The sequence below is a fragment of the Cyprinus carpio genome, unplaced genomic scaffold (assembly GCF_018340385.1).
Source record: "Cyprinus carpio isolate SPL01 unplaced genomic scaffold, ASM1834038v1 S000006473, whole genome shotgun sequence".
In the NCBI taxonomy this organism is placed as follows: domain Eukaryota; kingdom Metazoa; phylum Chordata; class Actinopteri; order Cypriniformes; family Cyprinidae; genus Cyprinus; species Cyprinus carpio.
The window spans coordinates 51,334-123,422 of NW_024879149.1; the positions used below are offsets into that span (position 1 = coordinate 51,334).

Below are 72,089 nucleotides of genomic sequence, written 5' to 3' on the forward strand. Positions count from 1 at the left end.
TAATTCACTTTACTTTGGTCTATCTCAGTCTTCTCTCTCTCGCCTACAGCTAGTGCAAAACGCAGCAGCTAGACTCCTCACTGGGACACGCAAGTATGAGTCGATCACCCCTATTTTATTCAAACTCCATTGGCTACCTGTTAAATTTAGAATTGATTTTAAAATTTTACTTTTTGTGTATAAAGCTCTTAACAATTTGGCCCCTCAGTACCTGACTGATCTGCTCTGTCCGTACACTCCTTCTCATACTTTGAGATCCAGCGATCACTGCCTTCTCATCGTGCCGAGATCCAGGCTTAAAAAACGAGGTGACCGTGCTTTTGCGGCTGCAGGTCCAAAACTTTGGAACAGTCTGCCTCTCTATATCAGACTGGCTCCCTCAGTTTCCATCTTCAAATCTTCTTTAAAGACTTTTTTGTTTTCTCTTGCTTTTCATGCTTATTGACTCTGATACGATTACTGCTTATTTTTTCTTTTGTTTTACTTTTTTTAGTTGTTTCTTTTGTCCTGTACTGCTCTGCATTTTATTCTCTGCTATGTACAGCACTTTGGTCAGCCTTGGTTGTTTTTAAATGTGCTTTATAAATAAATATTGTATTGTATTGTATTGTATTGAGATGAGCAGTCGGTGGTGAAGAGTGGATGGGGTTCCAGGGTCAGACGAACAGCAATGATGAAACACAGAGAAACAGGAACGAGAAACCAGGCAAACAAACGGGAGACTTCATACAACGCTCTGACAAACACAAGACGAAAGACAGGGCATAAGTAGGGATCGGGTAATGAGTAACAGCTGGTGCAGATGAACAATCAACGGAGACGCCCACATGAAATAATCAGTGCTGACGAGTGACACACACAAACTCGACCCACATAGTGCAAACCCGAGACCACAGTTTACCAACCGTGACAGTACCCTACCCTCTAGGAACGCCTCCTGGCGTTCCCAGCCGACCCTACCTGTCGATTGTAATCATCAATCAGGGAGTGATCCAGTATGTCCCTAGCAGGTACCCAACTCCTCTCCTCCGGACCGTAACCTTCCCAGTCCAACAAGTACTAGAATCCTCGTCCCCTCCGTCTCGAGTCCAGAATATGATTATCCGAATATGTGGGTTCCCCATCTACGAGACGCGGCGCAGGGGGGGGGGGGGGGGACTAGGGTGGATGGGTTAATTCGTGAATAAAACACAGGTTTAATTTTGGACACATGGAAGGCGGGATGAATCCTCCTGTACGACAGAGGTAGCTTGAGGCGGACTGTCACCGGACTAATGATCTTGGTGACAGGGAACGGGCCAATAAATTTGGGAGCTAATTTATTAGAAACGGAACGGAGAGGAATATTATTAGTAGAAAGCCACACTTTTTGACCCACGACGTATAAGGCTTTGGCCTTGGTACGCACCCTCACTTGGAGCAGAGTCATTTAGAAACGTGGCTTTTCATATCACTGCTACGTTGATGACACTTAACTCTACCTCTCATTCTAGCCAGATGATCCGATAGTAGCTGCTCACATCTCAGCCTGCCTGACAGGCATTTCTTCCTGGACGAAGAACCACTACCTTCAACTCAACCTTGTCAAGACAGAACTGCTTGTGATAGAGAGCTGGGTTGGCTGAGATCACAACTTCTCCACCCAGGTGAGTTCATCAACCATAACTCCACCCAGGACAGCCAGGAACCATGACCCATTAATACTAACACCTAATATTCTATGTCTGTTAGACATAGAAGAAAAAACGTTTGCTATGTTTATCTTTCTGGATTCTTCTTTCCTCTCCCGTAATTTGGCTCCAAAACTCAAAAATTGTCATTTTGACTCCTATCTATAAAATAGTGGAATACTGAGTGAATATTAATTTGTGACATTTAATATTCTGGTTTTCATTGCTGGTCTTTCATCAGAAAAAAATATGTACAAGATCAAATTTTTTTTTAACTGTTTCTAAAAATTGGTATATCTGACAGTACAGAAAACTTTAGTATCAGTGGGAATGTAGTAAACTAGCAGATAAATGAATGTTGTAAGTGTTACGCCTGCCTGTTTTCCCCCTGCTGGCTCTGCTAAACAGTGCAGATGTTATTGGGGCCACAGGTGGACTCCATTAGTGAAGTGAAGTGACGTGACATACAGACAAGTATGGTGACACAAGGATGCATCTTGTCGTCTGAGGCAGTGCGTTGGGAAAGAACTGCACCTACTCCCACCTCTGATGCGTCGACCTCCACCACGAACTGACTTGTGGGATCAGGGGCGACTAAGATGGGAGCCGAAACGAAGCAGCTCTTGAGGTTGGAGAATACAGTTTCGGCTGTATTCGACCAACGTAGTTCTGGGGGAGCTCTGGAGAGAGTCACGGAGAGAGTCCCTTGCTTGAGCTCCGCCAGCTCACGGGCCGCCTCCCTGCTGGCGACGGCCTGGTCGAAAACTCTCCTCATCTCCTCGGAGAGGGAGTGGAACGAGGCGCAGCATGGATCTCGGTTCTCCCACACCGCCGTTCCCCACAGGGCAGCCTTCCCGGAAAGCACAAGTCAGCACGAATGCCACCTTGGACTCCTCGGTCTCAAAGGTACGAGGCTGCAGGGAGAAACACATGGAACACTTTGTTAAAAATGTTCTGCAGTAGTTGGGCTCACCAGAGTAGCTCTCGGGAACTGGTAGGCGTGGTTCGGGTCGGTAGCTGGGTTCGGAGATAGCCCGGGGAACTGATGGTGCGGGTGGCGCGGCAGGAGTCGTCAGCTGTTGGATCTGCTGGGTGACCTCGGACACCTGTGTCACCAGTGCTTGGACAGCGCGTCCGGTGTTGACGATGCTCTCCTGCTGCGGATCCATGCGGTTGATGCTGTGGTAGATGGAAGCAGCAAGTTCCACGTCACTCTCCGAATTCATGTTGGTCAGAGCGTTCTGTAACGGAAGTGCAAGAGTTCTGAAGCAAGTGCAAGAGTGAAACAAGAATGTTTTATTAAAGTCAGGTATACAAATAAATCCAGGTGGAACAACGGCTGGTCGCAGTGATGACTGACAGTGATACAGGAAGTGGCAGAGAGGTGAGGCAGCAGGAGAGCGTGACACAGGCCTGAGATGAGCAGTTCGTGGTGGTGAGTCGTGACATCCGGTGGTGAAGAGTGGACGGGGTTCCAGGGTCAGACGAACAGTGATGACGAAACACAGAGAAACAGGAACAAGAAACCAGGCAAACGAACGGGAGACTTCATAAAACGCTCTGACAAACACAAGACGAAAGACAGGGCAATAAGTAGGGATCGGGTAATGAGTAACAGCTGGTGCAGATGAACAATCAATGGAGACGCCCACATGAAATAATCAGTGCTGACGAGCGACATACACAAACTCGACCCACATAGTGCAAACCCGAGACCACAGTTTACCAACCGTGACAATATGTTTAGCCTATTTTTGAAGAAAATAAGTATTTACTCTTTACAAATATTTGGATCGTCCCTTATTTTCTTAATGTACAATAATATAGGCCTATGTCTGTCCATTGGATTTTAAAGCATAACAACTGAAGGTCTATGAAGCATTTCTGATGCATTTTGTTTTAAACAATGGCACTTAAAGTTTTTAACTAAAATATTATTTCAACCATATAGCCTGTGAGTAAATAAAATGCATACTTTTCAATTAAAGAACATTTTCAGTAACGGAAAAATCCTCTTGAATTAGAGCTTTAGGCAGAGTTCATTGAGGAAGCTCGGGCACAGACGGTGGCTAGCCTCTGGTCACACAGGAGCAGATACAGACGAAGCACAGCGGGGTACTGCAGTAGCTCAATCAAGCGCAGCACTGATACAGAGCAGACATGGGTTAGAGCAAAAACAAAACAATACTAGCAGTTAGACGAAACCATGACAAAACAGAACAGGACTAAATGGAGAGGAAGTGCAACAAGACATCTCCATCAGTAGTTAACAAACAATCTGACAAAGAGACAGGAGAGAGAGAGAGGAGAAGTAGCAAACGTAATCAGAGGGAAAAAGGGGACAGGTGTGAAGTACTTAGAGTAAAGCAGGAGCAGATAGGGGACAGCCGGGAAAAGGAGAGTGAGTAATTGAGTGTGCTAAAATCAGGTGAGTGTAATAAGGCCAGTGGCCAGAAGAGGGCGGAAAGGATAGAAAAAACCAGGCTCATGACAATTAGCTCTATGAAATACGTCTTTCTTCAGGTAGACTTAATGTTTTCCCGCCTTGCTAAATGTTGGGCTCATGATCAATGAGTTGTATTCGCCTCAAACTGATTTTATAAAATCCAAACGTGGACCGTGAAGCTGGGTCAGTGAGAGCTCGCGCTCGCTGTGAAGCGGGAGCAGCTGACGGAGGACTCTGCTTGGTCTTAAAGCCTTCCTTAACATCTACGTTCACAAACGTCTACGATTTTCTCAAAAATAATGATTAATTATCAATTGATAATTTGTTATTATTTTGGTCTAGTGGTAATAATAATATGGGCTGCGGGAAAATAATGAATAAAAAGAGTAAGGCTGCTGTGAGTGCAGGCATGTTTTAACCCAGTAACATGACAACACACCATTCCTCACAGCCAACAAACAGACTGAGTTCAGTTCAGCTGGAGGGGGCTGGGGGTAGTTCTGTATAGCTTGTGGGGGTCGAGATAAAGGTGTGAATCTCTTGGTCTTTCATATGGACAGTGTCTTATGAAGGTATCAAACTTGCAGAGCAGGTTTTTAGGACATATTGGTTTTAAACAACTTTAAAGAAAGGTTTGATCCACTTCAAACGTTGACTACTGTATAGCGCAATAAAGTTTATTAGTTATTATAACTAAATTTCAGAGGACGTTGCCTTAACTAAAAAAATAAAAAAAATAAAAAAATAAAACTGTTGCATTAGGGCTGGGCGATGGCCTAAAAAAATCCCCGATTTTTTTCACCAAAAAATTGAGTTATGATTTAAATCGATTTTTTTGCCTCCCTACTTAAAATCAATATTCAAATGACAAATAAATTGTTCAAAACAAGTTTTAATATAGGCTAATTCTTTATCATTTACCAGTCAAATTTATAACTGAAACAAGATGATTAAAAAAGCAGTAGCTGATGTTATTACCTTAATGCTGGAAAGACCTTTATTTTATTTATTAATTTATTTTTTGATACTAGCCCATCATGCATCTAACCATCCACTCGGCGTTAAGAGCTGTTCAGATTAAAACTGGCGACTCTGCAGTGAGTCAGTGTCATGGACAGGAAAGAGCAAGTGTAAATATATTTTCTAGTCTATATTTTCATCTCGTTATGCCGCTGGTTTAGGTTATGTATTTATTTTTATTTCTTATATCAATTATTTGTAAATATAGCAGACACTGTCTAACCGTGTCTTGTTAATTTCGTAGGGGAAACATCTCTCTCACTCGGCAGCAGAGTCTGTGAGAGTGGAGCAGCAACAATTTCCCTCCGCGCTCAAGCATTTCATAATCACTCCGCTCTGTGCTCACTGATACCAGAAACACTGCTCCGCACTCGCTCCATGGATAAAGTTTAAATGTTATGTTCATAACGTAGCCTATAAAAATAAAATAATAAATACATAAAATAATAGGAGAGTTTCAAGGGGGATTAGGCTATTGTGTGCAAACTTTTTTTCCTACCAAACGCCAAACTAATAACATTGTCAGCATTAAAAGGTATAATTGCTGCTTTCTGCTGTGCAAATTTTGTTTGTGATGAAAATAACAGTACATTTTTGTCAGTTATTTTATGATCGATGCATTTCTTACAGATTTCAAAATCAGTTACAGATGAAGCAGCACTGTAAGATTACATTTGTTTGAATGCATTATTGCGAAAGCGATTGCGTGTGAATGTGCTGTATCTGTTTAAATCACGCTTTAACCCAAAAATGATCAGTAAAAGGAAGACAAACTCCTTGAGAACTAGCCTGTAACATCCCGCTCGACTATTGCTGTCATTATAATCTTCTGATCGGAGAGATTATGTGTAGGCCTATCAAGCTATAGCTAAATATGTTTATCATGTGAATTCTTGCTAAATATGCAGTTATATTACGGGCTGTTGGCATGAATTGTATTCGTGATGGAGCGGTGCTGGAGCGAGTGAAAACCACGACGCTCCGACTTTTAAAAAATATATATATATTTTTTTTTACATGCAATTATCCTAAATAAAACCAAACAAGATTTGTAATTAAGATAAAATATGTAGACAAATAAGAATAAATGCTGCACGTGCACTAAGCATCATGCGCGCCGAGCAAATCTTGCACTGATATTTTACGGAATATTAAACAAACCTGCATTTAAATGCGGCTACAATTTATTTATTTATTATTATTATTATTATTTTTTTTTTAACTTAAATTACATGAAAGCAAGTAAAGAAGACTGAAGTTGTCAATTAATGAAGCTCTTTTTTACATCGTGTGCACTTTGGTGATTATAATGAGAGAACTTGAGTTTAATCATGAGGACGTTTTGTTAATCAGTCCATTCTTTAGAGTTTCAATGATTTAGTTAAATCGTGCAGGTTTAATTTATTCGTTTCTTGTTTTAATTAGGCCTAAATAATGGGAGCTATATTATTCAGTGCCTCCCGTTTTACTAAAATAAAGAAAATAATTTATAAAACACGCAAGCCTAGCTCACAATAGGCTACCACTCTTAATGCTCCGATGCAAAGTAAACAACAATTTCTTTTGAATAATATAACACATAATTCATATTATATAAATAATACTGCACACTATTTAAATGTTTCAAATCTAAAATATGGTGTAGAGAAAATATAAGCACAGGCTCATAGGCTTGACATTTATCCTGCTTGAATTCGTTCTAAGAAACGCACATATCTTCATAAGGACGAAACTTTCATCTGTGAATATTAAATATTTTTTCTTTCATTTTCCCCGACTGCAGTCAAATATAACACATCGGTGAGGCAAAGTTGATGCCTATTTGCGAAAATGTGCTTTGATGCGCTTGTTTGAAAATCTGTGATTAAAGCGCCACTCAGCGGTCAAAAGCTGCAAATGCACTTTACAGACGCCACGGCGGTGGTACGAGCGGCGGTAGAAACGACGTTTTGGATGGCCACCTACTGTATATATGCACAAAAATGATCTTAGACGGACTTATTAACAAATATCAGTCCATTGCATAACTTCATCATGAGGAGATAAGCCATCTCGTCTCGTCACACTTTTCTTTTTTTTTCTTTTATTTAAAGGGTCTTGAAACCCCAGACTACTTTTCTGAGATTTTAGCAGAGGTGTTTGTGTTGCACATCATACAAGACAATGTTAGCATTCTAACCGTTGGAGAAAACTGGTTAATTTTAAGCTTTTTTGCGCTATTTTCATCTTCCGGGTTTAAAATCTACATTGTGTTGACGTCACAATTTGTGACGTGGCAATGGACTATAGTTCATCGATGATGCGTCGGTATCTACACTGTAAAAAATGTCAGTGAAATTAACTGAAAAATTGTGTGAATTCATGACATCAAAATTTTGTAAACCAAAAAACAATGACATTTTGTTACATTAACACTCATATTTTGCAATTTCAAAAAATACTGTTGTAAAACAGTGAACCATCAATTTTACAGTAAGGATATGTTAAAACAACCATATTTATTTGCACATTTAAATATAAGTGCAATTTAAACAGAGAAAAAGTGTAATATAAAAAGGAGTCTAATGCAGCAAAAAAGGGAAACATGTTACATTTTATTAATTCTATAATTTACAGATAATGTTCAATAACAGCAAAAATATTGTTAATATGAAGGATTAAAAAATAGTTTTGTATTATGAATTAAGTAGACCGGAGCTGCCTTCATGCCTCCGAAGTCAGCTGCCTAAGCTTTGGAACACAGCCTAGCTGGTTATGGAATTGCATTCATCCTACTGTAGTTATGTATTCCATTTCCACATAAACAGTTTAAGGGTTATTAAGTATAATAATTATTGATAAGTATTTTTAACAATTTTATTTCATTCTTAATCAATTGTAAATCAAATAAAAAAATGTTTTATTCATTTACAGAATAATTTCATTAATGATGCCTGTGTAAAATTTCCATGTAAATAAACATCCGTTTTTAAATGTCAAAATATGAGCTTTGTGTGTATCCCTGGAGCTTTGCCTCATCCACTAAGCATTCGGATTATCGCGCTTATTTTAACCATAGACTGTACAAAATATGGACGTAGTGTCCGTGACGTCACCCATTGGTTTGTGAAGAGCATTTTTGAAGCTTAAAGTATGCGGTGCCATAAACAGTAAAAGAAATGGAGACAGCGACCCCATTGGATTCAACGGAGACAAGTGAAGTAAGAAGCACGGTCGAGCGTACTGCGCAGACTCAAATCGAGCTTGATGACGTAGATGTGACGTGAGCAACCTGTCTGACAATTGTAAGTCTTCTAATAGCTGTGCCAAGAGAAATCTAAATCACCCACCGAATCTTGCAGAGACGGCGAGCGTGAACAGGAGCACATTTTGGTAAGTATTTTGATGCATTATTTTTTCATTTTGCATAGCATTTATTTTAAAATTTAATGCCAGTACGACATATTCTACGTACGCTTCTCCTCCTGTCCATACGGTAAATTCTCTACTGTGCGACAGAGAGTCGCAGGTTATGACGCAATCCGTATCACTCGCGGATAACCGAAATGAGTAAAGAGGCGGGAGGTTAGTGAAGTTGAGGTGACTGGTTGCTAAAAGCTAGAGCTGTAATCGGGCCTTAAAAGTTAGGCCCGAAATGTCCGGAGCCCGACAGAATGCAGCCCGAACCCGAACGTACATTTAGATTGACAGCTTTTTAAAAGCCCGAACCCGTTTACAGCCCGACATTATTTAAATGTGCGCACACACACAGCTTTTGTCAAGAATGAGAAATTTACACAGGTTTTAACATTATTTATTCATGACTAATAATCTACACGCCACTTGGAAGTTGAAACAAAGAAATAAGTAATCTGTAACATTGTAACATCTCATTCTAAATAGGCTTATGCAATACACTATAAATATGCCAATAAAATTATTATTTCTTAACGAATTAAATTAAGATAATACATTCTGAATTAAGATGGGTATTTGGCAATAACGAAATTAAGAGAAAGGCTCCGCGGGATTTGCGTCGGCACTTCTCTCCATTACTGCCAACATTAGTCTATCCTCTGTCTAAATTATGTATTTAAGACTCCATTCATATTTAGTTATACATTGAAAAACCTACTCACCAAGATTAGGCTACATGTTTTTGATGAGGAAAATCATAAAATCCACTGTAAATGAATTCAGCGCGATCCTGCGCTATACTGATAGTGCATCCAGCAGCATTGAACTTGACCGCTCATTTACCTCACAAAGCCGGAGCGCAAGCCCGAGCCCGCCCCGAGCCCGTGTAAAATGTTAGAAATGAAGCCCGAACCCGCCCGAGCCGTTCGGGCAAAGATCTTCAGCTCTACTAAAAGCTCGATTCTGTCAGTGGCAGTTCACTTGTCCCTTAATTGGCCGCGCCCTTAATTATACAGAGCTCTATCTAAAACTTAATATAAATGAAACGGATGAGTTACAAAACAATTCACCCTCACAGTTGTCATGACGGGAAAAAATAGCACCAGGCTGTATCAGGCTGTAAACATATTTTCTACTGTAAAGATGGGCATTTTAACATGGAGGTATATGGGAATTGACTTCCTTTTTGAGCCAGCCTCAAGCGGCTAGTCGATGAATTACAGTTAAGTCACTTCTGTAATGGCTTTATTAAAGAAGAAACTAATTTTATTTATTTAAAATATAAAGATTTACAAACAAACATGGCTGCATAAAATGTGTTTCTTCAAAATAGGATACAGAAAAGATATAGCCTGAGGGAGCACTTAATACAGACAGGAACATGTAGACTTAGTAACAAAAATAAAATAATAAATAAATAAATAAATAAATAAATATAAAGATTATAACATGACATAAGGGGAGCATTCAGTCATTGTTCACAGTTGTGAAGTGCTTTAGGGTATCATATATTTTTTGTGCTTTAGGACCTTTCAATTTTTTTTAAGAAGTCATATACATTTTTCAGTTCGTTTAAAAAATAACAAATTTAGGAGATGATTTCACAATTCTACATTTCTATTCTAAGCTTGTTTGAGATGCACCTTGCCTCGCCTGAAATTTAGACTAGAGCAGACGGCTGCACTGGGGAGGAGTGAAAAAGGGCTTTTAAGTCGGACACTTCACCAATAGGCTTGTTTGAGATTAGCAAAAAATTTATATTTTTTGTTCTTGACTTTTTACATTTATATTTTTAATGAATTCCTTTAAACTTTTGTATTGGTGTTGAATTATTTGTACTGTGAGCTGTTTCCACACATTTCACCTTGTTGAATCTCCTTATAAACATCTTAATGTAAATGTAAATGCATTGTTGGTATTTCAGTTGCATCGATTTAATCCGCGATAAAATACGCGAACGTGATCTCTTCTATTACTGACGTCTGTAGTCAACACAGCGATAATGCGAGATTCAGGGAGTGTCTAGTTTGCCTGCATCTTTTCCACTCCTTCCCTCATTGCGGCTGCCTACTCTCGCCTGCAGTAGTAAATGTGACGTCTCCTTGCAAAAGATCAAACTTCCTGCGGCGACAGGATGACATCAGAGTACCGCGAGAGCGATTCGATAACCTTACGGAGAAGTCTAATTTCGACTCGCTCTCGCAGTACTTTGACGTCATCCGGCTGTCAGTTCTTGCGGCGCCGCATGAAGTCGAACACACCTAGAGAGATCGGAAGATTGCTCCTTGGATTTTAACGAAGGTCAAGGGTCATAGCAAGCGCGATCGCCCCAGTGCATTCCATGTTGGTGAATGCTGACACGTGTACACGTGAACTTTGTTGCAGTCAGTGGTAAATTAACAGCTTGTTTTCGTAAAATTTAAAAGACAGTATTACACAATGATTGCAATCAAGGCTATTTTGCAGTCATAATAAGGATGCGTCAGGGGGGTCTATTGCCTAAAAATGATTACTTGTCGTTTTTGCAGCAAGATGCTAGAGACGTTGAGGGGTTATGTGCTGCACTGTAGAGTTCATAGAAACGAACCCCGCTGTTTTTTCAAATGTCTTGGCGCTAACTGCAAACGGACATTTTGTAGTTATGCAGCTTTTAAAGCTCATTTCTATCGGTATCACAATGAGTCTGCACCCGTTGTTACAGCTGCTGTTACAGATTTAAAATGTTCCATTTCATTGTGTGATCGACAATTTCACACAGTTAAGGAACTCGTATGCCACTTAAAAGGGCATATAGTTGAGGGGCAAGCTTTGGCATGTCCAGTAAAGGGTTGTAAAAAAACGTTCACTGTGAAATCAACGTTTACTGCTCATATGTCCAGACAGCATAGATCATGTTTGGTGGATAGCATAAGTGACACTTACAGAAATATTGTTTCTCAGTCTTCTGCTGTCATTGCATGTAATGATGTTTCCCAGACCTCAAATGATGAAACGAGTGACAATGTTGAACTGCCACAGAATTTTAAAGAGTCATTTCTTAGGAATGTTTGTTTACTTTACCTAAAATTGCAAGGGCAGCTCCTCCTTCCAGCTTCAACAATACAAACAATTGTTGAAGAGATGCAAAATGTGCATGATCTAGGACAGGATTACACTTTAAGTGAAATACGGTCACTTTTACAAAATGATATGTGTCTAACAGAGGATATTGTCACTAAAGTTTGTGATTGTGTAAAAAATTCAGATTTGTTCTCTTTCTGTCATCAGGGACCACTGAGAACAGCATTTTCAAGAGCGCAGACATTCAAGCAAATGTTCAAGCAGCCTAAAAAGGTAAGCTTAGGAAATGATGAAAATATGACACAAAGGTTTGCATACTACATACCGGTAAAGCAAACATTAAGTAGCTTACTGCAGTCAGAATTCTGGAAGAATTCAATGTCACAAACGCCTTGTGCAACAGAATCAGATGTTTTCAGTGACATAAGTGATGGCAAAAGCTTAAAGTCCAACCAGTTTTTCACTGAAAACCCAGAATGCCTGAAACTAATTCTTTACCAGGATGCTTTTGAAATTGTCAATCCCCTTGGCTCTGCTAAAAAAAAGCACAAAGTTTTAGCAGTTTATCTATCTGTGGCTAATTTACCTGCTTATCTGCGATCCAATACTGATCACATGTCCCTTGTCTTACTGTGTGTAGAGAATGACTTAAAACAGTTTGGATATGCTAAAGTTTTCTCTGAGTTACTACAGGATTTAAAAGATTTGGAAGAAAACGGAATAACTGTAGATGGTAAAATGATCAAAGGAGGCTTGTTTTGTATTGCCGGTGACAATTTGGGTTCGCACAGCATAGGGGGGTTTACAGAAAATTTCAGTCGTTCTCAGTACTTTTGCAGGTACTGCGAAATAACCCGAAATGAGTTTCAAAATGATGACCCCAATGTTTGTGGTCCACAGCGTACCCCTGACAGTTACGATTCTGCTGTTTGTGATCTACAAACTGAAGACATTCAGGACTATAAAGGCATAAAGGTAAACTCAGATTTTAATACTCTAAAATCTTTTCATGTTTGCCATCCTGCTCTCCCACCGTGTTTAGGCCATGATATATTTGAGGGTGTGTGTTATCCTATGATGTTGCATTGTACTTGAAGTATTTCATTAAACAAAAGCAATGGTTTACATATTCAACTTTGAACCGGCGCATCAAGCAGTTTAAGTACAAAGGAGCTGATGCTCTCACAAAGCCATGTGCTGTCAACTCTGGTCTGGCCAAGCTTTCAGGGCAAGCCATCCAGAACTGGAATTTTTTGAGATTGCTTCCAGTGTTAATAGGTGAAAAAGTGCAAAATCCAGAAGATGATGTGTGGCAGTTAACTCTCCAGCTTAAAGATGTTGTTGATTTGATTTGTGCACAGAAGATTTCATCAGCACAGGTAGCCTATCTTGACATTCTAATCCAAGAATATTTGGAATCAAGAAAGTCTTTATTTCCTGAGAGTCCACTAAAACCTAAACACCACTTCTTGCGCCACTATCCTGCACTATTTTTACAATTTGGCCCCCTGATTAGACTGTGGACGATGCGTTTTGAAAGTAAACACAGCTACTTTAAGAGATGTGCTAGGCATTTAAAAAAACTTCAAAAACATCTGCTTAACCCTATCTGAAAGACATCAAATGTTTCAGGCATATCTTTTTTTAGCTGGACCAGGATGCAGTCAGCTTCTGCAAGTCAAAGACAGTTGCACATTTTTACCCCAGCCTTTACAGTGATGCAATTAAACATGCAGTCAGAGAGTTTAGCTTTTCAGAAATTAATACTTGTGTATCCACAAACATAGTGTATAAAGGTACATCATATGAAAAGGGTAATTTCCTTGTGTCAGAAAATAATGAGACCATTGAATTTGGAGAACTTCTCATTATTTTAATTCAAAATGATGCCACTGTGTACTTTGTGATGGAAATACATAAAGCTGACTATCATTCTGAATACCATCTGTACTCTGTGACAAAACAGATCACCAGGTTGCATTGTCTTAACATTAATGACTTGGTAGATTTTTATCCATTACCAACTTACTTTGTTAATGGCCATCAAGTCATTCCACTGAAACACAGCGTGTTGTTGAAATAGAGGAGAATAAAAGTTTTTGTTAACATATTTTTTTTGGGTTTATTTTTTTTGGTGTTTTTTTTTTAGTAATTATATATAAGTACACACACACACACACACACACACAGTTGCATGTGTATATACATGTTTATATTTATATATAATTTATATTATATATAAATATTTATAATTTACATTTTTTTTCTTAAAATTATACATTTATGTGGGTGTGTATTTATATATACATAAGTATTATATACAGTACACCCACATATATTATGTAAACAAAAACTTTTATTCTGCAAACGATTATTCGCGATCGTTAGGCAGCAATACATACAACTTTAAAAGTATGAAAATATGAGTTTTGAGTAATGAGTTTTTATTTTACTATTAGATGTGCAGACAATACTTAAAATTGTCAAACACATTGTTTACTTAAAAAAAAAAATACAGCTCCACTTATGTGTACAGTGTTCACTGAAAGTCTAATTACTGCTTACTTGATTCCAGAAATGACTGACTCAGAAAGGACATTTCTACACACCACCATCACTGACATCTTGCCTGACCTTCCAGAGGTGACCAAACATATTTTAGAAGAGACCTTGCAGTCTCTTGGTGTGGAGACAAGGGATGACTTTAGGTTTATTGAAGAAGCTGATTTGCTGTCAGCATTGAGGCCAGTTCAAGCCCGCAAAGTCCTTGCTGCTTTGAAACTGAGGTGTAAGTCATGTTTCACAATACAGAATATAACCAGTGCCCATTGTAACCATAAATCATCTAAAAAGTTGGAAATATAAATTTTTTACATTATGATTATAATAATTTTTGTGTTTTGCAGGTCAGACTCCTGAAAGCAGCAGCTCATCTGGTGATGCCTTGCCAGGACCTTCAACAAGTTTTTGTTCATTTTCACCCCAAAGTTCACAATCAACCTCTCCCATCAGCTCCCAAAACCCTAATATAGACTGGATGGACACCTTTCTGGTTCCATGGGATAAGTTACCAGAGGAACTGATACAAATATTTGAAAGAGGAAACCGACCAAGTCCACGTATGAGAAGAGAGATGGTCTGGATTGTGGTTCGGGAGATGATACAAAAAAATCGTTGCCCAAGTACGAAGCTTTCTAATGAAGTTGCCAAGAAGATGGTAGCAAAATATCCTAAATCTCTGCAAGACGTAATTGAGGGAGAGGTGGTTGGGCTAGGGTACCACTCTTTGGCTAAGCAGTTGCAGTACAGGATAGAAAATGTAAAACGATGTACAACCCCAAAAATAAGGAAAAGAAAATGTTGCTCTGATGAGTGTGACACCGATGAAATCTCTCCAGAACAGAGGGCCGCAATGCAAGATACTTATGGCTGCATTAACTGGCATTTAAAATTCCTGCCCCTTGGAGAGACCGAAGAGAGCCAGCGAGAAAAGAAAGAACAACTGAAGAGGATGTTTCTGCAAACTGAAACAAATGCAGAGGAGGTCAAGCATCTAATGAAGTTGACTTTCTATACACAGCGTAAACAAGTCAACCAAGGGGAAAATATGAAACATCTCCTCAAAGAGTGGCCATTTTGGTTCAGCGAGCTTGGCATGACAGTCCACTTTAAGGAACTTACTGGAATTGGGCTTATAGAAACTTTCACACGGAATGTGGTTCTGAAGGGGAAACGACTCTTGAACTACTTCAATACTGTTGGTGTAAACAAGAACAAAAAGTTCCTACAGGCTGTAACGAACTTGAAAGTGATCAGGGGAGAGCTGAGTGATGGCTCTGAAGATGTCAAAGAGATGTTGCTGCTTTTGTTGTCTTACTTTAATGATAAGGAAGACACAATGTTCTGTTATGTGGAGGACACCTGCCTGCCAGAGGAAGTACCGATGGGTCAAGTTCATCTGACTCCCAGCCTTGTTGTATGTGGTAAGTACATTTTTTCCCGTTCTTTTAATTTGTCTTGTATCTCAAATTTTTTCATCCACTCCTTGAGGTATTTGTACACCCCAGGTGAAAAAGTAGTACACTTCCATACTTAAAGTGCTCTATTTTCGCACACTCTAATTTTGTACTTAATATACTAAAAATTCATCTTTAGTACTTTTTAAGATGTTCTTAAGATTATCTAAGTGTTCTTCACTGTGCTATTTTGAGACACCATGAATATGAACGAAAATGCACTTTTAACATACTATCTCTGTATTAAAAAATTTATTTATTTAACACTTGTATTAAACTTGAACCCAACTTTCATACAAAGATGGGTTCAAGTTTCCTACAAGTGGTACATAAATACATTTTTTAAATACATTTTTAGCACATTTTAGTTCATATTTATGGTGTCTCCAAAAACACAGTTAAGTACACTTAGATGTTTTTAAGATTATCTTAAGAAGTACTAAAGAAGAACTTTTAGTATATTAGGTACAAAATTAGTACTTGAAAATAGAGCACTTTAAGTACACTATGGAAGTGTACTTCTTTTTCACCTGGGACATTGGAATATTGTTGTGCAATGTGTTTTGCTGTATGTTTAATGTAATTTTTTTCCTTTTAGGTCGATCGTGTTTTTCTGCGAAGCGGTTCATGCTATGTGTGGATCAAAACATTGTTCACAACAATATCCCCTCCTTCATTTCCGCAGTGTGCTTGATGTTTGGCAGCTATTACTGCTTTAATATACACTACCCATCACAGCTGGCATCAACTCTTGAGTTTATGCAGAGGTATGTGTTCTTCAATAGAGAGAACTGCTTTCTTGTTCTGAAAAAAATTACGGTAGCTGGCTGCTTGACTTAGGGCTACGGGGACTTTTTATGATTATATGTGGTTAATAGCCACTGTAGTAATATTTTCTTATTTAGGGTTAGGTTTAAAACTTTAAGGCCTGGTTTCAAAGACAAGGCTTAGCTTAATGGGATAGTTCGGACAAAAAATGTTAATAAACTTATGATTTACTCACCCTCAAGCCATCCAAGATGCATATGTCCCTCATTTTTCAGACAAACACATTTCCAGTTATTTTTAAAAATGTCCTACATCTTCCAATTTTAAGTGTACAAATGTCAGGTCCACCTCCTTCAAACCCAAAGAATGTGCCTCTATCATTTTACAAAAATAAATCAAAGGGATCCAGGGGGATAAATAAAGGCCTTCTGAGGTTAATCCATGATTTTCTCTTAGAAATATCCATATTCAAAACTTTACAAAGAAAAATGACGAGCATCTGGTAATGTCACCCTCTTAGTCTCCTCTGCATTCAGGAAAGTGTTTTAGCGTAGTGTACGCACTTTTTGTTGCAACATACCACAAATGCGGAGGCAAAACAACCCTCCACATTTGTCATAAGTCACTAAGAAATGTGCGTACACTACACTAAAACACTCTTCTGAATGCAGTGGAGACTGAGATGGCGGCATTATGGCAGGTTACATATTTTAGTTTGTATAGTTTTAAACATGGACATTTCTCTTTCAAAATCATATCAGTTACCCTCAGAAAGCCTTTATTCGTCCTCCGGAGCTGTGTGGATTACTTTTGTGAAGGATGGTTGCACATTCTTTGGGCTTAAAGAAGTTTGAGCCCATATTAATTTTTTATAAAGATTGGAATATATAGAAATTTTTAAAAATATCTGAATATGTGTTCGTATGGAAAAGTAAAGAGATACAGTTTGTCATAAAAGTGAGTACACCCCTCACATTTCAGCAAACATTCTAGTATATCTTCTTGTGACAATACTACAGAAATAAAATGTGTATATATTTAGCAATGTGCTTGTTGTGTAGCAGTAAAGATTTATTGGCTTTCAAAAACAGACGCATGAGTGCTGCAAACATTGCTTTACAGGTTGCAGAAGAAGGTCAGATCATACGCAGCAGACTGCAACAGTTTGGTTTGCATGACCAACACCACACATGCTGGACTCCATCTGACCCAAACAAGTTTATGTTTAAGTTTTGTCTCATAGACCACAGGACATGGTTCCAGTAATTCATCCTCTTGGACAAGTTGTCTTGGGCAAACTGTTTGTTTGCTTTCTTGTGAGCCAGTTTTTTAGAAGAGGCTTCCATCTGGGATGATGGCCATTTAAACCTAATTGTTGCAGTGTGCTCAGTTTTATGATGTTACTTATCTTCTTATAGCCTTGGCCATCTTTGTGGAAAGCAACAATTATATTTTGCAAAGTAACTTACTGTAGATTTTACATTCATGTTATTTACTGGCAACAGTTTGTTCAAAGTTAAATGAACATGAAACATTTTCAGTCTTTATCTTCTACAGTAAGTTACTGGCAACCAGCTGCATAATTACAGCAAATTTTTTACAGTGAAGATATCTAAAAATATTTGTTGATATGTGAGGGGTGTACTAATTTTTTGTGACATACTATATGTAGCTTGAGGGTGAGAGAAAATCATGGGCTAATTTTCATTTTTGGCCAAACTATGACTTTAAACCCAGTACTAGGCCTTGGTTAAATTTGTTAAATATGTCGGAGACAAACCATTACTGATGCGCATCTTTAGACAAAAGTACATTATGGCACTGACACAGTTTTAAATATGTCTGTGAAACCGTGGCCAAAACTAATTATTTATATCTTGAATAAAAGAAATTTTAAAGTTACTGTTACTAACCTATTTAAAATTTGCCTCTCTTTTCCTCTCCAAAGGTGTTTTTTTTCCATCAACCCAGAGAAGGGCACTAAGGTGGAGAAGACAAACACATCACGTCTCCATGTAAACCCAAGAGTTCTGACCTTGATTCAGGAACTTTCGGATCATGAGTGGCGTGATGTCTAAAACTTTGAATATGGACTGAAGTCAATAAGATTTCTGACATGTAATGATGCGCCATTCTTACCTTAACGGTTGGTTTGAGGTCCTGTGTTTTGTTCTTAGGATTGGCCAGATCATTTCAGACAAAATTGATACAGACAAGTTTGTGTACAAATAACTTTAATAGGTGTTAAATTTTCTGATTTGCCATCATCTACCTCAATTTAAAGAGCTTTTTGTAGATATTGGTATATTTGTTTTATTGCATGTAAAGAGGAAAATGCAGTGATCCTTAAAAGGTGTTAAAACTTCTGTGCATTGAACACCCTTAATTGTTTTTAATAGTTTAAAGAGAAAAGCTTATTTCTTTCATTGACTCTCTTTGTCTTTTTCTCTTTGAGTCAGTGATGATCAAGATAATTATTTTTTTTTTTGTAGATGATGTTTGTGTTGTTTGTAAAAAAAGTACAGTACACACAGTAGTGTTTTGTCCACTAATTTGATGTGAATAAATTGTTCCAAAGCCATTTTCATGATTATTTTGAGAAAGCAGCAGCCTTTTTCTGTAAAATAATAATATATTTTTGTATAAATTCACTTAAAATGTATGTATTTATTACAATGAAAACATGTAAATTAATCAGGTGTTTTACAAAAATAATATGGTGGCAAAGCAGCAGCCTTTTTTCTGTGAAATTTAACCTATATTTTTGATTTAATATACTTAAAATGTATGTTTTTCTTACAGTAAAACCATGTAAATTCACCAGGTATTTGACAAAATCATTTTGATGAAGCAGCAGCCTTTTTCTGTGAAATAAACCTATATTTTTGGATAAAAATAATTAAAATGTATGTTTTTCTTACAGTAAAACCATGTAAATTCACCAGGTATTTGACAAAATCATTTTGATGAAGCAGCAGCCTTTTTCTGTGAAATAAACCTATATTTTTGGATAAATATACTTAAAATGTATGTTTTTCTTACGGTGAAACCGTGTAAATTTACCAGGTATTTCACAAAATTTATTTTGACGAAGCAGCAGCCTTTTTCTGTGAAATAAACCTATATTTTTGAATAAATATACTTAAAATGTATGTTTTTCTTACGGTGAAACCGTGTAAATTTACCAGGTATTTCACAAAATTATTTTGACGAAGCAGCAGCCTTTTTCTGTGAAATAAACCTATATTTTTGAATAAATATACTTAAAATGTATGTTTTTCTTACGGTGAAACCGTGTAAATTTACCAGGTATTTCACAAAATTATTTTGAAGAAGCAGCAGCCTTTTTCTGTGAAATAAACCTATATTTTTGAATAAATATACTTAAAATGTATGTATTTCTTAAAGTGAAAACATGTAAATTTAACATTTTTTCCTCTTAAAGAGAATCTGTAATTTTTACCAAATTGTTCTGGCAACCACAGCTGCCAAAAAGTTTTTGTAAAAACAACAAGAAATTTTTTACAGTGTATTGAATTATTCATGAGACTGCGTTTCATTCACTTAATGAGTGTAACCGTTTTTACAGCTCCGTGACACAATCCTTCAAAAGGCTTATATTAACGCCGCAGAATAAGCCAAAAGTTCTCAGAGGTGCAACAGCGCATTCATGTATATGTTTTCAATGCAGAGTGCAAATGGCTGTGCATTTATTTGTGTTTTTAACTCGATGGGAGCAAAATAATACGGTCTGAAACTGAAGCTGTCTGTGTGGTCTGTCTCCCCTCTTCCCCATCCACTCCTCAGCACACCACGCCCACTTTTTTGAAGCATTTTTTAAAACTGTGGTGAGAACGAACCAGTGCTGAAACAGGGGGTTTCATTACCTTTAAGGTTCTTTTCTTTTACATTGAGAGTTTCGTGTTCTGAGTTAAGTTTTGCCACAAAGCCGTGACTCATTCGTCATTCTTCAGCCAATGCTCAACGATTGGCTCCCCAAGACATTACTTTGAAAGACTACTGAATCTCCAGCCAATCAACATCCTTGGGAAACCCCCTTTCAGCAGATGACGCCACACTGAAAGGAAACCCAGATTTAATCCACCGATTAAATCACCTAACACAGGAAACACAAGTAAAACCTCCAGATAAAGATAAATTTAAGATTTAAGATAAAGTTAAATAGCAATTAAATGACTGATGGTTGTTCAGGTCTAAGCAATTGCACATATTGTTATAACTTGGGATTTCACATTTTCAGTCTCCTAAATTCATTCTTTCCTCACTTTCTCTCTTTCTGCAACTTGTGTGAATGTGTGAGTGCGTGTGTTTTTGTGTAAGATTAGTTTAAATGTCTTCAATTTGTCCAATAAAGCCCTTTCTATATTGAAAAGAGAAGGATCTTGTGTTTTGTGCTTACAAGTTAATGTCTTAAACTGCCGATCTTGTTACTGTGCTAATTAATAGTGTTTTCACTATACTTTGGATATTAATATCCATTGCAGACAAGGCCCATTCAGTGAATCACTGGCCGATTCAGTTGATCAGCCGTAAAACTAGTGATTCTGTGCAAATTCCCTATAAAATCATAAATAATTCCCTTGGAGCTAAATTTACCTGTTTCCCTTACAGCACTTCTCAATATTAAATGCAATAAATACATTTTATTACACGGCTCTCTCTAAAAATGTTAGTATCTTCACATCTCCAGGAATGATCAGATTCAAGTAACATACAAGTAACTCACCTGCTGGAATATCAGGAATAACAGCTCATCTACAAATAAAGAAACACAAAGAATATAAAAATACTGTCATGTTTGTGCCTGATGTCTCGTGCTCTTTCAACCTCAAGTTTCTCACATGAGATTGTTGGTGTCATATGTCAGCTGGGTCCATCATGTACCCATTTTGGTCACCAGCCTCTCTAGGAATCGTACCTGGTTTCGGAACACTTCACATTTTCGAGGCGTTAGCTTTACACCATATTTCTGGTAACACTGCAACACCTTTCTAAGGTCCTGAAGATGATTATAAAATGTTTTTGAATGGACTAGGTTCCGAACCAGCAGGGTCCTTTATTTTGTTGTAACTTCTTTTGGTTTCATTCCTTTTGTTATTTTTATTTTATTTTTCCTGGGTAACAACCTAGGTGGCGTAGTCGAGTTTATTTAAAAAAAAATTTTTGCCAAAGGTTACATATAAATGTTCAACACATTTTTTATTTTTAATGAGCACTGTTAATGATACACACACAAAAAATGTAATTTTCATATACAGCATGTCAAACTTCATAAAGAAGCATTAAAAATAAAAATAAAAGCAAAACAAAACTTTTATAAAAATTTGTTTCACTGTCAATTTAAGGCATTAAATTATCTAGTAATATTTAGCGACTTTGAGCAGGTGGCGCTATATACCTTCCTGAGCAGTTACAGCTACAGAAATGTGAAGATAAATACAAAAACATTGGAAATCTGAGGTTTTCTGACTTTTCTTACTCAATCTTAGTAAGTGAATCTTTAAACAATTAGAGTAATACTGTCAGATATACCAATTTTTAGAAACAGTTAAAAAATTTTTTGATCTTGTACATATTTTTTTTCTGATGAAAGACCAGCAATGAAAACCAGAATATTAAATGTCACAAATTAATATTCACTCAGTATTCCACTATTTTATAGATAGGAGTCAAAATGACAATTTTCAACTGAGGTTTGGAGCCAAATTACGGGAGAGGAAAAAAGAATCCAGAAAGATAAACATAGCAAACGTTTTTTCTTCTATGTCTAACAGACATAGAATATTAGGTGTTAGTATTAATGGGTCATGGTTCCTGGCTGTCCTGGTTGGAGTTATGGTTGATGAACTCACCTGGGTGGAGAAGTTGTGATCTCAGCCAACCCAGCTCTCTATCACAAGCAGTTCTGTCTTGACAAGGTTGAGTTGAAGGTAGTGGTTCTTCGTCCAGGAAGAAATGCCTGTCAGGCAGGCTGAGATGTGAGCAGCTACTATCGGATCATCTGGCTAGAATGAGAGGTAGAGTTAAGTGTCATCAACATAGCAGTGATATGAAAAGCCACGTTTCTGAATGACTGATCAAAGTGATGGAGAAGAGAAGAGGTCCAAGCACTGAGCCCTGAGGCACCCCAGTAGCTAGATGTTGTGGCTTAGACACCTCACCCCTCCACTTTTTAAAAGTAATCTCTGAAGAACAATTACCTTGAAACTAGAAATGTATCTTGTTTTCAAAATATTGTGCTAAAATGAGTCTCAAAAATACTCAGTGGCATACGGGACAAAAGAGGCAGTATGTTTACAAACATCAACATTAAGTTATTACTGTTGACTACTATAGCAGTTTTTTTTTCATGTATGCAATGTGCTTATACTTAAAACAAGTGGGGGAGGGGGGTGGAGAAAAATAGTTATATTAAAAATATATTCTCTGAAAAAAGTCTTAATATCTTTTAATATTAATATCTTTTTCTTTTGAACTGAAAATTGGTTGACTTAAAACTCCACCAGCCTATAGTGATATAAGCCTTTATGCCACTGTTGGAGTTGACAATGCATAGAAATGGATGTAAACGCAGTATGGATGGATTATCACTAATGTCTCTGGCTCCTCTGATGTATAAATGAACTAATTAAGATGTTTTCTTTCATCAATGTGTTACATAGCATTTATTTATTCATTGATTCATTCATTCATGTATGCTACGACTTTTAAACCACACTAAAGTTAGAGAACATAAAAATAAAAGTTTACAAAGTCTTTAAAAACCATAAGAGATGGAGGAGCTCTGATGTCAAAAGGTAAACTGTTGAGCAATGGAAAAAGCATGATCACCTTAGAGCGTCGTCGATGGTAGAGTTTACATTTACTTATTTGTTTGTCTGTGTTTTTGTTTGTATGTGTGTTTGCACCTGATTTGGTAGGTCTGTGTAAACTGACAGGAGTTTCAGGTTCTTGCACAGTTTAAATGACAATAAAGATGTACACAACAACTATGCACAAAATTTACATTGTTCCAATAGACATTAGGACAAGGTTTACAAATACAGTGAGTTTGTCTGAAACATGAGAGACAGTCGAGTTTGACTGAAGGGAGGAGAGACCAGGTTGGTCATGTGATGCACATTTTCCATAAAACGAATATAACACACTCTTCGTCCTAAAGAAGGACAGACTCCTTTAATCAGCCATGAAGAAGCTCTACAAGTGCCTGTGGATCTTACTGGGTAATTTATGTTACGACTGGGTTCATATACCACAACATAAATGAGGTTAACAATTTTGTCAAACAATAAACCAATTAATTGTTACAGAACAAAAGGAATGGTTAAACAATCAAAAGAAAACTGATGTCTAGGGGGGAAAAACGCACATGTGGTAACTAAAGGTGCAAATACTCTAACACTAACAATCAATAAAGGAAAGAAATATTAGGGACAAAAAGATCTATAAGAGAGAGAAAAATTGAGAGAGGCCTTAAGCTAAGGCACAGAGATCTTTTATACTAACACCATCAGAGGTTTAATTACTAAATTAATTTGTGGGGAAGTCGTGGCCTAATGGTTAGAGAGTTTGACTCCTAACCCTAAGGTTGTGGGTTTGAGTCTTGGGCCGGCAATACCAAGACTGAGGTGCCCTTGAGCAAGGCACTGAACCCCCAACTGCTCCCCGTGCACCGCAGCATAAATGATGCCCACTGCTCCGTGTGTGTGCACTTTGGATGGGTTAAATGCCGACCACAAATTCTGAGTATGTGTCACCATACTTGTCTGTATGTCACGTCACTTCACTTCACTAATGGAGTCCACCTGTGGCCCCAATAACATCTGCACTGTTTAGCAGAGGGGAAAACAGGCAGGCGTAACACTTACAACATTCATTTATCTGCTAGTTTACTACATTCCCACTGATACTAAAGTTTTCTGTATTGTTTTCCTTTGTTCAGAAATATTAACACTCATCTCGTCCTCCAATGTGGATTTACAGCATATTATAAAGTGTTACAATTTCTGGCCAAACTAACCTAAATAATCTACATCAGTTGCTGTTTTATACAGTCATGCTTGTCTATAATTAAGCTGTTTTTTTTAAACAAAACATATGAATATATTTATCAAATTTTATTTATTTCTATGAATCAAAGCTGTATTTTCAGCATCATTACTCCAGTCTTGAGTGTCACATGATCCTTTAGAAATCATTCTAATATGCTGATTTGCTGCTCAAGAACCATTTCTGATTGTTATCAATGTTTAAAACAGTTGTGCTGCTTCATATTTCTGTGGAAAACATGATTGATTCTATTTTTCAGGATTCACGGATGAATAGAAAGTTCAAAAGACCAGCATTTATTTGAAATAGAAATCTTTTGTACATCTGTTTTAATAAATTTTATTTTTCTCCCATTCAAAAATGAATCCTGGATTTATGTGAGGGATGAGGGATTTATGTACTCTCGAAAACTTTGCTGCTTGTACAGGGTATATGGCTTCAAGCATGAAAAACATATTCTGAATGGATTATATTATTTAGCCTAGAAAGTGCGCAAAGACCACTTCCTTTATAATCACTAAAAAGGTGTCACTTAAGTAAATCGTGATCTCAAAAAGTTCTTTTATAATCAAGAAGGGTGGTGTAGATTGTAGACTAGGATTTTGTTTGTCACTTGATCTCTAGAATTGTTTTTCTCATTGTTTTTTTTTTTTTTTGGATCTACTTTACCAAACAAATCTTATGTTAAATATTTGTGTATGTAAATTGTTTGACGGTCTTTATGACTGTTTGTCCAGCAAGTCTGGTAGTGATTCACAGGAACGTGTCCTCGTCCCACTTTTGATTTCATTCTTCTGCTTGATGATCATGTTGGATGAAACCACTGACACATGAATAATTATCTGTATTATTATCTGTTTTCATCCAACATGATCATTACGTAGATCAATGTGTTATGTTTCCATTATCATTCAGACAATGCTTTTGATTATTAGCGGCAATATCAAGGTGAATTAAATTGAAAATGCAAATTTGAATGTGATTCAACAAAACCTGGTTGTTTCACCTTTTTTTTTTTTCAGGGTTTTTATTGATTGAGGAAATGGCACGTGGACAAGAAGGTAAGAATCCTTCAGTGTTTTAACACTTTTGTTCCGTTTTGTCTGTTATAAAAGGTCAGATATAAAGGTACTTAGAAATGTAGTGCTGTAATGAAGCTCTGATGCAGTTTGATAACCAGTTTTATAGTATTTTTATTGTTAGTTATAGTTCCCTGATACTGGATAGACTAAAGTCAGAAAATTTACTTCTTATTAACAGGCAATATTTCCCTCCAAAATTTTCCCACCAAAATTTTTTAATGTCAGATTATTCTGCTCTTTGTATAATATAACATACCAAACCCACCATGATATATAGACCAAGATTAGAAATATACTAAGTAACTAAGTCTTCTGTCTTCTGCAGTAGTAGTAGTAGACTTCTTATTGACGTTTATCCATGAAATTTTTCCAGAGAATGCAGCACTATGGGGCAAACCTAGTCAGTCATCAACTTACGCAGGCTCTGAACCTGAATTTGCTCTTGATGGATTGTTAAACAGCTGGACCCACACTAATGAAGAGACCAACCCGTGGTGGAGAGTGGATCTACTGAAAGTATACAGAGTAAACAGAGTCACCATCACTAATAGACCGAGTAATGCTGACAGGATAAATGGAGCGGTGATTCGTATCGGGAACTTTCTTGACATTTATAGCAACACCATGTGAGGATTTCTTTCTTGTGATTTGATTTCTGTGGCTGAAGTGAAGGATGAACAGAAATGGATAACAGATTATCTTTCTGTCTGTAGATGTGGTGTGATTTCTACTCTTGCAGCCAGTGCCACGGCCACTTTCTCATGCGGTGGGATGGTGGGACGTTATATGGTTGTTCATATTATTGGACAGCTGAAGATTCTTAGTCTCGTTGAAGCTGGAGTCTATGGGACTTTGGCAGGTAATTTGTTGTTGTAGAACACTTTATTGAATGCAGTAAACACTTTTTTAGAAACTTACTTTAAATGCATATTTCACCAAAAATCACGCTCATGTCCTTCCAAACCAGTATGAAAGTATTCATGCTTTATTGGCATCATGTACAGATGATTCTGATAAATGTGGGGCTTGAGCATATAATTCTAACCACAATGTGGGGGAAATGTTAATATGGGAATTAAAAAAATGCTGTTGATTTATCATGTTAAACAGTCCACATTTATCAGACAAATCATCAGTCAACTTTTTTTATTCCAAATGGTTATTGAAGATATTGGTTATATTTCCTCCAGGTTGTTGGTACTGATGATGTAATGAGTTACTAAGGATGTCTAATTATTTTGTATATAGTTGTGAAGAACATTATTGGACGAAAACTCATTGTGTCTGTACAGGGCCGGCCCAGGCTCTGTTGGTGCCCTAGATGAGATTTTAGATTTCCACTCCCTGACCCCCCACTAAAAAAAAACAGGAAATGCAGATTTTTCAAAACTTTACTATAATATAACATAACCTAAATACTGATTAGTATTAACCTAAATAAATAATGAATAAATTGTGATAATAAATAAATGGAGATGTTGAAGCACCTTGTAGGTATTTTATGAGTAAATATAGCCAAAAATAGCCAATTAAAATAGCCAATTAAAGAGTCCAGACATGAGCTACTCCCACGACTATGCCTACAGTGACAAGTACTTATTACAACAAAGAGAAATATGAGCAATATGAAATGCTTAAAATAGTCTAACATACAACGGCAACAAAATAAAGGTTACATTTTGTAATTTGTAATTTTGTAATTTATTTGTAGATGTTAGCCAGCTAGCTAGCTAGTTAGTAGGCTATAATTAGTATACCCATACCTTTCATTTCAATTTTGTGCATACAGTGGAAAATAACATACTTAAACTTGATTATTTCATTTTATGAAAGATAGATTATAGTCAGGGTTGCCAACTCTCACGCATCTGGCGTGACACTCACGCTTTCAGTATCAATCTCATGCTCTCACGCACACGCAAGAAATGTCACGCCAAAATCCATTTTTCTCCCCTCTCAATCCGTTAATTTTCTGTTGATGACTAGACCACAGCGTATTAATGACAGGAGAGGAGTTTAAGGCCCACAGCTGTTACATCTCCCTACAACGTTCTCACTGCAGTATTCCCTGATCGTTGATTGACTAAAAACCTTGCACCTGATACGTCAGTTGTGTGTGAGAAGTTCAGAGAGAGTTCGGACTATAGGTTTCGGAGTCGGACTCGGCACGTGTGAAAGTTTGGAAGACAATCAAGGAAAGCAAATAATAAAATGGTGACCCTTGTCACTGCAAACGTACTTGCCTAATCAGTCTGTGTGCCGAGACTAAGTGTCACACCCTCAGCTCGTTCCCTCAGCCCCAGTCACCATTGCCAGTCACCATCCACTCAATCTCCCATGCACCGCCCACGTGAACCGTCACCTGAATACTAATTACCTGCACCTGCACCAGCAATCACCACACCTTTTAAATACTCACCTCACTCACTCACTCACCGGCTGGAATCAAGATTGCATGGACATTCTTTGTGGATCTTCTGCCTGCTCCTCGTGGACCGTAGTTGTGGCTCTGTGGAGATTCAGACACATCGATTAAGGGAAGTGACTCTTTGTTGTACTGGCTTAGCTCTGTACTTGAACTCACCAATTGATCAGTGCTTGGAGATTCACCGTCTGTGACCACACTTACCTGCTCTGTTATAGTGCTATGCTAATAAAGCTTCACGAAAATACTTACCCGTCTTCTCCTCTCCTTGTGTGGATGTGACAGGATTCCAGCCCCTAAAACAGAACTTCATATCTCCCATGGATGTTAACGCTGCAGCTCAGGGAGCTGCTCCGGACCCGTTCACCGAAATGGTGACTGCCCTCCGCCAAGTACTACAGTCAGTTTCACCACCCACCGAAACCGGTGCTTCCGCCACCAACAGCACGCCCCTTGCACGTCCCACGTGCTATAACGGGTGAACCGAGTGGCTGCAGTGGGTTTATTCTGCAGTGCTCACTGTTCGTCAACGCGAATACCTGTAAATTCCCCAATGAGGCCACCAAAGTCGCCTTTGTGATCTCTCTTCTCACCGGACGAGCGCTACAATGGGCAGAGGCTCTTTGGAGCTCCAAAAGTCCAGTTCTATCCTCATTCGACGCCTTCGTCACTCACCTCCAGGAAGTGTTCGGGGTGGCTCTAACTCCTCTCTCAACCCATGATGAACTCTTAAATCTCCGGCAGGGAGCCGCTGAAATACACGACTACACTCTCCGTTTCCGAACATTAGCCGCCACCAGTGGTTGGAACCAAATTGCCCTACTAGCTGCGTACCGTAAAGGTTTAAAACCCCAGATCAGAAAGCAAATGGTCATTTACGACGATAATGTCAGTCTAGAGACATTCATTAGAAAGACAATAAATGTTGCTCAGCACCTCTCGGCTTGTGCCTCAACGGCTTCATATGCCATCTCTCCATCGGCCAGAACGCCCTCGCCCCAACGAGACCAGGAGGAACCCATGATCACCGACTCCTACCGCCTAGAAGCCTCTGAACGGAGGCGCCGTATCCAGGAGCGGCTGTGTTTATACTGTGGCGAGGCCACTCACCTGATCCACGCCTGCCCAGTCCGTCCGCCTCGCCCAATGGTGAGTACAGTCTCATTTACCCCATCAGTATCTCACATACCTCATATCAAAGGCCAGATAACAATTAACTCACGTAATCTTTCCATCCATGTCCTGGTGGATTCCGGAGCCGCCAGCAACTTCATCTCATCTCACTTCGTAACCAAGCACCGTATTCCCATCATCCAAAATGAGACTACTTACCGTATCACTACCATTCAGGGATCACCATTGGGCGGTGGCAAAATAACTAGAAGGACACACGAGCTACAACTCGTTTCTGCCCCACCAAAATAACTAGAAACTGGCCCTCCTCGTACTTCCTCGCGCTACCGTTGACGTCGTCCTGGGTAGGCCGTGGCTGGCCCAACATAATCCACAAATCAACTGGAGCACAGGGGGAAATCCAGGCATGGGACCCGGAATGCCAGAGTCACATTCACCGTTCACCAGTCCAGAGTTCACAGTCTGCGCCACCGCATCTTCAATTGCACTCCACCTCCATAGGAAGACCTGCCCTTTACTCCTCCTACTCCGATGTGTTCAGCAAGGAACAAGCCACCCGGTTACCACCTCATCGGCCCTGGGATTGTAGTATTGACCTGCTGCCAGGTGCCAAACTACCGCATGGGAAAATATATCCACTCTCCCGTCCTGAGCAGGTGGCGATGGAGGAATACATCCAGGAGGCTCTCGATCAGGGGTTCATCAGACCATCCACATCTCCAGCTGCATCCAGTTTTTTTTCTTCGTCCCCAAAAAGGATGGCGGACTTCGACCATGCATCGACTATCGGGTGCTAAATGACGCCACCGTCAAGTTCGCCTACCCGTTACCACTCGTTCCGGCTGCTCTGGAGGAACTGCGCGAAGCCAAGGTGTTCACCAAACTCGACCTCCGCAGTGCCTACAACCTGATCCGTATCCGAGAGGGAGACGAGTGGAAGACTGCCTTCATCACCCCTGCTGGGCACTACGAATATCAGGTGATGCCCTATGGACTTGCTAACAGTCCATCCATCTTCCAGAGTTTCATGAACGAAATATTCCGTGATTATCTCCACCAATTCGTCATTGTCTACATAGACGATATCCTGATCTACTCCCGGAACATAGAAGAACACCAAACCCATGTCTGCCACGTTTTACAACGACTCCGAGACCATCACCCTCTACCTAAAAGCTGAGAAGTGCGAGTTTCACTGCACTACTGTCTCCTTCCTCGGATACGTGATCTCTGCGGAGGGGAGTTCATATGGAGTCTGCCAAGGTGGATGCTGTGGCCAACTGGGCGGAGCCCACAACGGTGAAAGAACTCCAGCGTTTCCTTGGCTTCGCCAATTTCTACCGACGTTTTATCAAGAACTACAGCCTGCACTCGGCTCCTCTAACATCCCTCCTAAAAGGAGGTCAGCGCCAGCTGCGCTGGACATCCCAAGCTCGAGAGGCCTTCGGCCATCTTAAACACCTCTTCACCTCAGCACCCATTCTTCGACATCCTGACCCGTCCAAGCCTTTCGTCGTAGAGGTTGATGCGGCCAACCACGGCATTGGAGCCGTGTTATCCCAATGGTCTGGTGAACCTTGCTCACTCCATCCGTGTGCGTACTTCTCTAGGAAACTCTCTCCTGCCGAATGCAATTATGGTATCGGAGACCGTGAGTTGTTGGCCATTAAACTCGCCCTTGAGGAGTGGCGGCACTGGCTAGAGGGAGCCCAGTTTCCATTCACTGTTGTCACCCGACCACAAAAATCTCCAATATCTGCAGAACGCCAAAAGACTCAATGCTCGTCAGGCTCGTTGGTCACTCTTCTCTTTGCTCGCTTTAATTTTCAGATCACGTATCAGCCCGGTCACAAGAACACTAAAGCAGATGCCCTGTCCCGTATGTACTCACCAGAACCAGACACCAATGAGCCTGATTCGATTCTGCCACCCTCCGTTTTCCTCGCGCCCATCCTCTGGCAGATCGACGAGGAAATTCGAGCCGCCACCCTCGAGGAGCCTGCACCTCCGGAGGTTCCCACGGGTCTTATATACGTGCCCACAAGCCAGCGACTCCCTCTACTGGAAAGTGCGCACACGTCACCTGGCTCAGGACACCCTGGCAGCAGGCGAACCCTCTCGCTCATCCAGCAGAAGTACTGGTGGCCGAACATGGTTCGTGACGTTACCCGGTACATCCTCGGATGCTCGGTCTGCGCCGTTACCACCACACCTCGTCAACTTCCCGTAGGTAAATTACAACCACTGCCCATCCCTCGCCGACCCTGGACCCATCTAGGGGTGGATTTCGCCACTGACCTTCCCCCCTCACGGGGGTACACTACCATTCTGGTTGTTGTAGATCGTTTTTCTAAATCCTGCAAACTAATCCCTTTAAAAGGTCTTCCCACAGCGTTCGAGACCGCCGAAGCCCTCTTCACCAAACGTGTTCCGGAATTATGGCACTCCAGAGGACATTGTATCGGACAGAGGTCCTCAGTTTATTTCCAGAGTCTGGCGAGCGTTTTTCCAGCTTCTCGGGACATCCGTCAGTTTATCTTCTGGATATCATCCACAGACCAACGGCCAGACCGAGCGTAAGATTCAAGAAATCTCACGGTACCTCCGTACTTACTGCTCTCAACACCAGGATACCTGGAGCCAGTATCTGCCGTGGGCTGAGTATGCCCAAAACTCCCTTCGCCAAACCACTACAGGCTTAACCCCTTTTCAATGTGTTTTAGGCTATCAACCACCGCTGTTTCCCTGGTCAGGAGAAGTCTCTGAGGTGCCCGCGGTAGATCACTGGTTCCAGGAGAGCGAGAGGGTGTGGGACTCAGCTCACATCCATCTCCAACGGGCAGTTCGGAGGCATACAGAGACCGCTAACCGCCGCAGATCGCCTAATCCCGTCTATCTACCTGGAGACAAGGTTTGGCTCTCCACTCGGGATATCCGCCTCCGACTGCCCTGCAAAAAGCTGAGTCCCCGCTACATAGGGCCGTTCACCATCCATTCCCAGATAAATCCCGTCACCTACCGCCTGGACCTACCACCACGCTACCGGATTTCACCCACGTTTCACGTCTCACTGTTAAAACGTCACACTGATCCGGTTTCTCCTTCCTCCACAGAACCGGAACCGCCTCCCCCCTCCAGACCAACCCGAGATCCTCGGAGACAGCATCTACCAGGTCCAAGAGATCCTCGACTCCCGGCGGCGGAACGGCCACCTGGAGTACCTCATAGATTGGGAGGGGTTCGGGTCCCGAGGAGAGGTCGTGGGTACCACGCAACGACATCCTGGACCCGGCTCTCCTCGAAGAGTTCCACCGACAACACCCGGACCGCCCGGCTCCCAGAGGTCGTGGTCGTCCCCGTCGCCGCTCTAGGGTGCCTGGAGTCACCCGTGGAGGGGGGGGTGGTGTAGCATAATTTGTTTTTTAATTGGGATATTGTAGGCATTGCCAGTCACCATCCACTCAATCTCCCATGCACCGCCCACGTGAACCGTCACCTGAATACTAATTACCTGCACCTGCACCAGCAATCACCACACCTTTTAAATACTCACCTCACTCACTCACTCACCGGCTGGAATCAAGATTGCATGGACATTCTTTGTGGATCTTCTGCCTGCTCTTCGTGGACCGTAGTTGTGGCTCTGTGGAGATTCAGACACATCGATTAAGGGAAGTGACTCTTTGGTGTACTGGCTTTGCTCTGTACTTGAACTCACCAGTTGATCAGTGCTTGAAGATTCACCGTCTGTGACCACACTTACCTGCTCTGTTATAGTGCTATGCTAATAAAGCTTCACGAAAATACTTACCCGTCTTCTCCTCTCCTTGTGTGGATGTGACACTAAGTTACAGACTTCAACTATAGTTGCAAATGTTGTCTGACGTGCGTTATGATGTGGGCTAGCTAAATTGCTCAATAAAAATAGTCTTATGTAGGGTCCGAAATTAACACCCGCCAAGCGCCAAATGCGGGTAGATTTTCCGTTTGGCGAGTAAATCTCAAAATGCTATCCGCCACACTTATCTCTCAGGGAACCGAGGTTACGTAAGTAACCGAGTACGTTCTGCCTTCCCTTACACACGAGTCAGGAAACAAAACTGACAAAAATAAAAATTTCACTCCAATGATAGTAATATTTCATACATTTCTCTGATTTTGATCAATATATAGATTTTTTTTTTTTTTATTATACATTTCAAATTTTGCTCTGGACAATTTTTCATGTTTGTATTCAACATAATAGGCCTACCTTATTATCTCAATTAAATGTACTGAAATGAATATATGTGACAAAAAAAAGGCTGTTTATTATTTTGACCGGTAAAACTATGCTTGGGTGGTGGATTTTTTCATCTACCAGTCCCTGTGGCAGGTGAGCCAAAAAGTTCTGAATTCTGAAAATTTCTGACCTAATTACGTTTTGTTAGATGAGCTTGCTGAAATATTTCAAAAGAAAGATGGAGAGGAGAAGAATCAAGAAGAGCTTCAGCATGTAAGCTAGTAACATAATTTGACTAGCTTTATACAAAGTAAACAAGGACTGACATTGATTTTTAAAATTAGGGTTACCAAACATTTTCTCCGCGCACACGCGCAAACTGAAATTTTAATCTCACTCCAGCCAAAGTCACAAAGTTGGCAACCCTGTATAGTCCTTATTCATGGTCTTTTTCAAAAGACATTTAGACACCTTTTGGTGAATTAAAAGCAAGTAGTAATGTAGCTGAAATTGAAAACAATATTACAGAAGCTTAAATTTATTTTAAGGAAAATAATGTAAAATTAAATAAGCAGTTAACTCAAGCAAAAACGTTCCACGTTGTCAGTGTTGCCAGTTAAGATGTTCTATAAAGGCCATTTCAAAATACTATACTATGTACAGTAATACATTACATTATATATATATAGCTTCTCTTCTTTGCGTCACTTCCTGCCATGTGCCCCTGATAATTTTAATCACAATTTTTTTTAGAATTGATACTTTAAGAGCACATATGTAAATGGCAAAACTATTTTAACTGCATGCGCCATGCATAATTGATACGTAATAATAAATGTATTACAATTACGTCATGATGCAGAAAGTGTTAAAATTAGTCCAACATAACGTCAAATCTTATGATTTTTCGTTGATGTCAATTTTATTTGATTCCAACATTATTATAATCAGTTCCATGATTGATCAGTAGCTTAATTGTATTGTGTTATTTTTATTAAATTATTTTGCTTAGTATATGGGTGTAGGAGCACATGATGGTCACAAAAAGGCACACTTCAGACCAAAACAATTTTTTTCCTGCGGCGCCCCCATTCATTTTGCGCCCTAGACACAAGCGAGTGTTAGGCTGCTCCACCTCTGATACTGTTCTGCGTTCTGATTAAAAGTTAAGACAGAGCGTCTTTTGTCTGTCGTTCTTCAAACATTACAGTAGACATATTTTGGTTTACAAACTGTCTGTAGATGTGGTGTGATTTCTAACTTGGAAACTATCTAAACATCAACTGATAATGCTTCTCATGTTATTAACATGACTTACCATTAATAAAGCATTTACTAAGAGGATTTGTGAACCTTATTGTAAAGTGTGCACTAGATCAACATTAACTAACCTTTAACTATGATTTGTAGACTGTTTATTGACATGACTTACCATTACCATTACCATTAACTAACTATGAACTAACAAAGCAGTCATTGTTGATTTTACTGGACCTTAAATGAGTGAAAGCCATTCATGCATCTCTTACATTTTCAGAAACTTTATTACATATTATATTATTACATAACAGTGGTATACATTATATACAGTTATATTATATAATCAATGCATTAAATAAATAAAGAAACAAGAAACAAACTTAGAGAAGAAGGAGGTGTTTTTCCTAACGTTAACTGGAAGTGAGCAGCCATGGTCAGGATGGACAAACAGCTGGTAATCACCTTTGTGTTTTAAAGCTGCTATTTACGATGAATGTCACTGAAAAGTCTTCCAAGAGGACCATTTCTATCCCGCTTTCCAAATCAGTTAATCCACTCCATCAGACGATGTTTTTGTAGGTCCAGTCCGTCCTGTTCTCACGAGCGATTTAACCGCCGAACCCCAAGAAGAGAACAAATGTGCGCATTACTCTCCTCCAGCTTGCTCTGTAATATATAAAGTTCATGTTCACACTGTCTCCACGACTTCATCCAGACCTTTTTTCCCCCTAAAAAGCTTTAGGTAAAAACTTTGGGTAAAAAGATATCCAAATATTATAATCGTCATTTCTTCTTGCAAGTCGTCCGCCATTTGTTTACTCTAAAGTCACGTTTGTCCGCACGAGACTTCCCGCATTTACAGTCGTGATTTGTGATTTTGATTTGAATGGAATCCTGTTAAGTGTGTGGTGTGCTGTCACCACAGACAGTAAAAAACAAACAAAAAAAATCCACACTATAGGAACAAAACTGTTTTGTTTTTTTTTGTTAGTGGTATGCCTTAATCGTGTTAATAAACAGTCTACAAATATTAGTAACACATCAGTTAATGCTGGACTAGTGTAAACTTTACAATAAGTTTCACAAATGAATTCCCTTAATTAACCCTTTGATAGTAGTAAGTCATGTTAATACACAATCTACAAACATGAGAAGCATTATCAGTTGATGTTTAGATAGTTTCCAAGTTTATCAATAGCCCAAATCAGTGTCCAAATGGGGAGTAAGTATTGTTTATCCATTGTGTGTTAGCTGCTAAATAAATGTATGTGTACATACTGTATTATAATTATATAAAGCTTATTAAATAAAGCTATTGACAAGCTAGTTTATTGTTAGTTCATGTTAACTAATACATGAACTAATGTATTAGTATACGGATAATTAAACATGAGCAAAGATTAAGTAATGCTTCATTTTTAGTTCATTTTAACTAATGCATTAAGCACATCATTAACTAGTTAATCTGTTAATGTGAAGAGATGCATTAGTAAATGTGTAAGTTAACATTAAAAAACATTAAGTAATCCTGAAGAGTGGAGTTGTTCATTGTTAGTTCATGTTAACTAATGTATTAACTAATACATTAGTATATGAATAAGTTAACATGAACAAAGATTAATTAATGTTGAGTAGATGCGTTGTTCATTGTTAGTTAATGTTAACTAATGCATTAACTAACGTTAACTAATACAATATTGTAAAGTGTTACCAATGATTGATACAGATGTGTGTATTCTGCAGTAACTGGTTTATGTTACACCATCTTTTTCTTTTAGATAGAACATGTCCATTTTACACTGAGCAACCAGTAGTGTGAAAGAATTCAGTTCAGCTGGAGGAGGTTGGGGTTTGGGGTTAGTTAGCTTCATCATGGGGGGTTGACACAAAGGTGTGAATCTCTTGCTCTTTCATATGGAGAGTGCCTGATGAGTGTTTCAGACTTGCTCAGCGGGTTTAGGCAAAGTGTCTGTTTTAAGAAAAATTCCTCTTTGGTTTATCACACAATATAATATGGTTTTGTTTTTTTCTCAGGAGAGACGCAGCACCTCTGAGAGAGAGACAAAGGAACTGGCCAAAAGAGACTTGCGTCTGCTAGAGAGACAAAAACTTTTGTTCTCAATTTATAAATTATGCTACTGCATACTATTGGCAGTTTTGCACTGTCTTAATTGTACGTGGCAATGCCGCAGTCGTTTTGTCAATACAAATGTAAACTGTCCTGAGACATCATGTAGGCCTAATCATTTTTAGTTTCATTATTGGGCAATTCCAGTGTTAAGGACGTGACATTCACAGTCAAAACCTGAAATATAAATTCTCACAGAATGTATTAATTACCGATATATTGAACCACCTCTTTATGTTTTTCTAAATCCTAAGTAGAGTCCAGACATCAGAAAAGTAATCGTCTATGAACATGTTTTATAGGCTATTTTGGATTTGGGAACTACACAGGTGTTACGGACATGACAAATATATATATATATATATATATATATATATATATATATATATATATATATATATATATATATATATATATAATAAAGATAATATATTTTGTAGACTTTGTGATTTACAATGGACAAACCAGAAGCAACAATATCTGCAGAATGGAGAAGAGTTGACAATTAACAAAACATAAAATATCAATTTTATTTAAATTTTCATTTTTGTGTTTCAGAGGAAAAAGCAATATTAAGGATGTGACCTCTCTCCATCACGGACCGTTCTGAAAGCAGAATTTATGCAATCCTTCATTCAAATGATATAATCAGGGAGTTTTTGCTTTCGTTTTGAATTGGTTCCTTTAAAAGTAAAAATTTTTCTCATGTATGTGAGGCACCCCAGTTTTTCGTTATTTCATTATCAGGAAAAAATTCAAGTTATCACACGGGTGCCTCCCTGTCATGCATGCGCATAAATACTTTTCCGCAAAAACACTTAAATATGAATAGTAATAGAGCACATTTATTTTAGGTTAACGTGACAGTATGGGATCCACATTAAAATCTACATCAAAGTCTACATCAGAGACAGTTGCAGTTATAATCTGTAAATCGAAGGCTATTAGACATTTTGAAATGATCTGCCGCTCCTATTCGTTGATCATTAGTGTTCTTGTCACAGTCATAAACATGTTTTAATTACTCTCATATTCTTTTTTAATAAATCACTTATGCTTTCAATAATAAAGATACAAAGCAGGTTAAGTTAAATTGTAGTCGGTAGCATTTTATAATCATTTGTACAAAGAAGATTGCAGTTTCACATTTTGCATATGCATAACAAAGTGAATTATTTTTTTTACATGCAATGATACAAAATAAAAACAAACAAGATTCGTCCCCAGCAGGCTGGCCTTATGCCTAACCGCTTTACAATAGACCAAATCTCGGCCGTTTATTTGCTGATAGAGAAGACCTATGAATTCCGCAAATATCGCCATCTTTACATTGGGTTTATAGATCTGAAGGCTGCCTTCGACACTGTCTGCCACACTTCACTGCCATAGGAGCACCACCCAAGATCATTGCCCTGTTCAAGTTGCTTTATAGCAATGCTCAGAGCTGTGTCCGCATCAACGGCAGAGATTCAGACTGGTTTCCCATCTCCAGTGGTGTTCGCCAGGGCTGCGTGGCTGCTCCTGACCTTTTCAACTGCATCATTGACCATCTGATGTCCAGGGTTTGTGAGCGGGTCCCCGGAGTGTCCTTCGGCAGTTACCACCTGACTGACTTGTAGTACACTGACTACACCATCCTGCTCAGCACGTCCTACAGCCATCTGAGAGACGCTCTGGGTATATACAGTGAAGAGGCTGAGAAGCTTGGCCTCCAGGTGAGCTGGACGAAAACCAAGTTCATGTATGTCGGTGACAGACCGCATGCACCTTCCCTGCGGCTTGGCAATGACTTGTAGAGCCTGTCAAGAACTTCGTGTACCTGGGATCCATAGTGACAGACAACGGGGACCTAAAACCAGAGATTACCCGCAGAAGAGCCCTGGCCGCGTCAACCCTGCAGTCTCTTTGGAAACCACTCTGCCGGGACCAGACCATCTCACGCAAGAACTCAGCAGTACTCTCCATCCTGCTTTATGGCATGGAGACTTGGCCCTTAAATAAGACACTGGCTGCAAGATTAGATGGCTTGGCTCTCAGAACCATCGAGAACATCAGGTGGCCCCAGCGGGATTCCAGTGTCAGCCCAGAGCATCCTGCCTGGCTGCGCAACATCGCACCTGCTGGTTCGGCCATGTCCTCCGCCTCCCTCCTGACCATCCGACGAGAGCCATTCTCCAGTTTGATCCGACGGCCACAGGCTGGAGATGACCACAAGGTAAACCCCGCACCCGATGGCTTGACGTCCTTGCGGATGACCTCCAACAACATGGAGTTGCTGTGGAGAATGCAGAGCAGCTGGCACAAGATCGTCAGCACTGGAAACAACTGGTTCATCTGGTCGGCTCAACGCACAGGGATGGGACGCCCCCCTACCCATCGCAGGAGCCAAAATAGAATAACAGAATAGACTGGGCTGAATCTCCGTGATGTTCTCGTTGAGAATGCAATTTCTAAAATGTTATGATATGGAACGCCTGAAACAGAAAACAGTATATAGACCTACACAGTAGGCTATCAGTCATCAGCATGATTAAAATGAGAGAACTTGAGTTTAAACAGAGGGCATTTTATTAATCTGTCCCTTCTTTTCAGTTTCAATGATTTAGCTAAATCGTGCCAAGTTTAAATTCTCCATTTCTTGTTTTAGTTAGGCCTAAATAATGGGAATGAAATTATATAGTGCCTCACGTTGTACTAAAATAAAGGAAAGAATTCATAAAATATGCAACAATTTCTTAATTAGTGAACAGATATCTTTTCCCCACGTAGTTCTTTGATATTCGTTACCTGTCCTTTATTTTGACAAAGTATGTGCATGAAAAAAATGCAGCAACTTCCGTTTCACGCAGACTTTAATATCTTTTTGACATCTAGATCTTATTTTTATTTTATTTTTTTACTGAAAAATAATAATAGTCATTTTAAAACGCATAGTGAGAGCAGCTGAGAAGATCATTGGTGTCTCTCTCCCCTCCCTCCAGGACATTTATGGAACCCGTCTCACTCGAAAAGCCCTCTGCATTGCAGGTGATCCCACTCACCCGTCACACAGCTTCTTCAGTCTGCTCCCATCAGGGGAGGAGACTGCGGAGTCTCCAGGCCAGGACCAGCAGACTGAAGGACAGCTTCATCCATCAGGCTGTCAGGAAGCTGAACTCGCTCCCGAACTTACCCCCCCGTCCCTCTTCTGCTGCGGGCACCACTGAACTATGAAACCCCCCAGGTCCCACATCCCCAGGTCCTTCCACCCCCCCTCCCTCTAAACATACGATGTCATGCACCAGTCACTTTGTGCAGCAGTGGTCTGCTCACTACCTCATTCACCATGGATCTGACATCATTCTACCTCCTCATCAGTCAGTTTAATAAAATAACTGCTCTGAGCCCTTTGTCACTTTGTCACTTTTAATCAGACTGAATAAGCTATTTTTTTATGCACTAAAAATCTTTTTATCTGCACTGTTTGTTCACTGGTTTGCACTCTATCTGCCATGTGCCTTGCGCTGCTTTTATTTAACCTTATTTTTATTTTATTTTTTCTATTATGTCTTTTTTTACATTCCCTTATTGTATAGTTTTATCTTATATTTTATATTTGATCTAGATTTTTAGGCTCTACTGTTAGTGTTATCTGTATGCACCGGGGGTCTGAGAGTAACGCAATTTCGATTCTCTGTATGTGTGTACTGTACATGTGGAAGAATTGACAATAAAGCAGACTTGACTTGACTTGAAAAATGTTTGTGAAGAGTGGTTTTTATTTTTAGTTGATTTTGTGTTGACTCAAAACTCCAAAAAATCATCCTCAGCCTATAGTGAATGAAGCCTTTATGCCACTGTTGGAGTTGACAATGCAAAGTTTGCATACAAATGGATGTAAACGCAGTATGGATGGATTCCACCTAATGCCTCTGGCTCCTCTGGTGTAAATTAACCAGTTAGGATGTTTTCTTTCACTAATGTGTCACATAGTGTAGCGGTTGTTCCTCTGCGTTGTGTTATTTTGATGTTAGTAATAAAAGATTTTCCATACAAATCTGGTCATGCAAAAGGTGATTTAATTGCAGTGCCTGTGTGGTAAAACACAAACAGACAAGCACTGTTATCTGCAACACATTTCTCTTTTGCCTCTCCTCTCTAATGGCATTGCAGGAAAGAGGACGAACTCCGATTGCGCTGCGATTTGAACCTCTCACCTACGTATGACATCAGAGCGCACAATAAGAGCACACAACCTTCTTTCAAAATAAAATATCCCCCTAACAAACAATTATTTAAAAAACAAATAAATAAAAGTAAATGTATAATCTGGTGTAACAACATACCCCTGCTACATCAGCATTGATTCATTCATTCATGCATGCTAAGACTTTTAAACTACACTAAGGTTAGAGAACACAAATAAAACTTTACAAAGCCTTTAAAAACCACAGGAGAGTGATGTTAAAAGGTGCCTTAAAAGCATTGTTGATGGAAGAGTTTACAGCTGCTTATTTGACGCTTATTTGTTTGTCTGTGTTTTTGCACCTGATTTGGTAGGTCTGTGTAAACTGAGATTCAGGAGTTTCAGGTTCTTGCACAGTTTACATGACAATAAAGATGTACACAACAACTATGCACAAAATTTACATTGTTCCAATAGACATTAGGACAAGGTATACAAATACAGTGAGTTTGTTTGAAACATGAGAGACAGTCGAGTTTGACTGAAGGGAGGAGAGACCAGGTTGGTCATGTGATGCACATTTTCCATAAAACGAATATAACACACTCTTCATCCTAAAGAAGGATAGACTCCTTTAATCAGCCATGAAGAAGCTCTACAAGTGTCTGTTGATCTTACTGGGTAACGTACAACATTCATGTATCTGCTAGTTTATTACATTCACACTGATACTAACGCTTAGTTTTCAGTATTGTTTTACTTTGTTCAGAAATATTAACACTCATCTCGTCCTCTAATGTGGAATTACAGCATATTATAAATGTTAAAATTTCTGGCCAAACTAACCTAAATAATCTACATAAGTTGCTGTTTCATGCTTGTCTATAATTAAGCTGTTTTTTAAACCACACGTGAATACATGTAAAATTTTATCTCTGTGATTTAAAGCTGTATTTTCAGCATCATTACTTCAGTCTTGAGTGTCACATGATCCTTTAGAAATCATTCTAATATAATGATCTCCTGCTCAAGAAACATTTCTGTTTGTTATCAATGTTTAAAACAGTTGTGCTGCTTCATATTTTTGTGGAAAATGTGATTGATTCTATTTTTCAGGATTCACGGATGAATAGAAAGTTCAAAAGACCAGCATTTATTTGAAATAGAATGGGTATATGGCCTCAAGCATGAAAAACATATTTTTTTCAAATTCTGAATGGATTATATCAAGCCTAGAAAGTGCTCAAAGACCACTTCCTTTATAATCACTAAAAAGGTGTCACTTCAGTAAATCGTGATCTCACAAAGTTCCTTTATAATCAATGAACCTTATTTACATTGTGTCACAGTGAGAGGATTCACGAGCGTACAGAACAAAATCTGGTGTTTATTTGAACAGAATGGCCAATCAGAGGTGTTCAAGAGTCAACAGATCTGTCTGTGATTGGCTACATTGTTTTGCATTAAAAATACATGTAAATGTAAATTTTTAATTTTCTTGTTATTGAGAGAGCAAATATGCACTGGAGCTTTTCCAAATGTTTCGCCAATGTCCTATTACATTTTTTACTTAGGCTGCTTTCCACTGAGAGAAAATGGATGTGTGGCACGAGAAAAGTGTCAATTGCGTGAGTCTTGCGCTGAATGCATGAGCGTTGACAGCCCTGATAAATGCCTTTACTGGCACATTTGATCAATTTAATGCATCCTTGATGAATAAAAGCATCAAGTTCTTTAAAAAAAAATACTGTCCCTAAACTTTTGAAGAGTAGTGTAGATTGTAGATTATGATTTTGTTTGTGACTTGATCTCTAGGATTGTTTTTCTCAGTTTATTTTTTTTTTATCTATTTTACCAAACAAATCTTATGTTAAAAATTTGTGTATGTAAATTGTTTGACGGTCTTTATGACTGTTTGTCCAGCAAGTCTGGTAGTGATTCACAGGACCGTGTCCTCGTCCCACTTTTGATTTCATTCTTCTGCTTGATGATCATGTTGGATGAAACCACTGACACATGAATAATTATCTGTATTATTAATGTGTCAATGTTTTCATCCAACATGGTCATTGCATAGATCAATGTGTTAAGGCCAATTTATACTTCTGCGTCGAGTGTACGCCGTAGTGTACGTCGTAGGCTATGCACGTAGGCAACACCGTCGTGAGCATTTATACTTCTGCGTATGTCTGTTTTGCTCTGCAGTTACACCGCCGAAACGCTAGTTGACGCGAGCGGGTTCCACTGTGTTTACATTCCTCGATCCTCGCGGGCTTCTATGAACAATGGCGACTGAAAGAGAGCAGATCATGTTGGAGCTGGAGCTTATCGAGGTCCAAAAACTGTTAATTTTAGTTAAATTACTAAAACTAAAAGCAGCAGAAAAAACTAAAAGGAAGGCGTCGGAGGAGATGGTACGTGCGACCCGTGAACCAGTTGAGACAGAAAGAGGGTGAATTTTCTGTGCTTGTCCTACCACTGAGAGACATGGACGAGGAAATGCACTTCAGATATTTCCGAATGTCGGCCGGTAGATTTGACGATTTAGTTCGCCGTGTGCAGCCATTTATCATACATCAGTCTACGCACAGCATGCCTGTAGACATTAGGCAATGTCTGGCAATTACGCTTCAAATTTTAGCTTCAGGTGGAAGCCAACAGGCTGTAGCAGCTAGCTACAAACTGTCTTCAAGCACTGTGTCTTCCATAGTCGCCGAGGTATGTTAAGCTTTGTGGAAGGCACTGCAGCCAGAGTTTCTTCCCTGGCCATCAGTCGTCCAATGGGAAAATATTGCTGTTGATTTTTGGCGACTGTGGAACTTTCCGAACTGTGTTGGCAGTGTAGACGGAAAGCATGTGAACATAAAAGCACCACCGCACGCAGGGAGCGACTACTACAATTACAAGGGCGCACACTCCATAGTTCTGATGGCTACCTGCGACGCCAGATATCGCTTCACCATGGTGGATATGGGGGGATACGGAAGGGAATGTGACGGTGGTGTATTCAAGGAGAGCCGATTTGGTTCTAGGCTTCTTGAACACAACCTGAACCTGCCCCCACCAGCCAATCTTCCTGGAACAGGAGTCAAAATCCCACATTATCATTGGTGATGCTGCATTCCCTCTACACAACAACCTCATGCGCCCCTTTCCAGGTATGTCACAGACATAATGTATTTATTTAATATAATCATTATTCGTGTATATGGGGTGAATTCAGGTTGAGTGGGATACTTTTTGCATTGAGAACTTGTCAGTCAACCTGAATATACACATATATACTCAACACACACACACACACACACACATATATACTCAACACACACACACACACACACACACACAAACATAATATATATATATATATATATATATATATATATATATCACAAACATAATATATATATATATATATTGTGTGTGTGTGTATGTATGTGTATAAAATATGTATATATATAAAAAAAATAACTGATCACAGCTACATTGGCACTCAGTGATTACCTATCAATTAATACTGTTTTGCTTTGCTACATAGGGACGAACCTGCCCATGGATAAGCAGACCTACAACTACCGTCACTCCAGAGCCAGATGGGTGATTGAGAATGCATTTGGCAGTTTGGTTGCAAGGTGGCGAATCCTTGGACGACCTCTAGAATGTCTGCCAGACAAAGCAGTAGACATTGTGAAAGCATGTTCGGCTTTACACAACTTCCAGGGTCACCTCAGCTGGGGGAGTGGCGCAGAGTGGTGTCAGGGGACACAAATCTTTTAGAACCACTCGATCCACGTCACTTTTCAAGAGCCCGCTCCACCAGAGCTGCAGTTGGTGTCCGGAATGACCTGACTGCCTTCTTTCAGTCACCCCACGGAATTGTGCCATGGCAAAACAACATTGTGTGTTGTGGTCAACTTGGTGTGTAAATTGTATTGGTGTAAAATATAATGCACCAATAAATGACATGAAACCATTTAAATAAAGTCCAGTTTTAAAGTCATGTCATTGTTCCTTTATTTACATTAACCTGCACAATACAATCTGCAAACAGCAGGGATAGATTTTTTTTTAAGTTTGTACTATACATACAAATGGTCGAACTATGTATAAGATAATGCATCATGTAAAGGTGCAATGGTCTATAATTGTTTACATTAAATAGATGCAAAAGAGCAAACTATACAAATAAATTAACTGTAAGATCTTAATTTACTGTAACCTGAACCATAAAATATGCATACAGCAGGAACCAACATAATTGGTTCAAACTATATACACAAATTGTTTAATGTAAAAGATAGTAAAAAAACAGGTACAATGGTCTTGAATTGTATATTAAAAATAGATGCAAAGGAGCAAACACAGACACATGTGCAACTATATGTTAATGTTTATTTGCAATAACCTTCACACATTTTTGGAAACAGCAGTATTTTTTTTTTTTATAAAAAGTGCAAACTATATACAAATATGGGCATGACAGTGCAATGTATTAATGTGCAATGATCTACAATTATTATCAAAAATAGATGCAAAAGAGAAACTTCACAAATGATGCAAACTACCGTATAACCTGCATGAATTGGTGTGAACAGACAATAAATAAAAAAGCTAAAGTACATACTATATACAAAAATGTGCAAACTTTATACCCTCCACAAAGAGTAAAACAAGATAAATATTAATGGATGCAAAAGTGCAAATTATATACAAAAAAAAAACAAAAAAAGCAAAAGTGCAAACTGCAGATACAGTGCATTTCTATATGCGCAGAATTAAAAGGTTGAACGTTGTCAAAGTAGACACAATTGTTTATTTTTTTTGCTGCCACTCAAAAAGTATCTTTGACACGTCGAACATTGCCTGCGCTCTGTGGTCCTCCGGCACCCTCCGCAGCATATCTGCAACAGTTTGTCCAAACCGGTCGCTCTCATCATTGCCTTGACACAGTCTCTGTTGCAGCTCCACCCGCCGTTCCTCCAACTGAGCCTCCAACCGAGCAACCTGCACTTGGACCCAGTCATCTTTTTCTTTTCTCTTCCTTTTTTGTGCCATTCTTGGACTGGGGGACGGAAGAGATGACTGCGGGGACGGAAGAGATGGGGACGGAAGAGATGACTGCGGGGATGGAAGAGATGGCTGCGGGGACGGAAGAGATAGTTGCGGGGACGGAAGAGATGGCTGGTGATGGGGGCTACCACTTGGTAATTGGTCATCATCGCTGTTGGCTGGAGGTCTCACATCCGATAAACCAGTGGAGTTTGAGCTGGTATCAGTCCCATCCTGTGATTATGAAAGAAATAGCAAATAGTATAAGTTATATATAAAAAGATGATGCATTCATTGTTAATTCATAGATAGATAGAGCTATAATAACTGCATATTCATACATTGCAAATGCTAAATTGTTGCATTTGTATTTTCTGTAAGCCAAATAAAATTACAATCTATTATATTATATATATACAACCCATTACATATAATTACAACCTGTTACACATGCTTTTTGACTCACAGGTATATTATTTTTGCAAAAAATCAATACCCCATGTGGTAGCATTGCTAGTTAAGTTAGCTAACCGAAACACAATAGAGGTACATAAAAGGACGTGCAGTATTTACCTTATCGTCAAAGTTTGACTCCGTAAGCCGATGTTTGACATGAGGTGCCAGCCAAGATAGGAATAAATAAAATGCTGGGATTTTTTTTCCTCCTGGATCCCCGCTCCTTGTGGCGAGTTTTTTATGGAGACGAACGTACTTGTCTCGAGAGTTCTTCCATCTCTTCATGCACTCCGCTACATCTAAACCGACGTTGGAGGAAACCCCCCCCCCCACGAATTCACTGCCATCTGGCAGACTTTGTAATCTCCCAAAGAGGAGTCATACAGATGGCTGTATTTCCTCACTTCTTCAATTAATCGCTCGGTCACTTGGTCCATTTCCATGTTGGCTCTTCACTGAATTTCGGAATTTAAAAATGGCGGGCGGTCCAGAGTGCAGAAGATCATTCCGGAAAAGCGTAGGAGGAAACGTGATACTACCAAGCCGACCAATCACAGATCTTGCAGTCCGCGTCGTCGCGACGCGTAGTTACATTTTTGAGGAGGTGCGCGTCAGTGTACGGCCAAGGGTACGACGTATGGTACACGTCAATGCCTATGCTACGCCGTACCTACTATGCGCACCGGACGCAGAAGTATAAATTGGCCTTTATGTTTCCATTATCATTCAGACAATGCTTTTAATGATAAGCGGCAATATCAAGGTGAATTAAATTGAAAATGCAAATTTGAATGTGATTCAACAAAACCCGATGGTTTCCCTTCTTTTCTTCAGGGTTTTTATTGATTGAGGAAATGGCACGTGGACAAGAAGGTAAGAATCCTTCAGTGTTTTAACACTTTTGTTCCATTTTGTCTGTTATAAAAGGTCAGATATAAAACTACTTAGAAATGTAGTGCTGTAATGAAGCTCTGATGCAGTTTGATGACCAGTTTTATAGTATTTTTATTGTTAGTTATAGTTCCCTGATACTGGATAGACTAAAGTCAGAAAATTGACTTCTTATTAACAGGCAATATTTCCCTCCAAAACTGATCTTACAGGAACAGCCTTTACAAATTTTAAATGCCAGATTTTGTATACCATCTTTGTGTAATATAACATACCAAACCCACCATGATATATAGACCAAGATTAGAAATATACTAAGTAACTAAGTCTTCTGTCTTCTGCAGTAGTAGATGACTTCTTATTGACCTTTATCCATGAAATTTTTTCCAGAGAATGCAGCACTATGGGGCAAACCTAGTCAGTCATCAACTTTTGCAGGCTCTGGACCTAAAATGGCTCTTGATGGATTGTTAAACAGCTGGACCCACACTAATGAAGAGACCAACCCATGGTGGAGAGTGGATCTACTGAAAGTATACAGAGTAAACAGAGTGACCATCACTAATAGACCGACTTTTGCTGACAGGATAAATGGAGCGGTGATTCGTATCGGGAACTTTCTTGACATTTATAGCAACACCATGTGAGGATTTCTTTCTTGTGATTTGATTTCTGTGGCTGAAGTGAAGGATGAACAGAAATGGATAACAGATGATCTTTCTGTCTGTAGATGTGGTGTGATTTCTACTCTTGCAGCCGGTGCCACGGCCACTTTCTCATGCGGTGGGATGGTGGGACGTTATATGGTTGTTCATATTATTGGACAGCTGAAGATTCTTAGTCTTGGTGAAGCTGGAGTCTACGGGACTTTGGCAGGTAATTCATTGTTGTAGAACACTTTATTGAATGCAGTAAACACTTTTTTAGAAACTTACTTTAAATGCATATTTCACCAAAAATCACGCTCATGTCCTTCCAAACCAGTATGAAAGTTTTCATGCTGTATTGGCATCTTATGTACAGATGATTCTGATAAATGTGGGGCTTGAGCATATAATGCTAACCACAAAGTGGGGAAAATATTATGAGAATTTTAAAAATTCTGTTTCAGGATTTATCATGTTAAACAGTCCACATTTGTCAGACAAATCATCAGTCAATTTTCTTTTTATTCCAAATGGTTGTTATTGAAGATATTGGTTATATTTCCACCAGGTTGTTGGTACTAATAATGTAATGAGTTACTAGGGACCAGTGTTGGGCTTGTTATACAAAAAATATAATATATTACTCATTACTACCAAAAAAAAAAATGGTGATTGTAGGCCTATAAATTTTGCAGCTTGTGAATCCATGAAAGTTACAGGTAAATGAAAAGTACAACTGGCTCAAACTGATGACAAGCCACACTTTTTTAAAACAACTTCTGTTATTTAATAAAGCAGCAACACAGTAAAATCTGCAACAGGGTTTAAGCAGGTAGAACCAACAACACATGCTGGCAGAAGGAAAAAGAGGCCAACAAGTACCAGCACATTTAATCTGATGACGCAATAAGTTTATGCAGTAGTATACTGTACTATGTATCTGGCAACAACAATTAATGGAATGTGGTCTTTGAATGCTTCACTCAAGTAATCACCTAAAAAACGTTTACAGTAGACAAATAAAACAGTAGGCACACTGTGACAATTAAGTTAAATTCAATTACAATAAGTGATGTAACATTTGCATTTGTTTAATTTTAAATTAGTTTTTTTTTTTAGCCTATTGCTCACTACTATAGTTTTTCACTGCTCACATCTGAAGCACCAATTATATCTCATTAGGAGAAACCTTTCAAACCTTTTATCGGACAGTCTGTTTCTTATTGGTGTCAGAACCAATCTTCCTAAGCTAAACAGTCTTTCCACAGGTGCGCTAGATGGAGTGGGGGTGATGTATTTCAAAAAAAAAAAAAAAAAAAATTTTTTTTTACCTTTGGGTACTGATTGAGGGTCTAAATCTCTTGTCCTGCCCTCAAATAGTCCATCACTTCTTTTTTGTGGAGCAGACGTTCTCTGACTCTGTTGCAAATAAAAAAAATTAAAATACATTTTCACTAAACTTGGTTGAGGCCATGGATACCATGGATGTGGAAGTGGTCGGTACGGTATCAACGGCAGCGTCGGACTCAGGGAGCGATGTGCGATTCTCAGAGATCAGCAACTCTTTAGTGTGCTCTCTCCTAGCCTCCTCTTCTATCCAGCACAGTTTAAACTTCGGCAAACTTACAGCAGCCAGAAGTGACTCTCTGCTCTCAAGTGTGTCAGCAAAGTGAGTCTTGATTGCCTGAAATATTAAATTACGTTTGTTTCAATACAAATCTTGGAAAAATCCCCAAAAACAACAAATAAAAGAACTATTATTATTATTATTAACTTTACTCAAGCTTTCACTGTAATAGGCTACATCAAAGCAAGCACATAGCAGGGCTAAAAAAAAAATATCACATTTAATGCATTGCCGAAAATTATTATGTAGCTTACATAAACAAATCAATTTAAAATATATAAGCTATGGACACCACTGTAAGGTCTGTTTTGGGTTTTGTTTCTTGTTCATTGTTTTCATGTCTTTTATTTTGTAGTTTGATTTATGCTGCTTGTGTCATGCTTCCCTTGCACTCATGCAGAGAGGAAATGGCTTAAATCAAGAAACTCTACCGACCTCAGTGTGTATCAGTGTCTCCTCTCTTCTTTCTCTGCAAACGTCTTCACTGCTAAAACATCATATTACCACGACAAGATTAACAACTGTTGTGACGCTCGGACACTCTTCAAAAACCTTCTCTTCTCTTCTTAATCCGCCTCCACCTCCTCCTCCATCGACTCTTACAGCTGATGACTTTGCAGTTTTCTTCACAAATAAGACAAGAACCATCAGTGACCAATTCTCCACACCGCAGACTGAGGATAACTTCACAACGACTAATGCTCACTCGTTCTCCTCCTTCTCTCCACTCTCAGAGACGGACGTTTCCAAACTTATCCTGTCCAGTCATCCTACTACTTGCCCACTGGATCCGATCCCACACTCACCTCCTTCAAGCGATTCTCTTCTTCAGTCATACCTTCACTTACTCACATTATCAACTCCTCTCTTCACTCTGGAACATTTCCCTCAGCATTTATGCAGGCTCGGGTAAGCCCACTGCTGAAGAAACCATCTCTAAATCCAGCACTTCTAGAAAACTACAGACCGGTATCCCTTCTTCCATTCATTGCAAAGACACTCGAATGAGCTGTGTTCAACCAGCTCTCTATGTTTCTTGTACAGAACAACCTACTGGACAGCAACCAATCTGGCTTCAAAAGTGGCCACTCAACTGAGACTGCCCTGCTCTCGGTTACTGAAGCCCTGCGACTGGCAAGAGCAGCTTCAAAATCCTCAGTACTCATTTTGCTGGACCTGTCTGCTGCTTTTGACACTGTTAATCACCAGATTCTCCTGTCCATCCTCAGAAAGATGGGCATCTCTGGAACAGCACTCCAGTGGCTTAACTCCTACCTTTCTGATAGATCCTTCATGGTGTCTTGGAGGGGTGAATTTTCTAAGTCACAACAACTTGCTACTGGGGTTCCTCAAGGCTCAGTACTTGGACCACTTCTCTTCTCCATCTACATGACGTCATTAGGATCTGTCATTCAGAAGCATGGCTTTTCCTATCACTGCTACGCTGATGACACTCAACTCTGTGACATTTCTAGCTGGATGAATGACCATCACCTTCAGCTCAACCTTACTAAGACTGAACTGCTGGTGGTTCCAGCTAACCCATCGTTTCATCACAACTTCTCTATACAGCTGGGTTCGTCAACCATAACTCCTTCCAGGACAGCCAGAAACCTAGGAGTTGTGATGGATCATCAGTTAAGCTTCACAGACCATATTGCTACAACGACCCGGTCCTGTAGATTTGCCTTATTCAACATTAGGAAGATTAGACCCTTCCTGTCAGAGCAAGCCACCCAACTTCTTGTCCAAGCTCTTGTTCTCTCCAGATTGGACTATTGCAATGCTCTCCTGGCGGGCCTTCCTGCATGTACTATCAAGCCTCTACAACTGATCCAGAATGCAGCAGCGAGGGTTGTCTTCAATGAGCCAAAAACAGCCCATGTTACTCCTCTCCTCATCAAGTTACACTGGCTACCAGTAGCCGCTCGCATCAAATTCAAGGTACTGATGCTTGCCTACAAAACGACCACTGGCACGGCGCCAACTTACCTAAACTCACTAGTTCAATCTTATGCACCCTCCAGAAGTTTGCGCTCTGCAAGTGAACGACGCCTTGTGTTGCCATCCCAAAGAGGTTCAAAATCACTCTCTCACGGACTTTTTCCTGGACTGCTCCCAGCTGGTGGAATGACCTCCCGATCTCAATTCGAACAGCTGAGTCTTTACTCATTTTCAAAAAACATCTAAAGACTCTTTTTTGTCCTGCACTTAACCAACTAATACTAGTACTTACCTTTTTTCTTTTTCTTTTCTATCATATTCCAAAAAAAAAAAAAAAACCCTGGCTACGTGTTCTGTACTAGACTAACTGAGACTTGTCATAGCACTTGTATACCGTTGTTGTTTTCTCGTTGATCTGATTGTTTCTACTGTTCTCATTTGTAAGTCGCTTTGGATAAAAGCGTCTGCTAAATGATTAAATGTAAATGTAAAATGTAAATGTATCTCTGCCTTGTGTATGTGTCATGTTTTCATTGGATATTGTCTTGTCATGTGATTATCAGTTTGCTCATTGGTTGCTTTAATCATGTGCCTTGTTTCCCATTGGTTTGTTCTTGTCATATGACCTTCATTGTCTGTATAAATAGCCGTATTTTTGCCATTGTGCGTTGTCGTGTATTAATGTTGTAACCTGCTGTCGGTGAGTCAAGTCTGTTCAAGTCTCTGTTTGGATTGCACCTTGAAAATAAACTGCACTTGGGTTCTCACTACGCTCACTTTCAGTGGACTATCATTACAGAATACACGACCTTACCATGAACCCAGCAGTTTCACGCCTCCTCTGCCTTCGCCAGGGTGACAGACCTATAGAGGATTATCTGAGTGATTTTTGTGAACTTTGTTATCTGGTGGACTTCAATGATGCTGCTCTTAAGGACATTTTCCGTTTCGGACTAACAAAAGAAATATTGTGTTTTTTTTGTGAACTTTGTTATCTGTTGTAATTAAATGATGTTGATCTTTATATTGACTTTGCTTTGCGCATGAGTGGATCTCCTTTTACTGTGGGTGTCATGGAGGAGGAACATGACGCTACCCCAGGGCCTGCTCACATCACATCTGCCAAGCCAAAGCCTACTCACCTCATGCCTACTACACCAAGGCCTGCTACTCCAGGACCTGCTCACATGCCAGGGTTTGCTCACATCATGCCTGCCAAGCCAGCGCCTGTTCACGTCATGCCTACTATGCCAAGTCCTCTTCACGTCACGTCTGCCAAGCCAGAGCCTGCTCACATCATGCCAGTCTCTCAAGAGATTCTCCACAACATGGCCGCCTTTGAAGCGCTTTGTAGCAAGATGGACGCCACACAAGAGTCTCTTCACAAAATGGCTGCACTTCTAGAGTCTCGACACGTCACAGCTGATCCTCCAGAGTCTCGTCACGACATGGCCGCCATTCCAGAATCTGCTCACGTCATGCCTGTTGAGCCAGGGCCTTCACACAAGATGGCCACCAGCGTGAATCTCGCCATGTCATGGCTGTCACAGAAACTATTCCCGTGACCTCAGTGCTTCCAGTAATGGCAGTCGCCACTTTGAGTGTGTGGGTTGCACACTGCGCTCCTGAGATGTCTTCTGTCCACGAGTCTGCTCCTGAGGCCGCTCCTGACCATGAATTCACTCCAGTGGCCCCAGAGGCAGCCGGTGTCCACTGCAGAACCTCCATAGAAGGCGGCTTCTGCTGCAGAACCTCCCGAGGTGGTGGCACCCACCTTTGAACTCTCTGCCTGTCCTGTCATGGCCACGGAGGCCGTTCACGAACTCACTGTCTGTCCTGTCATGGCTAATGGTCTGTCCATGTCTCTGCTCCACCATGGCTTCCTGCTCTGCGGGCACCGCCTGGCCACCCCGCTAGACCTGCACTGCAATGGCTCGCCGCTAGGACTGCTCCACCATGGCTCCATACTGCTCTGGATCTGCTCCACGGCCCAGGTCCCCCTCAGCTCCATTGTCTGTCACTGGTTTAGGCATCTGGAGCAGCATTTTTGAGGGGGGAAATGTAAGGTCTGTTTTTTTTTGTAAATCAGGGTCTGTAGTCCTTCAAAGAACCACACCACGTCGTGACAAAGATTCCCTTGTGCGTGCTGATTTTGGTCGATTGTGAGAAAAAATAATTTACAAAAAACATTAGAAAAACATTTTTATACAATATATTTAATATTTTGTAAAATCGGGGACGAATTCCCCAACTACTCACACGCTTAATACATTTTCTGCATAAATCACATAAGCTCAATTATATATTTTAACTTAAAAACTTATAAATTAACCAAAAGTCAACAGCTGGAGACAATATTTATATAGTAGTCAGTAGTCCAGCTGTCATTTTAGAAAGACTAGCTTACATGGAAAGCATCTTAGACATCAGGATTTCAAGTGTCGGAGTTCCATAAAAACAGTGCTCCTCCCCTTGTAAGATGTCCAATGCAAGGCTAAGCGGCTTCATGACAACACAATACTTCTTTGAATTGATATTCCCTTGTCGGTGAAGCCCTTTATTCAAAGTTTGATGCACTGGCCATTCAGATCACTGATGGAGATCTCTGTGATTCTGGAAACTGCTTCATAGAAAGAATTCCATCTTGTAGACGTGGGCATCACAAGCTTTCTAGGACTCACATCCTCCACAAGCTCTGAAGCCACAGTGGAGCAGCTTGCCTTGGTCCACAGTGCTGTGCACTTAGCAATACCACTTCTATAGGTAGCTTTCGTATCGGGACTAGCTAACAACAGCTTTTCAACATCAGTGGTGGAGATAAGGTTGAAAGTATGTGATGCACATCTGTGATGAAGGGGAAGAGAAAACTGATCATCTAGTTCATTGGAGAGGGCCTCCATCACGTCAGTAAATGTGGCTTCATCATCATTAGTCAGTCCTTCCTCTTCAGGCTCAGAATCCGTGTCAATTGGCTGGTACATTTTAAAAGCTTTTACAAAATTTGATCCATTATCGGTTACAGTCGCCGTCACCTTGGTTGAAATTTCATAAAATTAATAGACCTGTTTAATCTCTGCAGCGACAACATTTATATGTGTGTTTCCCCCTGATCCGTTTGCATGCCACAACAGCTTTATCGCGCTGCAAACTTGACCCGTTAATCCAATGAACTGTAATGCCAAGAAAGCTTTTATGGTTAGTAGTCCAGATGTCGGCAGTTGTAGAAACGTATTTTATTTCTTTAAATGATTTCTTTAACTCAGATTCCATCAGTGCATATTCATTGTCCAGATAGCTTACAAATGATTTTTTACCTGGGGGTGGGGGTTTGTTGCCTGTGACCGGTACTTTCCCAAGGATCTTCCTGAAAGATGGGGAGTCAATCATGGAGATAGGCAACATTTCAGCCACCACATACCCAGCCACAGCCTTTATTAGTTCTGTATCGTTTGTTATAGCCCCAGCACAATAAAAATCTAATGTTTGCCATTTATCCTTTTTTGGGCTACAGCCATCATCCGCGGCCTCATCATTGGTGGGGGGTTTTTCAATGAGTTTTACACTGACATGCTGTCGTAGAAGGTGTTTCAGTAGATTTGAAGTTGGGTTGACCGCAGTAGACAAAGTCTAGTACTTTACCTAGTACTTTGTACCACTACAATTTACATGTGACGTTTATTTTTTTCGTAGTCTTTTTTCCCAACAAAATGTAAATAATGGCTGTATTTCCAGCCACTAAATGAGGCGGGCTTCTCCGATAAATCATTTAGACTAAGCTAGCTTGCTGCATTGGTGACGTTACGCACGTACACCCACGAATAGCAATTATGAAAACTGATAGGGATATTAAATTTTTTGATTTTTGAATCATTAGCGATTAGGACAAAAAAGTAAAAAACCAGTCAGTATCTGGTGTGACCACCATTTGACTCACGCAGTGCAACACATCTTCTTCACATAGAGTTGATCAGGTTGTTGATTGTGGCCTGTGTAATGTTGGTCCACTCCTCTTCAATGGCTGTGCGAAGTTGCTGGATATTGGCAGGAACTGGAACACGCTGTCGTATACACCGATCCAGAGTATCCCAGACAATCTTGGAGGTGAAGATGCTGGATGTGGAGGTCCTGGGCTGGTGTGGTTACACGTGGTCTGTGGTTGTGAGGCAGGTTGGATGTACTGGCAAATTCTCTGAAACGTCTTTGGAGGCGGCTTATGGTAGAGAAATGAACATTCAATTCACGGGCAACAGCTCTGGTGGACATTCCAGCAGTCAGCATGCCAATTGCATGCTCCCTCAAAACTTGCGACATCTGTGGCATTGTGCTGTGTGATAAAACTGCATATTTTAGAGTGGCCTTTTATTGTGGCAAGCCTAAGGCACACCTGTGCAATAATCATGTTGTCTAATCAGCATCTTGATATGCCACACATGTGAGGTGGATTATCTCGGGAAAGGAGAAGTGCTCACTAACACAGATTTGTGGCCAATATTTGAGAGAAATAGGCCTTTTGATTACATAGAAAAAGTCTTAGATCTTTGAGTTCAGCTCATGAAAAATGGGGGCAAAAACAAAAGTGTTGCGTTTATAATTTTGTTCAGTGTAGTTACCAGGGAAAGTAATATTATTACTGTAACGTGTTACTGCCCAACACTGCTAGGGACATCTAATTATTTTGTATATAGTTGTGAAGAATGTTTTTAGATAAAAAGTCATTGTGTTTGTAGTTCTGTTTGGTAACAGTAGACTAGTTGATGCAGAAATTACATTACACTATCATCTCCTCCACTGTTGCTCTCAAATCTTATTTGAATTGTGCATAGATGTGTCACAAACGGTTTTTATTAATTTTCCAGGAAATCGGGCAGTAGGAGGAGCCACTATGCAGTCATCAACATCTGCAGACTGGTTTGCTGAAAAGGCCATTGATGGTAATCGAGGTCTCCAGCAGTTGTATACGGGATGTTCCTCAACACTAAATGAGACTAACCCGTGGTGGAGGCTGGATCTGCGTGATGTCTACCGAGTTAGTGAAGTGATCATCACTAATAGAAAAGAATGTTGTGCAGAACGGATTAACGGAGCAGAGATTCGCATCGGAAACTCTTTGGAGAACAATGGTACCAACAATCCCATGTGAGAAACTTGAGGTTGAAAGAACACGAGATATCAAGCACAAACATGAAGGACTGAAACCGATATGACAGTTTTTAAATATCACTCATGTTTCTCTGTCTGTAGATGTGCTGTTATTCCTGATATTCCAGCAGGAGAGTCCAACAACTACTCGTGTTATAGATTGGAGGGACGTTATGTGATTATTCATATTCCTGGAGAGTGGAAGATTCTTACTCTTTGTGAGGTTGAAGTCTACGGGTATTTGGCAGGTAATTCATTGTTGTAGAACATTATATTCAGTATTCTACATTAATATATAAATCATGTACTAACATGCCATACTTAAAGGGGTCATATGATGTTGCTTAAAAGAACATTATTTTGTGTATTTGGTGTAATGAAATGTTTAAGGTTAAAAAAACATTATTTTCCACATATTGTACATTATTGTTAATCCTCTATGCCCTGCCTTTCTGAAACGTGTCGATTTTTACAAAGCTCATCGCTCTGAAAAATGAGGTGTGCTCTGATTGGCCAGCTATCCAGTATGTTGTGCTTGGCCGAGTACCTCAAGCATGTGACGGAAATGTTACACCCCTTACCATACTTTGATGGAGCGACGAGACAAAACATTAAAAAAAACATTATAAACTAGGCATTTGTTGCATCCAGTGGGGACATAATTACTGACTATAATGACTTATACTGTCTTTTTACACATTGTTGCATCGCGCCGCATAAACATAAAACCATGTCTGCATTTGTGGTTGGAAAAATGACAAACAACAAACACTACTCTACACTGCTCAAAACTCACGTTTGAATCATCAGTGACAAATTCTTTAAATATAACCAAACGTACTTACAGTCTGTGAGTGAGAACTGCATTGTAGTCTACTCTACCAGGATCAGGAAACAGTCTTCCATAAAATGTGTTGCACACATCTGAATATTTGGGTGGTACTGTATTGGAACAGTGTTGTAAATACAACTTAATCACTGATTTCTAGTTGTGTTCTCTTTTGGAAGACCAAACAAAAGTAGTTTCGCTTTCACAATGAAACACACAGAGTCACACTTGGCAGGCTTCAGTGAGTGGTGGCGGACTTGAGAATGGCGTGGCCGGCAGATTCGACGAAGGAGTGGCTGGCGGGCTTGCAGCAACCACATATGATGACCCCGGGCTGGACTCTGCTTCGTCCTTGGTGAAAAGTTGCAAAGTTGATGTATTTCTTTAACAACCAGCACGGATCAGCTCTAGGCTTTTGGAAAGCCAAACAAAGTAGTTTCGCTTTCACAACGAAACACACAGTGTCTCCACAACATGGCGGCAACAACAATACTACAGCGAGAATAAAAGTTACACCTTCTTTGCATGAACATTTGGGTGGCGTTATGCAGATCTTCCCACATAGTGACGTAGAGATGGGGGGATATGTTAGAATGAGGAATTTTAGGAGGGCGTGGTTGCCTCTTAATTTTTATAAAGAATATCTTTTTGGATTTGAGACTTTAGTCTTTGCAACTTGACAGATCTTCTTCATGCACCAAGAGTTTGTAACACTCCAAAGAAAAAGGAAAAATGTAAATCGCATCATATGACCCCTTTAAAAAAATACTATAAAGGAACACAAAATCATAATTTTCACAATTCGGTTTGGTGAGGGTAGCTGATGCAGTAATAATGCCCTTCACCTCCAGCTGTGGTTCCTCAATAATCGTTCCCTCTGCTGCAAACTTTGTGTTTCAAGACATGTCGTGACATTTTTTTCATAAATTTTTTTAGAAAATCTGGCGGTAGCTGGAACTGCTATACAGTCGTCAACATCTGCGGACTGGTTTGCTGAAAAGGCCATTGATCGAGGTCTCCAGCAGTTGTATACAGGATGCTCCTCAACCATTCCTGAGAATAACCCGTGGTGGAGGCTGGATCTGCATCATATTTACAGAGTTAGTAAAGTGGTCATCACTAATAGAAAAGATTGCTGTGCAGAACGAATAAACGGAGCAGAGATTCGCATCGGAAACTCTTTGGAGAATAACGGCACCAACAATCCCATGTGAGAAACTTAAGGTTGAATGAACATGAGACGTCGAGCACAAACATGAAGGATTAATGTGGATATGACAATTTTTTTATCCCTCATCTCTTTCGGTCTGTAGATGTGCTGTTATTCCTGCTATTCCAGCAGGTGAGTCCTACAGCTACTCATGTGATGGGATGGAGGGACGTTACGTGAATCTGATCATTCCTGGAGACATGAAGACACTCACTCTCTGTGAGGTGAAGATCTATGGAGAAGGTATACATCAATAAAATTGGTTTATAATAAATCTACAGTATATTGGTTTATAACATATAATGTGTTCACGTCATCAAATTTTTGTCAATATGATGCAGTAAGGAGTGTGGATAAGTTTTAATAAATGCAAGCTCATTTGTAGGGTGCAAACCATATTTCTTAAGATTTTTTTAATGAATTTACATAATATATGAATATATTTTTCTAGGTCCCTTTTTAAAAAGATCATTTATAAAACTGATGTTTCACTCCAGCAAAGATTTGACTGACTCTACAATGAGAGAAAGCATTCTGAAACAGGTGAGAAAAAAAAAGGAACAAGTGATGAGAAAACAAACACTAATTGCATGGTTAAATATTATGACCTGAATTTATTTAGAAACTTAATCAGCTGTTGTTCTCCTGCAGTGCAGTTGCATTTGCAAAGAAAAAAATTGGTTTATATTTTGATACAAAGGTTCATTGTCAGGAGTGCCGATCACCTATTGATTATTCAGTCAATCTAATTATAGCATGAACAAATATACAATATTCTCACATTTTAAAGAGACATGATTTTACAAAGGTACTGTTTGGGACATGACACAAGAAAAGAGGAGAGAAAGATTTGAATGTCTTGTCATATTCTGATCTAATCAGTTTAGTATGAATGTAATTTCCAGTTGGGATCTGCTCTGGCTGATAGAGGATTCACAGACTTGACATTGACTTGGTCACAAACCCCTAAACAGGAAGTGATGCAGAATGTGAAAGCTGGCAAAAGTGAGTGTGTTCTCACATCTATACAATAACTTATGACATATGCTGCACAAATAGGAATGATTATAAAATTATGATATGTAATAGCAAAAATGTTTCATTTACAGGTCGCTGTGATACAAGAAAATAATGCCCTGGAAATCAACATTCGTTGACTCACTAAATACATATTCAATAAATTTCTTGATAAATTTCTTCATAAAACCAGGCAATTCTATGTAAAAAGTCAGAATTTTGAGATAATAAGTAACAATTACCTTGTTTTATTTATTTTTTTCAGTGGTGGAAACAGACTTTCATAATTATTACTTGTTTACAAAGTAAAAACCTTAAAACTATTGTGCTTCATTGTTACTCTTGATTTAAATCTAAGAACTTTTAAACATCTTGTTTAATTGTGTAATGTCAACAAAGCACTAGAAAATATAAAGGCTATAGATAATAATAAATATAATGAAAATTAATTAATGTCAAATTCATACAACCCACAAGCATAATAAAACTTAATGAGATATTTTGTTCTGCTGATTGACATTAATATTTTATTCATAATAATTATCAATTTATTGTAATGTATGTATATTATAAGCTTTGATCATAATGCAAATTAGACAGAATTAAGGACTTTTCAAGTACTTTTCACAGAACTTCCAGTAGTTAACACATCCTTTTCCAGCACTTTAAAGCTCAAAAGTCTGAATAGTATACAGTTTAATAACTCATTTACCTCCCTGCTCCTGTTTCCCAACTTTTGTTTGAATGCTACATGACCACCTTCTTGACATAACTGATGTTGATCATCTGATTGCATCTTGTTATTAATTATGAGGCAGCTTATTCCATAGCTTAGGGCCTATAATACAGAATGCCCTATCACCCACCGTAGAGAGTTTATCCTTGAGTTTATACTAGGTATTGAGGTGCGAGGCTGTGACAGGCCTTATAAACTAAAACTAAGAGTTTAAACTGAATATGTTTGGCCACAGGATGCCATTGAAATGGGTGAAGGATGGGAGTGATACAATACAAAATACTCCCAAATTTCACATAGTTGTTGAGGGCCTAATCTGGACACCATCAATATCAATGAAAATATCATGCTGGGGGGAGCTCTGTGATTTAGGGCAAACCAGCAGGATTTCAGTTTTGTCTGCATTTAGTTGTAAGAAGTTATCTGACATCCAGGTTTTAAGTTCTTGAAGTCAGGAAACAATAGAAAGGGGTGGACAAACTGAGTTGGGTTGAACCGTAAAATGAATATCATCAGCATGACTATGAAAATTGAGACCACCATGTCTGATGATCTGACCCTGTGGCACCATATTAAATGAAAAATAAAAGTGGACCAAGTACAGAACCTTGGGGTGCACCACGGGAAATAGTGACAGAGCGACATATATTCTTATCTATTTTTCCTTGATTATGCACTATGTACACTAGTTGCCACATATTATATTGTCTACAGTAAGAATGACCATATTTCAGGCTTTTTAAGTCAAGTCAAGTCACCTTTATTTATATAGCGCATTTAACAATACAGATTGTGTCAAAGCATCTGTACAGCATTAATTAGGAAAATAGTGTGTCAATAATGCAAAATGACAATAGTAAACACTCATTTTTCAGTTAGAGGCAGTTCACCATTGAATTCAATGATATCGTCATCCAGCTCAGTTCTGTTTGAATAGTATCTGTGCAATCAAGTCCCCAACTAAGCAAGCCATAGGCGGCAAGGAACCAAAACTCCATCTGACAGAATGGAGAAAAAAACCTTGGGAAAAACCAGGCTCAGTCGGGGGCTGGTTCTCCTCTGACCAGACGAAACCAGCAGTTCAATTCCAGGCTGCAGCAAAGTCAGATTGTGCAGAGGACTCAACTGGTTCCTGTGGTCTTGTCCCGGTGGTCGTCTGAGACAAGGTCTTTACAGGGGATCTGTATCTGGGGCTCATTTAGTTGTCCTGGTCTACGCTGACATTTTAAGGCTGTAGAGGTCCTCTCTAGGTGCTGATCCACCATCTGGTCTGGATTAGGGATGTCCCCGACTAAGGATTTTCATAGTTGAATCAGAATTTTCAAATCTTGCCAATATTCAATTGATAGTCGAATGATATGTTTGGGGGCGGGGCAAAATTAGACATTCCAGTCAGAGTCAAGTCAGACATTCAACAGCTATAATTACTGATGTTAACACACAGGGAAAATGTGTAACGAACGCCTCGCAGATACAAACAGGGCAAATAATGTTTTATGTTTTGATTAAAAGATAAACGTCAGCAAAACCCTAACAATTCACAATTTTTTTTTTTTACAGTAGTGCTCTCATTATAACGTTAGCCTATATGACAGTAGTTATTAATGTATTTCTGCATTTCTGTTTTTAACTGTGCGCGCTGAAGATGACCAGTAGAGTGACGCATGTGATAGCAAGTTTTTAATCAATGGGATTAAACTCATAATTTCATATAGAATACGCTTCGTTATTTATACAACATAACGTTAATATTAGGACTTATAGGCTATCTGCAAAAAGGGCCCGAATGCACATGAACGTGTCTGCTTCACTCTGAATGAACTCATTTTGTGGACGCGTTCTTCATGCAACAACGTGCAGAAAAACAGCAGCTAAACACAAAATATTCACAGCGTTTTATTATAATGGTGTTATACCACAGTCTCAGTCCCAGTCATAGTTATTAATATTCTGCATTGTTGTTTGTCCTGCTCGCACTGCACGCTGAAGAGATAATCACCGTAGTACTACAATGAAGCGCTTGACTCAACCAAATGCATCTTATATCAGGTAAATAATATATCCACGATATATATAAACCAGCTGAAATGTTTTGAAATCACTTTTACCCTACCTGATCAAAAAAATCCAGTCTCTGCCTGTGTCAATTTGTGTCTTGTTAAAGTTTAAAATCCCTGCCGCCAAGATGTTCCTCTGTCGGTCACGGATTATGGAAGTGAAAGCAACAGCAGAGAAACCTGTTTCGCAGAGATGGGACGTTGCAAAGGGGAGCAGAATTTTAAAAGCCTTCTGACCTATCAGTGGGAACTCCCTTTTCACACCAAGCCAGAATTCACAAAGTGTCTGTGATGGGAACTTTAGCCTCATGCTTGAGTCAGATGTCATTTCAATGAACTGCTCTTCTTCTGAGGAACTCAGATCATCAGGTGCTGGAGCAGTGAATGGATCTTTCACCCAGTCAAACTGCACACTGTTGTCAGGGAAGTATTTCTCAAAAAATGACCTCTCAGAGCAGACATGTGTTCCAAAATACATGGGATCTCTGTGCTTTTGGTGAGCTTGTTAGTTTTGGAAAACGTTGTTAGATTTTCAAAAGACTTTGAATTTCTTTGCTCGAGTTTCCTGCCCCACATCTCCAGTTTTTGGATGAATGAACTGACCTGTTCTGCCAGATGAGTGGTAGGTATTTGTCTTTGCCCTGCAGCCGGAGGTTTAGTTGATTAAAATTGGAGAAAATACCACTGAGATATGCCAGCTTCATTAGAAATTGTTCATTACCAAATTTGCTGGCAAGCTCGTTAATGCCTTCTTCCTGCAGAAAAATCTGAATTTGTTCCCTGACATTCTGGACAGCACTTTGCCGCAGGAGAGCCATCTCGCTTCACTGTGAAACAGCACAGCAGTGTGATCAACGCTGATTTTAGTGGTTCAGTTGTTTTTATGTAGTTGACCACGATAACCACTTCAGACAAAACATCATTTAACGTAGGGCTTACCCGATGTATAATGTAGTGCGTCCACTGTGCTTCCGGTGCAACTCTCTTCATGAGAGCCTGCAATCCTCCCCGTTTCCCCGCCATGGTCTGTGCCCCATCCGTGCAAATTCCCAAGCAGTCCTATCATTTAATTCCAGCTTCTGTCAAGTACGAATCAATAATCTTAAAAAGGTCATAAGTCGTTGCTCTTTTTGGGATTTATTTGCATAATAGTAGATCTTCATTCAGTGTCTCGAAATCAAGAAATCACACATACGCTATTAACAAACTGTCCTTGTTACTATCAGTGGCCTCATCGACTTGAAGCGCATAGTGCTTTCCTCTAATTTTCTCAATGAGCTGTTCCTCAATGTTATTTGCAATATCGTGTTAAATGCAGTTTTACAAATGCTAGAAATGTGGCTTTCTAAGGAAAGATTGTTATTAAATAGCACACCTAGGTTCCTAACTGTTGACGAAGAATTGACAGAGCAGCCATCAAGTCTTAGACAGTGTTCTATGTTATTACATTAAGAGTTTTTAGGTCCAATAATTAACACCTTTGTTTTTTCATAATTTAGTTTTTCAAATTGGTATGTTTCGCTGGGCCACAAAGAAATATAGAGCTGAGTATCATCAGCATAACAGTGAAAGCTAACACCGTGTTTCCTGATGATATCTCCCAAGGGTAACATGTAAAGCATGATGGCCCTAGTACTGAGCCTTGAGGTACTCCATACTGCACTTTTTATCGATATGATACCTCTCCATTCACTGCTACGAATTGATGGCGGTCATATAAGTACAATTTGAACCATGCTAATGCACTTCCATTAATACCAACAAAGTTTTCTAGTCTATTCAAAAGAATGTTGTGGTCAATAGTGTCAAACGCAGCACTAAGATCCAATAGCACTAAAAGAGAGATAAAACCACGATCAGATGATAAGAGAAGGTAATTTGTAACTCTAATTAGTGCAGTCTCAGTACTACGGTACGGTCTCAATTCTGACTGGAAATCCTCACAGATACCATTTTTCTCTAAGAAGGAAGATAATTGTGAAGATACTAACTTTTCTAGTATCTTAGACAGAAAAGGGAGATTCGAGATCGGTTTGTAATTAACTAGTTCTTTGGGGTCAAGTTTTGAGCTGCTTTTAAGCTGCTAAAGAGTCAGAGCATATGACTACCTTGTCTAGCCTTGTTTCTTCCACCAACTGTAGAGCCAGATATATTGCCACAACCTCAGCTGTAAACACCATTAAATGATCTGAAATTCTCTTTTTAGCTACCTGATATTTTGGAACATATGCTGCTGTTCCTGCTTTTCCAGATTTTGGGTCCTTTGATCCATCTGTAAAAATATCTAAAATATTACTATATTTTTGTTTTATATATTGATTTACTAAATGTTTAACTGTCTTACCCTTATCTACCTTAATTATTTCTTGCACGTGTCAGAGTATGTGAGTGGAGTAAAGCAGCAACAATTTCCCCTTTCCCACTCCACTCCACGCTCACTGATAACAGAAACACCGCTCCGCCATGGCTAAAGTATTTCAGTATGTTTGAAATGTTATTTTAATAATGTAGCCTATATTAAAATAAAAAATAAAATAAATTAAAAATCAAAGTGGCTTAGGCTATTGTGTGCAAATTTTTTTCCTACCACATGCCAAACTAATAACATGGTTGTCAGCATTAAAAGGTACAATTGCTGCTACCTGCTGTGCAAATTTAGTTTGTGATGAAAATATCAGTCCATTTTTGTCTGTTAATTTATCTACAGATCGATGCATTTCGTACAGATTTCTGCTCATTCAAAATCAGATACAGATGAAGTAGCACTGTAAAATTACATTTGTTTGAATGCATAATTGTGAAAGCGATTGCATGTGAATGTGCTGTACCTGTTTAAATCATGCTTTAACCCAAAAATATTCAGCAAAAGGAACAGACAAACTCCTTGAAAACTAGCCTGTAACTTCCCGCTCTGCTATTGCCGTCATCATAACCTTCTGATTTGAGAGATCCACCTGTAAAAAGAAGGAGCCGTGTATGTTTAACATATGTTTCATATGTTTTTTCATATGAATTCATATGTTTAACATGTGAATTCTTGCTAAATATGCAGTTATATTACGGGCTGTTGGCATGAATTGTATTCATGATGGAGCGAGTGAAAACCACGACGCTCAGACTTTTAAAAAATCCGCTCCTCACTCCAGTACGAATCATACCGCTCCACTCCGTGCTCCGCTCACATACTCTGGTACATGTGTGTATATATACACATGGCATAGGAAACAACCATGAAGGCACACTCGAGTGAATTTCCATTGATCTACACCCATTATTTGGGCCATTCTATTTCCTGTCCAGCCTATGCTTTTGACATTGCCTTGGATATGTTCCCAACTGCAATGAAACACAGACTTAGGCTGCGTTTACACTTGGCATTAACATGCGATCACCGTGATCCGATCAAGCATGTTGAATCATCAGTCAATCAGAACACGGCATGTTTACACTTGGCAACATCAACTGACTTTTCTATCTGGATAACCAATCGGATCTGTCTTTCCCTTTGCAATATTTAAATAAGTCTGCAGAGAATGGCCCAGTGCAATGTCAACCTGAAGTGGTGGGTCTTTTTTTGAAAAGCATTTTCAGTCGCGGGATATTTTACATATCAAAGATAAGTGTAAGAGTCTCACTAGTCTCCACATGGGTGTTCTCCTTCTTTTTGTCTGACAGTTTGCGAGAGAGGGGGCGGCGTTTTGCGTGATGTCAACCTGCGAATGCAGACACGATGGCTGGATTGCATTTACATTACTCTGAGATCTGATCACAATTCGTCCTCGATTACCTCTGGACCAGGACACGCTGATGGGAAAGCATTCCGATCAGAAGTGCATTTGCACTTGTCTTTTCAATGTGTATGTGGACAACATCCAGATACAGGTCACATGTTAATGCCAAGTGTAAATACAGCCTTCGTTGGGTGTATATCCCCATGTCCTTTTAATGAGACCCAATAATTCATTAATATGTTTTGCCTTCTCACGTCTAGAGCACTTACATTTTCTTGTCTAGCATATTCTAGCATAAAAAAAAAACCCTGGCTATGTATTCTTTACTAGACTAACTGAGACTTGTCATGGCACTTGTATACTGTTGTTCTCTCGCTGGTCTGATTGCTTCTATTGTTCTCACTTGTAAGTCGCTTTGGATAAAAGCGTCTGCTAAATTATTAAATGTAAATGTAAGGATCTCACCTCAGTCGTGGTATTGAGGGTGGAAGAAAGCGCTAGTCATTCACTCCCCCTACCTACAATCCCTGCCGGTACCGAGACTGAAAACCACAACCTTTCAGTTAAAGTCAGACTCCATAACCATTAGGCCACAACTGGCCCACGTGTATGTGCTTGCGACCAGTCACAAGCAGGGATGGTTGACGCAAAAATGACATTTCCACATGGTGTCGAGATCCCGAAGCACAGATGTTTCAAAACAATGTTCCGAAGTGTGATTCGAAACACCCATGTCACATGACTAAAGCTTTCTACACACTGCACGATTTTAGCAATCCTATAAGATCATTGCTGGTCACACTGTGTGACATGGATCTAATAAACTTGGGTACGGCATGCATGTAGACTGTACGATGATGACACCTATTGACTCGTAGGCTACGATGCACATTACTATAGAAGAATAAAATGTCATTAGCATGCGTTTGTGGTTAACAAAAAGAGCATAATGAGTCACATTTTGACATCCAGCATAATGCGAGAGGGGGCTCAAATGTGGGGCCCCAGGCAATTGCAAGCCTTGCCTGCCCTATTGCTACACCTCTGAGTGCACAGAACGAGCGAACTTGAGACTGCTCGCTCCAACAACAAGACAGAACATGGAGCATGAGTGGCCGAACCTGACACGAAACTGAAACTAAATATGACAATGGCTGAGTCCGAAATGGCATACTTCCCTACTATACTAGTACTACCCTACTAGTATGTTTGAATCCTGCGTGTTCATAAAAGAGTATTCGAGATTTGCACTAATTCTCATGAGATTCAGATGTACGTATACTTAATTTGCATTCTAATATGCCTACTTATTTACTATATAGTAGGGAAAAAAAAGAGTATGTGAAGACAGAAGTACGTTCGAAACCGCAGTACTCATAAAATAGTAGGTGAGAAATCCTCGGATGTCCTACTGCTTCAGCCCAGATTCTGCAGTGTTCATCGATGGACACTTTTCAATCCCAGGATGCCATGCGAGAGGATATGTCATCATCAAACGTGAAGGAGAGCAGCGGCGAGGGTGTTTACAAAGGTGAGTATTAAAACCAAAACACGTTTCCCGTGTGTTAAAATCATATTTGTTGAGCTACTGTACAGTAAACTGTTGATTTGTTAAGGTGAAAAGACGCTAGCCAGTAACGTTACAGTATATTTGTAATTTTTTTCTGTAAAAACATGTTTTATTATGCAAAGTGAAGAGCGGAGCTCCAGAAAGCACATGTATGTCTCCAAAGTGGATTTACATGAACCATATACATCTTAAAGACGATTAAATGTATTTTTAATATGAGACAGGAAAGTGTTCTAAGAGAATTGCAGATGAGCACATCACAACATGAACAGACATCTGGGTGAGAGATGTGTGTGTGTGTGTGTGTGTGTGTGTGTGTGTGCTATTATGTAGAATTCACTGTCAACACTGCTTTACATGAATGTAAGTAATGTAAATAAACATGTCTACATAGAGTAACTAAACATAAGTTATCTATAAATTGAGGAACATTTGTGTTGGATAAAAAGCGAGTTAACATACTGCATTTACATGTTGAGCTGCTGATGTATCACAGATAAATCACAGAGGAGACTGACTCTTGTCTGGATCTTACAGGGACAGATGAGACACACGTGTGTTTATCTGCTGCAGAGAGACTGATGAAGGAATGTAGAGTACACTACTGACATCAATAAAACATCTTTTAAATCTTAAGTTGTAGTTTATTTTAATTATTGTAATTTCAAACAGAGTTATTACATTAGATGCAGATCTTTTGTGGTGGAGCAGGTGACGGCGGCATTTATGAAGAAAGGAATACCTGAAACCAAAATATAAAGTAAGATCATTTTGTTACTTCTAATACAGAAATCAAATGACATTGTACTGTTAAAATGACTGTTTTTGTTTTGTGTTTGTGCATCTTTGCAGGATCTGAAATGTCTGCAGACTGCTGTGTGCACTGAGGATGGAGAAGACCACAGCAGCATCCTGGAGATGGTTCAGTGTCACAGATGAGACGCTCCATCACTGCATCTCCTCTTGTTTCTCATCAGGACCGGAAGCTGCCGTGGTGTCTTCATCCTCAGTGACCCCAGAGTAGGGTGGCCATATGCGCCGTTCATACGGGACACGTCCCGGCCAGGGTTTTAATATTGCCGAAAACATTCAAAGCAGTTTGACCAATAACATGCAGGTATTGTGAACGACCAATCGTGGGGCTGCGCATGAGAAGGTGAGATCTACAGGGACCGATCAAAGCGATGCAAATATGTGCACGTGTTTGTTTGTTTGACTTGAAGTGTTGCTGCGCACCGATGAAAAAAAAAAAGACACCAAAGTAGGTGTGAGAGCGGTTCAAAAGCATAAGGAGCCATCTGCTCTGCTCTCTGTAGCTCTCATGAATGTAACACAATGATCGACCTGCAGTGCAAACAGCCAAAACCTGGATATTTTAGACAATATTAAAATCCTGGCTGGGACGTGTCCCGTATGAATGGCACATATAGCCACCCTAGCCCAGAGCCAGTGAGAACATCTAGAGAAAGACCAAAAGACACGGAGGATGTGATTTTGGTCAAGTTTGTTCTACTGGTTTCTGTTCATACAACATCAGTCGATGAAACCCGAGTTTCAGAAGCTTCTAAAGCATCATCAAATAATTTCATGAAGAATCTGAAAGTCAGGCTCCACTGACTGATACTGTATGAACGCAAACCAGCAGGAGAAAATTGACCAAAATCAACATTTGTTAAATGCACACACACACACACACACACACACACACACACACACAGAAGGATTGAACAGAATGGAGGCAAGTAATTAATGACTGAATTTATATGTTTAGATGAACTAACCTTTTAAAGCCCCAAATAGAAACTGTATGAAATATATGAATGCATTAATATTATAGAAGTACCTTGAAGAAAAAAACTTTAAGAAATAAGCAGCTTTATTATTCATTTGTCAGACACTTTTATCCGAAGTGACTTACAGTGCTCTTATTACAGGGACCTCGATCCCTCTGGAGCCACCGGGAGTAAAGACACACCGGCGGTGACGACTGCAGAGATCGATCCAGCAACCTTCTGCTGACCAGTGCAGTTCACTACACCACAGAAGTAATGAAGCGTTATCAAATTAGCATGTAATTGTAAAAATATGAAATTAAATTTAGCAATAAATAGAATGCTGACTGCATGAGATATAAAGTGTTTTACTCTGTGTGAATGTTTCACAGGTAGTGGTGCTCATGGAGAGCAGCACACAGATGTTTGGAGCAGACACAGCAGCAGTCAGATTGTCCCGCATGTGTTCTCCTGCTCTTGTTCAGGGTCTTCATCAAGGTCTTCCTCATCCTCTCTGTGCACTCAGACAAGACTCGATGTCCCTCTCTCGTCATGATCAGATTCAGTCTGACTGCAGCAGTGAGGGACGTGGATGTGGGTTCACCATCTGTAAACTTTCAAAAACAGAACAATGTTTGAATAAAGCTTTGTTTTGTGTGTTGTTGACTTGTATTTATTTATTGTGATGGTTAATTTTATTTATTCTTTTACTCATTTATTCATGTGTCCTGTTGTTTTCAGTAAATAAAATATAGCCTAATTGTTTCATTAACACATGCATTCATTCATTACTTGACTGAATATTTAGATGTATTCATCTTGACAGCATTTTTCGTTTAAAAAACGAATTACAATTTGTTTGTTTTACAAAAAATATATAATTATTAGTCACCATTTATCATTATTATTGTTTAGAAGTTTTGGGGTTGGCTAGCAATGCTTTCTGAGGTAATTAATTTCTAAGTAGTAATACTTACATTTTTCAAGTGTAAAATCTTCACCAAAGACGAGATCTCTGAGCAGCTGATCGACGTCTCCTTTGTGCAGATATTACAAACTCTGAGGAAAACCGTACTAGGTAGGGCTGTGGAGTTACTGATGCTGTGAGGTGTTTGTGCACCTGTCGTTCTTATTTTCCTTTTATTATTACTACTTGTAGCGTATGAGCAGTTCATTCATTCATTGGTTCTGAATTAATGAATCATGGCTCGTTGAATCTAAAACAATGCACATTCCTTGGCTAAAACCCAAAGCTTTTAGCCCCTGAACTCATGCAGGTAAATCAAACTCTCTGCAAGCTGAATGGTCGGCCTGGTGCCAGCATGGCTGGGTTTAAATTCCTGACCAGATCGTAAAACTTTATTACCCCAAACTGGGAGAAACAGAAAAAGCCCAGCTCGCTAGAAATTCTTGTAAGGAAAAAGGAAAGTAAATATATTCTAAATGTATTGACTGTATTTCCTTTTTGTGCTTAGATGTCTTCCATATCAAATTGGAGTATCTGCAATTTTATTGTGTTAATCAAACTTTAAATGTGTGTGTAATTCTGCATATGAATGTAACTTTATGTTTCTCCTAACTTTACCTGTCATTTTTGGTATCTGTTTAACCGTCTTGCCTTGACCGAACCACTCATACATAGGAAATTACAGTAAAATGTATTATTCTGGAATTACCATCTTGCTGGAATATAATTGCTGAATTCTGACAACACCATAACTCACTCGAGTGGGTGTCTCCCCAGAGACAAAGGAACTTTTTCCCGCTTCAGATCATGGACGTTCATTGGTTGTTCGCGCAAACAGAGGCGTGAACCCAGTCGCTCCATAAGAGACTGACACAGAACTTTCTCGTTGCACTTTTGTTTCGGCACTTCGTCGAGAGAACGTCTGTCGCGATGGCTCCTTAGGGAGCTTTCATCTCCGTTTTTATTTTCTTTTCTTTACTAAGTTTAATTCTTATATTCGCCTCTCCCTACACGAGGGAGACGAACTTTGAATTATTTCTTTGGTAACTCCACGTTCGTTGAACCTTTGAAACTTCGCGCGAGTCTGCTCGCCCCGGAAGACACGAGAGAACACGCCCAGCTCTAAAAGCACGACGCACGCAGCTCTTAGCAGGCACAAAGATACCCACATGCAAGTATTATTTCCTATAGAGATTTAAACGCTGCTTAAGGTTGTCTATTCCCTTTTTCAAGGTGATCTGATTCCTTGTTGTCTTTCAAAAGGTTACTGTATGTGATTTTGCCATACTGGGCGATCATTCTGCATGATTCTGCCTATCTCTCTCTCACCTTCTCTCGCTCACCCTTTCACTCTCTCTCTCTCTCTCTCTCTCTCTCTCTCTCTCATTTTGTTATTCGTTTTGTATTGTATTTGTTTTTACTGTTTGTATTGTTATACGCATATTTTACTCTGTGTGAATCGTAGTTTGATGTATTATTAGTTCAATTATTAAAAGCCAATATATTCATGATTGCTTCTGTCTAAAATGCTCACATTACGAAGTCAATGAAATGTTTGATCTTAGCTACAAAGCTTATTTGTTAC

At 39.5% G+C, this 72,089-nt stretch overlaps 4 protein-coding genes across 4 annotated transcripts; 3 read left to right on the top strand and 1 right to left on the bottom strand.

Moving 5' to 3' along the window:
• The first annotated feature begins 12,025 nt into the window (after nt 1-12,025).
• LOC109103503 lies at nt 12,026-18,977 on the top strand. The gene is made up of 5 exons (XM_042754197.1): nt 12,026-12,567; nt 14,168-14,380; nt 14,499-15,575; nt 16,207-16,375; nt 18,325-18,977. Exons 2-5 carry the CDS (start codon nt 14,170-14,172, stop codon nt 18,452-18,454), a joined length of 1,587 nt encoding a protein of 528 aa, XP_042610131.1. The 5' UTR covers nt 12,026-12,567; nt 14,168-14,169; the 3' UTR covers nt 18,455-18,977.
• Nucleotides 18,978-23,347: 4,370 nt separating this feature from the next.
• On the top strand, nt 23,348-26,378 carry LOC122143635 (fucolectin-1-like). The gene is made up of 3 exons (XM_042754198.1): nt 23,348-23,620; nt 25,469-25,507; nt 25,902-26,378. The coding sequence occupies exons 1-3, from the start codon at nt 23,584-23,586 to the stop codon at nt 26,156-26,158; spliced, it is 333 nt and encodes a 110-aa protein (XP_042610132.1). The 5' UTR covers nt 23,348-23,583; the 3' UTR covers nt 26,159-26,378.
• Nucleotides 26,379-45,674: 19,296 nt separating this feature from the next.
• Nucleotides 45,675-46,674, bottom strand: LOC109045355 (alpha/beta-gliadin A-IV-like). The gene is made up of 2 exons (XM_042754194.1): nt 46,485-46,674; nt 45,675-46,145 (listed from the first exon to the last, which is right to left on the bottom strand). Exons 1-2 carry the CDS (start codon nt 46,650-46,652, stop codon nt 45,675-45,677), a joined length of 639 nt encoding a protein of 212 aa, XP_042610128.1. The 5' UTR covers nt 46,653-46,674.
• Nucleotides 46,675-47,031: 357 nt separating this feature from the next.
• LOC109066747 lies at nt 47,032-60,081 on the top strand. The gene is made up of 10 exons (XM_042754192.1): nt 47,032-47,240; nt 47,649-47,901; nt 47,989-48,134; nt 56,333-56,612; nt 56,718-56,863; nt 58,381-58,654; nt 58,758-58,897; nt 59,106-59,197; nt 59,560-59,659; nt 59,764-60,081. The coding sequence occupies exons 1-10, from the start codon at nt 47,222-47,224 to the stop codon at nt 59,784-59,786; spliced, it is 1,473 nt and encodes a 490-aa protein (XP_042610126.1). The 5' UTR covers nt 47,032-47,221; the 3' UTR covers nt 59,787-60,081.
• The last annotated feature ends 12,008 nt before the right edge of the window (nt 60,082-72,089 follow it).

What these genes read in the sequence shown, in the direction of transcription:
- LOC109045355 (XM_042754194.1), bottom strand. Translation starts at nt 46,652, where the DNA reads ATGAAGAGATGGAAGAACTCTCGAGACAAGTACGTTCGTCTCCATAAA. An exon ending in AGTCAAACTTTGACGATAAG is followed by an intron (nt 46,146 to 46,484) that starts GTAAATACTGCA and finishes TCATAATCACAG; the next exon opens with GATGGGACTGATACCAGCTC.
- LOC109103503 (XM_042754197.1), top strand. Translation starts at nt 14,170, where the DNA reads ATGACTGACTCAGAAAGGACATTTCTACACACCACCATCACTGACATC. An exon ending in TGCTGCTTTGAAACTGAGGT is followed by an intron (nt 14,381 to 14,498) that starts GTAAGTCATGTT and finishes TGTGTTTTGCAG; the next exon opens with GTCAGACTCCTGAAAGCAGC. An exon ending in ACTCTTGAGTTTATGCAGAG is followed by an intron (nt 16,376 to 18,324) that starts GTATGTGTTCTT and finishes TCCTCTCCAAAG; the next exon opens with GTGTTTTTTTTCCATCAACC.
- LOC109066747 (XM_042754192.1), top strand. An exon ending in AACGGCACCAACAATCCCAT is followed by an intron (nt 58,655 to 58,757) that starts GTGAGAAACTTA and finishes TTCGGTCTGTAG; the next exon opens with ATGTGCTGTTATTCCTGCTA. An exon ending in GAATGTGAAAGCTGGCAAAA is followed by an intron (nt 59,660 to 59,763) that starts GTGAGTGTGTTC and finishes TTTCATTTACAG; the next exon opens with GTCGCTGTGATACAAGAAAA.
- LOC122143635 (XM_042754198.1), top strand. Translation starts at nt 23,584, where the DNA reads ATGAAGAAGCTCTACAAGTGCCTGTGGATCTTACTGG. An exon ending in GTGCCTGTGGATCTTACTGG is followed by an intron (nt 23,621 to 25,468) that starts GTAATTTATGTT and finishes TTTTTTTTTCAG; the next exon opens with GGTTTTTATTGATTGAGGAA. An exon ending in AATGGCACGTGGACAAGAAG is followed by an intron (nt 25,508 to 25,901) that starts GTAAGAATCCTT and finishes AAATTTTTCCAG; the next exon opens with AGAATGCAGCACTATGGGGC.